Here is a 63,694-nt window from a genome sequence, read left to right on the forward strand (position 1 = left end):
GACCTGAGCCAAAGGCAGTCGGTTAACCAACTGAGCCCCTCAGGCGCCCTCCTCCTTGTTTTTATAAGGAACCATTCTATGTGGTTTGACTGATACTGATTCTAGCCTACCTATTCCTGATGATAGGGGTGGGCATGACCATGTCCTGGCCAGCAACGTATCCTATTTATCTAATCTCAGTGATTGGATCAGAGAAAGAATGGGTACTTTCTCTGGTCTATTAGAGTCCTCCTGAGATATTTTCTCCCAGAGCTTTTGGAGAAAATTGTCTTTTTCTCCTGAAGTTGCTAAGCTAACACTTGGACTGCTGGAGGACATCATACTTACCCACACAGAGAACCCGTGAAGCAGAAGGAATGGAAGACGTCATTTGAGCTCCTGGATCCGGCCATACCTGAAATCAATAGTGGTATATTTTGAGTTTTCTAGTATGATTTTTCCTCAGTTTATTTGATCTCAGTTTTTTTTTTAATATTTTATATATTTATCTGTCAGAGAAAGAGAGTGTGCATGAACAGGGGGAGGGACAGAGGGAGAAGCAGGCTCCACACTGAGCAAAGAGCCTGATGTGGGACTCAGTCCCAGCACCCTGGGATCATGACCTGAGCTGAAGGCAGGCACTTAGCGGACTGAGCCACCCAGGCATCCCTGATCTCAGTTTCTGCCTCTTTTAAGAGAATCAGTCCTATCATACATCACAGTTCCCAATACTGACACACGTGCTCTTTGAGTCTCTCACATACACGAAGATGGTCTATGTATAACTCAGGGTCAATACTAAGAACTTGCTTGAGAACTTTAAGATGACTCTCATTTTGCAGAAGTACCATGTAAAAAGGTAAGTGGGATTCTGATCCCTTGAGGGTCCTTTGGAGCACAAGGTCTCACGCCACACCATGGAACTCAAAGGCCTTGGGTTCTCCTTTAGGGTAGAGCAAAAGGAACTGACTGCCAGTCAGAAAGATGATGTTAGGCAGGGATGGGTGGGTGTAGTTTATAATCTGTGGTCAGTAGGGTTAATTTCCCAGGCTTTGGGGTTAGTGACTTGGTCCGAATCCCATCTCTATCACTTAATCTCTATATGGCCCTGGGCAATTCACTCTCCCTCTCTAACCTCCAGTTTTCTCAACTGCAAAATTGGGGTAATAGCAGCAATCCTAAAGATTTGCTTTGAGGATTAATAAAATAATGCACATAGCTATGACTCATTTTACTTCCGAACGACAGAATCCCAAATCAAACTACCTTTAGTCATAAAAAAAAATTCATTGGCTCCTATAACTGCAAAGTCCAGGAGGAAGATCTTGCTTCAGGCATAGCTGGATCTAGTGGCTCAAATGTTGTCATCAGAGACAACCTGTAGGCTCTGCTTTCTTTTGCTCTGACTCCACTGCCAAACAAGCCATGCTAAATCACTCGACTTTTCACCACAGCTACAACCCCAGCCCAAAGTCTGTGGTTTCTAGCTTGATGGCCCCAACAGCCTGCTAACTGGCCTCCCTTCTTCCTATGCCCCTGCTCATTTCCAGCCTCATCTCCACAGAATGATCTTTTAAAAATGTGAATCAAATCTTACGACTCTTTTGCTCAAAATCTTCCAGTAGCTTCTCAGGTGAAATCCCAATCCCTGTCTGTGACCCGCATGGCCCCTCAAGCTCTGGCCTCTGTCTGACCCAGTGAAGGGGGTCTTTCCGCCACCGCGCTGGTCTTCTTGTTTTTCCTCAGGCCGAGGGTGTCCCTCTGCTAGGACCTCACCCCTAGCCCTCGTGCCTAACTTTATTCATAAAACTCCCTTGATCTCATCTCTCACAGGTTTCCAGCCCCACAATTCCGAGTCCAGGAGAAAGAAGAGAGCCGGCTCACCCACCAGTTTGAACACAAGCCCGAGGCTGGCTTTCATTGGTCCAGATTGCACGGTGGGCACATCCCTGAACCAATCACTGTTGCCAAGGGGCTGAGACGCTCCGATTGGTGAAGCTCAAGTCACCTGCCCACCTGGAGCCAATGGAAGTACGGGCTGAGTGGAGGAAGACCATTCCCCTGAGGAAAACTGAGGTCCTCTTACCACAAGGGAGAAATAATGCTGGGCAGCAAAAATAACACGTGTATTTTTTGGTTTGCACAGTGCCTGACACATAAGAAGTGATGGACTGCCTGCAAGAACCCCGGGGGTCTCCGCCATCAACATGCATTCAGTTAACAAAATTCTATTGATATCACTTAATTCCAGGCTTCCTCTAAAGGGACTCTGCTACCCTCTTGAATCAAAATGGGATAGATAATTAATGTTATGATGTCTTGTCTAGAACAGTGCCTGGCATTCATTCAACAATATTTATTGGGTCTTTATTAGCATTGGAGAGGAGCTCAGATCACAGCTGCGAACACCACAGGTGATCCCTCGCCTCCTGAGGCCTGTACATTCTATTGGAAAAAAGATAGTCAAAAAGAACAATTTGGAGACAAAAGCCACTCCTAAGGCTGATACCTTGTAGGGAGAAAAATCGAGTGACCTCGGCCTCTTCTTTACTAAATAGCGTTTTGTACCTTTGGAATTGTATACTTGTATTAATCATTTTTTTAAAAACGTTTATTTATTATTTTTAAAAGTCATGCCATAAAAAGATACACTACATCCATTAAATGAGTCAAGTAAAAAGACTGGCAATGCCAAATGCTCAGGAGGCTGTGGAACAACGGAACTGCTCGTGCACTGATGGTGAGAATAAAATGCTACAACCGCGTTAGAGGACTATTTTGCAGTTTCTTAGGAGACAAAATCTGCAAGATTAAATCTACGATCCAGCAATTCCACTCCTCTATCCAAGATAAATAAAAACTCAGGTCCACAAAAAAATTTGTATAAGAATATTACACAAATTTGGGGTTAATAACAACCCCAAACTGAAAACAATGCAACTGTCCATCAACAGGAAAAAAAAATGGGTAAGCAAGTTATGGTATAGTTATATAATGAAATACCACTCAACAGTTTCAATCAACTTTTAAAAATTACTGATACACACACCAATATGGATGACTCTCGAAGAAGGAGCAGCAGCAGCAGGAGGAGGAGGAAGAGAGGAGAAAGGATATGGATGCATCTCAAGATTATGCTGAACGAAAGAAGCCAGACTCAACAAAAACAAAAACAAAAACATACTCTAGGGGCGCCTGGGTGGTTCACTTAGCTAGGCTCTGACTCGACCTCAGCTCAGATTTCGATCTCAGGGTCCTGAGTTCAAGCCCTGCTTTTGGAGCTCCAGGCTGGGCAGGGAGTCTACTTTAAAAGAAGAAGAAAAAACACAACATATTGTATGCTTTAATTTCTATTGTTCTAGAACAGGAAAAATTACCAAGGGTGAGAGAAGTGGGTACAGTGGTTGCCTGGGTGGGGTGTGGGATTCACTGAGAAGGAACTCCAAGAGAACTTTCTGTGGGGCAGGAAACGTTCTGTCTTGATAGAGATGTGGGTTACAGGGGTGTTTTCATTTCTCAGAACTCGTGGAATTGCATGTGTAAGTTCTGTCTGTGCATTTCATCAAAAGTAAACTATAACTCATTTAAAAAAGTATTTGAATAGGGGAAATTACCGTATGCTAGGGAAATGTGCGACAGAATAACTCCATGCGGGTGTGGGTGTACCCTAGAGATCAGGGAGGGCCCCCATTAAGAAAGCGAGAGTTCAAAGGCCCTAGAGGGATGACAAATTGTCCCTGCGAAGCAGGATGAGGGAGGGGCGAACTCAACACAGAAATGTTAGCTTTTTACCAGTGCAGACCTTCCAAAACCAAGTATCTAACGTTCACTTTGTGCCTGCAGTTCTATATTAGTGTTTTCGCATTTAATCTCACAGGGACCCTTCCATATCAGCATTTTGGCTCCCACTTTACACGTGAGGAAACAGAGGTTCTGGGAGGTCGAAGGACTTACGGAAGACCCACAACTAGGACGTGGCGGGAGCCAGGTTTCAGGGCTGCTTACTTGGTGTCAGTTTCCCGAAACATAACCTGCAACAGTAACCGCAGACTCTCCAGGTTGGGAGGGCTGGAGCAAAGGAATGTCCTAGGGAACAAAAGAAGGGCTGGGCCGGCGCAGTGCCAGCCTCCGGGTCTCCAGGGAGAGTGGGGTGGGGGCGGGGGCGCCAAGGGCTGGCTCCACTCCGCTGAGTCAGCGGCTCCGGGGACTCGGGCGGGCGGCTCTGGAACAAAGAGAGTCCGCGTGGGGCTGGGGGCAGGGGGGAAGCGGGCTGCGGAGCCGGGGGAGTGGGGGCGGGGCCCGTGCCGGGAGAGTCGGCGGGGAGCGGCGGGGCCCACGCGGAGTGGGGCGGGGCCTACGCCTGGAGAGAGTGGGGGCGGAGGGGCGGGGCCCGAGCCAGGGGAGCGGGGGCGGGGCCCAACCCCGGGGGGAGGGGCGGGGAGCGGCGGGGCCCACGCGGAGTGGGGCGGGGCCTGCGCCGGAGAGAGTGGGGGCGGAGGGGCGGGGCCCGAGCCTGGGGATTGAGGGAGGGGCCCGACCCCGGGGGAGGGGCGGGGATGGGGCGGGGCCTGTGCCGGAGAGAGTGGGGTCAGAGCGGGTGCCGGCCCGGGCTCGCACAGGCGGGGACCCGCGGGATAGCGCAGGGCCGGGGAATCTGCCGTTGGGAAGGGCCGAGCGGTGGGGAAAGCGCGAGGGGGCGCCCGGTGGGGTCCGGCCCGCCCCGAGTGCGCGCAGGCCCGAGGCTCTGCCGCTCGCGGCTGGGTCCTGGACCGAGTCCTTCCCCGGCGTGGTCCTGTTTCCTCTTGTGTGAATTGACATGACGGGTCTTGTTTTGCCGGGTGTTGGAGAGTGGGCTGAGAGAACGGAAGCGAGGAGGAGTCTCCTTAACAGAGATCTACTCAGACGTCTATTTAGTACTCGCTGGGAAGAACTGTCTTAATAGCTGTACTAACACTTCACTCACACATTCCCATTTATTGTACGAAACAATCCATGAAATAGGTAATACTATCATCCCCGTTTTACAGCTGAGAAAACTGAAGCTCAGAAGAGCTTATGTGGGTGGCACGTCCACAGGAAGACAGCAAGTAAGCGGCAAGAAGCAGGACTTGCACCTTGGGTCTCACTTGGCGTTTTTGGAGTCTTTCTCACCCTAAAGTCTATGCTCTCAAGTAGCATGTGTGCGTTCATTCTTTCATTCATTCGTTCAACGATATTTACTGATCACCTCTATGCTAGGTCATCTGTTGGGTGTAAGGAATGCAGGCAACAAGTCACAGTCCCGACACAAATGAAGCTTACAACGTAATTGGAAGACAGTGAACGCTTAATGACAATAATTACTCATTAAAATTGCGATATGTACTTTAGTGGAGAAGTATAGGGAACTACAAGAACACTGTTTCCTGAACGATGAGTGCCTATCCTGTGCCAGGCTCTATCCTAAAGCCTTTAATGATTTGACTTGGGTTTCCTGCCCACTTAAGATCTGATCAGATTTATTTCTACATTGTGTTAACCAGCAGATTCCAAGCAGTTGCAAATGACTGAAACCTACCATAAACTAAAGCAAAGAAGGGGGTGAGGGGGGAAAAGAATTACTGACAATCTCTAGAAGTACAGGCGTTTGGGGTATGGCTGGATCCTAAAGGCTCAAGAGAAGTTTTCAGGGTTCCCTCTCTCTCAGCATCCCTCAATTTTTTCCATGCAGTCAAGCAAGATGGCTACAAAACAGCTCTAGGCTTTCGTTGACTTGACAGCTCTCAGTCCCAAAAGAGAAAGCATACTTTGCAGTGGCTTCAGGGTAAGAAAAGCAGTCTTGGGACTGTTTCCCCCAAACTCCCTGAAGTTGTCCTAAACCCTTGCAAAAGCTGAATCCCAAAACCAGGTCTGTCTGAGGCCTCACTATCTCCTATCTAAAGATACAGCATTAACTACTTTTCTTTTGTAACAAACATTGAACTTATTGTCTGTACCATTTGGGTCCAAATTAAGCATTGTTTTGTCACATTCTGGGTTATGGCAACGTTAACAGGCATTGACACAGCTCCTCTCCATCACGGATTGGGGGATAGGTACATGGATATCCAACTTATTCATTCAACAAATATCTGCTGAGCTTTTGATGTGCTAGATAAAACCATGTGGTAGGCAGAACAGACCCCAGTCTTGCCCTCGTGGGAACTTACCGTCTGGTGGAGAGACTGCGAACAGACACTAAACACAAATGAGTATATAATTATACTTGTGAGTAGTGCTATGAAGAACAGTCGTGTGCTCCGAAAGCTTCCAAACAGGGGCTCTGGCCTGGTCTGGAGGGTAAGGGAAGACCTTCTCAGAGGAATGTTTGATGTGAGATCTAAAGGATGAATAGTTTATTTATTTATTTAAATTATTTTTTTAAATTAACATTTCTCTTCATTTATTTTAGTATTTATTTATTTGAGAGAGAAAGCACGAGTGGGGGTGGGGGGTGCAGAGGAAGAGGGTGAAGCAGACTCCCTGCTGAGTAGGGAGCCTGACTCCGGGCTCGGTCCCAAGACCATGACCCAAGCGGAAGGCAGAGGCTTAACCAACTGAGTCACCCAGGCAACCCCAAACCTAACATTTATTTTAAAGTTTATTATTAAGTAATCTCTAACAATCAACATGGGGCTTGAACTGCTGACGCTGAGATCAAGAGTTGCCCTCTCTTCTGACTGAGCCAGCCAGGCACCCCTGGAGGATGAATAGTTTAATTAGGCAAAATAGGAGAAAGAGTATCTTGGATGAAGGAACCTGCATGTGCAAAGGTCCTGGGGTAGAAAAGAGCATGGTGTTTAAGGATTCAAGAAAGGTCAGCATGGTACATGCAAACAAGAATGAAGGACCGGCATGAGGTGAAGCTGAAGGTGTAGTCACAGTCTGGTGGATTTTCTAGAGCTCAGCCTGAGAAAAGAGGGTGTGCTCAGAGGCTAATAAGGAGAGCACTACAATTTTTTATGTGTAAATTAAATGAGGTGATGTATGTATGAAAGGGCATAACAGTGCTTAGCACACATAGACCCTCAAATGGTAGCTTCTAATATTGTTCCCTGAAGTATAAGTTCTAGAGGGTAGGGATTGTACCTGTTTCTTCTCTGTGTCTATGGGTCCTCTGTAGAGGGAGAGACTCGGCAAATGTTTGTGAACCGAGCTAGAAAGGATGGCATTCAAACTGTGTCTCAGAAAAGGAGGAATAAAAAAGAGCACTTCTGGCCAAGGGAGGGTCCAGGCCAAAGGCAGGAGGTAGGAACAGACTTAACTGATTTGGGGAAGGGGGAAGACCCTTCCAGGCTGGTGGCAAGTGGGGGGCGTTTCCATCATAACGGTCATTAGTTGGCTGCCTCCCTAGTATCCATCCCCAGCCTGATGTTTATTTGGAGAACCACTGTTCCCCTCCCACGTGGCATCAGGGATGAAGTGAGCATATGATCTAGCTTGGCCAATCCTTTTTTTTTTTTTTTAACTATTTATTTATTTGTTTATTTGAGAGACCGACAGACAGACAGAGAGCATGTGCAAACACTCGAGCTGGGGGAGGGGCAGAGGGAGGAGAGAGTGAATCTCAAGCAGATTCCCCACTAAGTGCAGAGCCAGATGCAGGGCCCCATCTCACGGTCCTGAGATCATGCCCTGAGCTGAAACTGAGAGTCCCACCCTTAACCAGCTGAGCCACCCAGGTGCTCCCTGGCTTCGCCAATCTTTATATCACTTTCTCTTGGCTGTGATGATTGGTGCATGCATGGTCACATGACATACACCAGTCCAATCAGAATGGGTTTCAGAAGTTAGGACTGCCTCAGGCCACCTGGGTGGCTCAGTGGGTTAAGCGTCTGCCTTCTGCTCAAGTCATGACCCCAAGGTCCTGGGATCAAGCCCTGCATTGGGCTCCCTGCTCAGCAGGGGAGTCTGCTTCTGCCTCTCTCTGCTTGTGTTCTGGCTCTTTCTCTGTCTCTCAAATGAATAAAGAAAATCTTTAAAAAAAATAAAAAATAAAAAAGAATATACTTAGTTTAAAAAAAAAAAAAAGACGAGGGGCGCCTGGGTGGCACAGCGGTTAAGCGTCTGCCTTCGGCTCAGGGCGTGATCCCGGCGTTATGGGATCGAGCCCCGCATCAGGCTCCTCTGCTATGAGGCTGCTTCTTCCTCTCCCACTCCCCCTGCTTGTGTTCCCTCTCTCGCTGGCTGTCTCTATCTGTGTTAAATAAATAAATAAAAAATCTTTAAAAAAAAAAAAAAGACGAAGTTAGGACAGCCCTCTTGCCTGGCTGGCTCAGTCGGTGGAGCATGCCACTCCTGATCTCCAGGTTGTGAGTTTGAGCCCCACATTGAGTGTAGAGATTACTTAAAAACAAATAAATAAACAAATAAATAAATAAGTAAAATAAGTTAGGAAATCCCAGTGAGGATGGGGGCTGTAGCATCCATTCACAATAGGACCTGGAGCTGAGCCAGTCCAGAGGCCTTGCCACTGCAGGATGAAGCTAGAAAGCGATCCCTGGTGATGTTAGGAGAGAAGCTGCCGCCAGGCCTGTTCCTGGGCTGTTCTGTTATGGGGCCAACAACTTTGTGCTGCCCCTGGTGGGCATTAGGCTTTTTGCCACTTGGTTCCTGAGCTTGTAACATCAATGAAATCTAGGAAGGGCCTGGATGTGGGTCCATCCTGCCTTTTTTTTTTTTTTTTTTTTTTAAGATTTTTATTTGGGGCACGTGGGTGGCTCAGTTGGTTTGGCGTCTGCCTTCAGCTTGGGGCATGGTCTGGAGGTCCCGGGATCGAGCCCCACGTCGGACTCTGCTCAGCGGGGAGCCTGCTTCTCCCTCTGCCTCTGCCTGCCTCTCCCTCTGCTTGTGCTCTCTCTCTCTCTGTCAAATATATAAATAAAATCTTTTTTAAAAAATTACCAAAAAATTAGAGTTTATTTATTTGAGAGACGGAGCACACACACGAGCCGGTGTGGGGGAGGGGGCAGGCAGAGGAAGCAGCAGACTTCCCACTGAGCCGGCAGCTGATCCCAGGACCCTGAGATCATGACCTGAGCAGAAGGCAAATGCTTAGCCGACTGAGCCACCCAGGCTCCCCTGGCCTGTCTTTTCAGTGAGGAGATGACATAGCCCCATGCTGTGTCTTTTTGGAAGGGCAAGACAGGCACAAGCACGTGGAGGGGGGGAGACAAGGGCACGCAGGGCAGACTAAGCAGGAGGAAAGGAGCAGGCAGCCAAGGTGTTGAGGGCCCCTACAACTGCAGGGAACTTTTATGACACTTTTACCAAGAATGCCCCAGGTCCCTGCATCGCTACCATGAGCAGAGCCACCCACCCACAGGGACCATTCATACGGGGGCTGCTCTGTGAGAAAGACACGTGCTGCCCGGTCCTTCAAGCCCCTGCACTGTTGGGTCTCTCTGTAAGAGCAGTCTGGCCTTACCAATTAACTCACTTTCCCTGAGGCCTAGGGAGCTCCTTCTCCACCCTTGAGGCTCAGCTCAAATGTCCCATCACCATCAGGTCCTCTGTGAACTCACCCAGAAGAACGAGCAGCTCTCTTTGCTGGGCACATTAAAAAGAAAACCACAGGCCCAAAACGATGTCACCTGGGCCTGTGCAAGTCCAGGCCAGGACTTCCCATTCAATCTAATTGCCGTTTGTTTCAACCTTCCCCAGAAATATCAGTCTTAACTGGTCAATCAGGCATTCTCTGATAAACACCACCAGAGAGGTCATCTGTCACATGGGTCCTCTCCATTCCCCAGAAGATGAGGTCATCTGCATGATAAGACCTCTTGCCCTTCTCCCTACGGGAAAATGACCTTGCTTGGAATAATCCTTTCTTTTCTTTTGATCATAACTTTCTTGTCCCTTCCTCCTTCCTATAAAAACCTTCCGTTTTGTGCACCTTGGAGTTGCTCTCCACTTGCGAGATGGGATGCTGCCTGATGCAGGAATCATTTAATAAAGCCAATTAGATCTTCAAATGTACTTGCTTGATTTTTTTAAAGCTTATTTATTTAAGTCATCTTTATACCCAAAATGGGGCACCAACTAGTGACCCCGAGATCAAGAGTCGCCTGCTCCTCTGACTGAGCCAGCCAGGGACCCCTGAATTTTGTTTTTTCACCTGCGTTCAAGGCTGTACTTCGAAGTCCCCCCTACAGGCTTCTGTTACAGGCCCCATCAGATTCCAGTGTGGTCTGGTGAGGTACAGGGGGCCTCTGCCATTGGACTGTGACCCTGCAAGGGACTGTGAACTGGATTGTCATGGATCCTTTGATTTCCTCTGTTCATACTCTGTGGCAGTCCGTAGTGCTTGAACTTTGTCTGCAAAACCCTGGGACATACAGGGGGTGATGGAATTTGGGTTCTTGAGGTCAGCTGACAATTTGAGCCGCTGTTCATTCTTAGTGCGTTCAGCTCATGGAAGCGTCTCCGTCCTAGTCTCCCGTCTCTGGAACACATTCTGTAAAACCAGATTTAGAATTCGTCCTCTCGCTCTGATTTCCACAAAGCCCCCTCACACAGACCTTCAACTGAGCCACCCAGGCGCCCCGGGAATCTCTACTCCTTAGGACACAGCTGTGGGCCTCAATGTCCCCTTTCCTCCGCCATTACAATTTTATCACCATCGCCCTCCGCAGAGGGCTTGGCACAGAGGAGCTGAGGCTGCCTGTGTCGTATTGAACTCAGGGGAATGGAGAGCTTGCCTCCAGAGGGCAGACTTCAGGTGGTGTGGCCACGGACAGTGGTCACAAACTCTTTGCCAAGTGTCCTAGCAAAACGTAGGGCCTGGGGCTCCATTGGTTGGGCATCTGATTCTTGGTTTCAGCTCAGGTCATGATCTCAGGGTCCTGGGATGGAGCCTCACATCAGGCTCTGCACTCAGCGGGGAGTCTGCTTGAAGATTCTTTCCCTTTGCCCCTCCCCCTGCTCACACACACTCTCCCTGTCTTTCTGGAATAAATAAAGAAATCTGAAAAAAAGGGGCGCCTGGGTGGCGCAGTTGTTAAGCATCTGCCTTCGGCTCAGGGCGTGATCCCAGCATTCTGGGATCGAGCCCCACATCAGGCTCCTCCGCTAGGAGCCTGCTTCTTCCTCTCCCACTCCCTCTGCTTGTGTTCCCTCTCTCACTGGCTGTCTCTATCTCTGTCAAACAAATAAATAAAATCTTAAAAAAAAAAAATCTGAAAAAAGAAAAAAAGTAGGACTAGTGGTTCCTGCTCTTGAATCTGAGCTGGCTGCGGCTGCTTTGACCAATGGATTGTGCTGGAAGTGACACTGTGCCGGTTGCAAACCCAGCTTCTTATTTTTATTTTTTTAAGTAATCTCTACACCCAACATGGGGCTCGGACTCATGACCCTGAGATCAAGAATCACTTGCTCTACCGACTGAGCCAGCCAGGTGCCCCCAAAACCCAGCTTTTCAGAGGACTGGCAGTGTCCTCCTTGGTCTCTCGGGGCTCTCAGTCGCCACCTTAAACTCCAACGATCCTTCTGGACAGACCATGTGGGAAGACTCAGGCTACACAGAGCGTGTCCTGCTCAGTTCCGTTTTATCGCTGAGGCCACCAAGGCACCAGGCATGTGAGTGAAGCCTCATGGGTGTCTTGGACCCTCAGATCCAACCAGCCACCCACTAAATACTGCCAAGTGACCCCAGTTGATGCCATCTGGAGCAGAACGACCCAGCTGAGCCCTGCCTAAACTCCTGCCCCACAAAACGGCGAGCTGTATTGGAATGCTTTAGGCCACCATGCTTGGGGCTGGCTTGTTATGCGGCAAGAGCTAATTGGAACAGAGAGAACAAGACCCTGGGGGAGCCAGACCGAGGCTGCTGGCTGGGCAGCCACCAGGCCTCAGGAGGGCAGGTGAGTGATTTTCTGGTGGGAAAAGGAAAGCAACGAGAGCCTCATTTGCACCCTGGCAAGGCTGTGGCTGGATGGGCAGACACTGGCCACCCCATCTCTCCCTGGCTGGCCCAAGCTGAGAGTGTCCTTAGTGGTCCACGGCGTTGGCCTCACAGGGAGGTGCTCATCTAGGTCACGCTGACAACATGGGACCAAAGGGGCACATGTATGGCGAGCCCCTACTGTGTGCCAGGTACAGGGATGCATGGTTTCTTACAAACCCAGCACAATCCAGACCCAGAGACAGAGACAGAGAGGGACAGAGAGGGACAGAAAGAAAGAGAGGGAGAGAGAGACACAAATGCTGGGTCTGCATTTCAAATATGTAAAACTGAGGCTTAGAGGGAGAGACAGAGCTGGGATCGGAGCCTGGGCTCTAGTTCTAGAACTATGGTCTGACCATGTCAGAAGGGTTAGAGGGCCTGGAAGAAGTCACTGTGGTGGTGACCATAGCTCCGAGGGCGGCTGAGTGGTGGCCCCCAGCGTGTGTGCAAGAACCCTGGAGGTGGGGCTGTGGCGCCCCCTGTCAGGAGACCTGGCCCAGAGAGAGAAGGCAAGACTACATGGGGCGTCCAGGGAACCAGGCCAACTGTTCTTACCATGCTGGTGGAGAGCATGGAATGCTGCATGAGGCAGGCCGAGAAGCAGAGTCTCTGCAGCGGGGAGAAGAAGGTCTTTCAAGTCAGGGAATGACTTTGCCTCAACGTGCCTCAGTTTCCTCGTTTATAAAAAGGAAATAACCACAGCACCTTTCCTTCCTTCCTTCCTTCCTTCCTTCCTTCCTTCCTTCCTTCCTACCTTCCCTCCCTCACTTACTCAACAAACACCTACTGAGTCCTGACAGGACCAGGCTTAGGACCAGACCTAAGGTGTGACCCCAGCAGCAGCGTTTCCAGAAGCTCCAGCATGGCCAGTCCTTGCAGGCAACGGGGGATGGGGAGATGATCATTCCAGGGCCTGGAACCGTCTGTGCCCTTCCAGGGGCCTCCGTTCTTGCCTCTAGGCAACGGGAGTGCTCATCACAGTGGAGGCTTGGAGAGACTTCACAGGGCCACAGGGCTGCTGGGCAAGGTTGCAGGGAGGTGAGCAGATCACCGGCTGGACAGAAGGCAGAAGGAGATGGTGGCTGGTTCTTAGGGCCCAGTTCTGTGACAGTGAGACAGGGCCCTTTGCCCAGCGCCATGGCCGGAGGGCAGGTAGGGGCTCAGAGGCGGAGGGAGGAAGGCTGGGGCTGAGGGCCTCCCCAGCCCAGAGCGGCCTCCTTGGGGGGCAGAGCTGAGAGTCCTGTCGCTCCAGACTGCTCCGGGTGTGATCTAGCAAGGAGGCCTCAGGCCGCCCCAAATATCATGAGTTCTTGCCCCGTGGAGCCCTTACCCCCTTACCCACTAGGGCCTGAAGACACACATTATTAGGGTCATTTTACAGAGAGGAATATTGAGGCTCAGAGCGGCAGGCTAACCTGCCTCAAGGGACCCATTAAACAGACAAGAGCTCACCATCCGGGTCACTCCCAGGGCTCTACCTCATCCCCGCTCCTTCTAGCTCCCCACGGACTTGCTCCCAACCCCAGCTCCCCATCTACCCTCTTGTTGGGGCCCTGAAACCTCCCCATCCCCATCCATGGTGATCTTTCTGGAAGGGAGGGGTGTCAGGGGAGGGCAAGATGCAGAGGTTCGCAGACCTGTGGGATGTTACTGGGCCAAGCGCTGGCTCTAGGCCGGCGGAGAGGGCACATCCCAGCGCCCCAACACTCCTTCCTCCGCCCCGTCCCTCTAGCCCCTCAAACACGAATGACCGGAAGTTCCGGGAAGGGACCTCTCGCTTCGCAGTTTCCACTCGCCATCGCCTGCGGTCCTCATAGAACCGTGCGCGGTGAGGCGTGTTTCCAGGGAGACATCGTAAGACTTGGCCAAGTTTGCCCAGTTCGCCAGTGGCAGAGCTAGGACACAAGCTTCGGAATCCGTGAACTTGCCTAGGCCAAGACCAAGAAAGGGAGGGAGGCCCTGGCCGGGCAGCAGGAGGCCCAGGTATGCAGGGGTATGCAGGGGGCCCTGGTATGCAGGAGGCCCAGGTATGCGGGGTGCCTGCATGAGGAGGGCGCTGGCGGGCCAGGGAGTGGGGGGTCTCCTCGGCTCCAGGTCTGGAGGCAGCGCACACGCAGCGCCAGCCAGCAGGTGTCGCTGTGAGCGCCGTGCTCCCCCGTGTTCTGCTGGGAGGGGTAGAGTGGGCTACTCAAGGACAAGATCAAGGCTGTGAAAACAGGGGCTGTACCTCTGCTGGGGTCGTGGGGAGGAGAGGATACCCAATATCGCTTGTGGGACGTGCCCACCACGCTCAACAAACTGGCGTTGTCTTCCCACTTTACCGCCTGTGAAATCTTACTCCGTTTCTCTGTGCCTCAGTCTCCTCTTCTATAAAATGGGAATGCAGCAGGGCAGCTGTGGGGATGAAGAGAGTGATGTAAGGCTGGCACATTGTAAGGACTCGGTGAGTGTTTAAGGTTGATTGTGTTCCTCCTCAGCGGTAGCAACCCGCCCTGCTGGGCGCCCTGGGGCTTTATTTCCCATCTGGCTCATACATCCCCCAGTCACGCTGAGGGCAGGAGACCAAGGAGGTGGACAGAGAAGCGTACAGGGTGTGTTCACCGAGAGGGTGGGAGAATTTGGAAGTCAATGTCCTTGGCAGGTGCTCCTGAATTTCTGACACACCGAAACTGTGAGATAATGTTTGTTGATTTAAGCTGCTAATTTTGGGATAACTTCCTAGGCAGCAACAGAAAACGAACAGAGTCTCCCCCCACCCCCACTCCAGTCCTACAGCAGTGGTTCTCAATCCTGGCTGGGCACCAGAATTCCCCACAAGGCAATACATGCCCACAGTTAGAGAATGAGCCTGGGGTCAGAGTGGCTGGATTTAAACACCTATCCTGCCACTTACTAGCTGTGTAAGTTTGGGTACATGATTTAACCTCTCCCAGCTCGAGGGGCTCCATCTATAAACGATGGTACTAGAACTTGCCTTCTTGGGATTGTTACAAAGACTGGATGTGTATGAAAACGCATGTCAATTCTGCCTTAGAGGGTAAGCTGTAAGAGAGCTAAGGCCTTGCGGGTCTTGTTCATTGCTGTGGCCTCAGTGTCTAGAATGGTGCTTGGCACGTCCTAGGTGCCCAGTTAATATTTCTTGACAGAGAATGGGATCAGTAAACTGAGACAACTTAGAAATGCTAGTACGGATCAGCCCCCTGGCTTCCCAACTTCAGCCCTCTCTGCTGGCTCCGTGGAACGTTCTCTGACTCCAAATGGGGAAGTGCTCCAGGACTCAGGTTTCAGGTCTCTTCCCCGTCTGCATTCATTCTTTGGTGACTTCATCCGTTTTCAGGATTTGAAACATCATCTCCAAACCAATGATTCCAAACTTTCTGTATCAGCCCAGAATTCTCCTCCTTGACATCTCCACTTGAACCTCTAACAGGCACCTCAGACTTTCCTGTCCAACACCAAAATGCTGAAGTCCACCCCCAAACCTTCATCCGTTGCAGTCATCCCATCTCAAGGGCAGCTCCAGCCTCTACTTGCTCAGGCCACAAACCTTGGTGTCCTGTTTGACCCCGCTCTTTCCCTCACCTACCCCATCATCCCACCTCAGGGCCTTTGCACTTGCTGTGCCCTTTGCTTTCTACCCTAACCTTCTTCAGGTCTTTTATTTCTCTTCTCTACCATTTTGCTCTGTGGCACTTCTCTGACAATACCATATATTTACTGGTTTATTTCTATATGTCTCCTCCCAATAGATACCCTCCCCAGAGCAGGGATTACTTTTTGCTTTGTTCACTGCTATATCCCCAATTCCTGGCACACAGTAGGTGCTTCATAAATATTTGAAGGATGAATTCAGATGCTTGGGTCCCAGTAAATTAGAACCTGGTATGCAAGTGTAGTCCAGAAATCTGTATTTTAAAAAAAGGCGTCCTAATGTGGTACAGTTAGGGTTGAGAAGCCGTGTTCCAGAACGTCAGCAGTTTGAAGAAGCCCAGGAATATCCACAAAGTCCTGCCCTCTCATTTCACCCACGAAGTCTCCAAGGCCAGAGGTGGAGGAGCTGCCCGGGGCCCCGGGTAGGTGTGGGGCAGAGGAAGAATTAGAACGTAGGTCCCAGATGCCCGGCACAGGGCTCTCTCTGCAGCTCCAGCCTGCCTGGGCCTGCCCAGTCCGATTCCAGGGCAGACTCTGAGGGGAAGTGCTGAGTCACTGGAGCAGAGGCTCAGGGCAGGGTGTGGCCCCCAGCTCCGGTGGCAGTGGGACAACTCAGAGCTGCCCTGCCCTCGCCTCCTCCTCTCAGTGGCTGAGGCGGAGGGAGGGGAAAGCAGGGCTTGGACCTGCCTTTGCCCAAACTAACCTAGGGGTGAAGTGATGTTGATGTTTAAATTCAGGAGTAGATCACAGCCTTTAAAATAACTAACGCATTAAACACACACACACACACACACACACACACACACACACACACACGCTGTAAGATTATCAGTAACAAAATCGAGCTCAGGGGAGAGGGCCTTAAAGTCTAGCTCTGGTATGAGGAAGCTGGAAGGTATGATTCGGTGGGACCTCCATGACATTGGAGTGGGGGAGTTCCAGAAATGTCTGAATGCCTCTTTATCCAGGTCTTGGATTTCCCAAACCTGGATCACAGGGGGCACTCGCAAAAAATGCAGTTTTCCTGTCACTTCCTAAGAGATGTTGGGTTCGGTATATTTTGGCTCAGGATCAGGAATTCGGGTGTTAAGGGATTCTTATGCTCTGGAAACTGGAGAAACACTGCCCTGGGCCCGCAGCCTTGGAGCAGTGAATCCTGCAAGGCTTGGGGTCTTGGTGTCAGCCCCCCTTCCCCCATTCCCAATCTGTTTAGAAACTTCAAGATCTAATTCCAATGCGTTAAAGAAAACACTAGTGTGTCTGTAAGGCTCAGCAGACTCTTGCGCTTGTCAAATGTACCTTAGGGAATTCACATTCTCGTTTTAAAGAGCGCTTTGAGTCCCTTTATGATTCAGCAGTTACTGGAAGGTGGCCTGTCCTCTCTGGATTATTCTGGTGTGTGGAGGTTGCTGGGAGGTGGCCCCAGGATGGCAGGAGCTGGGGGCTCTTCACTGGACTTTGTAGGAAGACCAGCTCAGCTGGTTCCAGAGTCATGAATTTGGACCTAGGTACCCCTGCCTCCTGCCGTTCGTGCTGATCAGGACGCTGTCAAGTCCACACACAGAGTTCATGGTCACACACGGTCCCCGAGAACACACATCTACAGAGGGTTGTCAGAAATCTGAGGTTTTTTCCAGATAAAACACTGCTTCCTGTCATCCTCCCCCAGCCCCCGCTTCCAGCCCTGCCAGTTCTTGCTACCGGACAGCTCTAATGTTTCTTAAATTCCACATATGAGTGAAATCATATGGCATGTCTTTCTTTGACTTATTTTGCTCAGCATTAAACTCTCTAGCTCCATCCGTGTTGTTGCAAATGACAAGATTTTGTTCTTTTTATGGCTGAGCAGTATTCCATTGCATATATACACCACATCTTCTTTATCCATGCACCAGTCGATGGACATTTGGGCTCTTTCCATAGTTTGGCTATCGTGGACATGGCTGATAAAAACTTCAACTTAGTGTTTTTGTATCCTTTGGGTAAATACCTAGTAGTGCAACTGCCGGGTCATAGGGCAGCTCTTTTTTAGCCTTTTGAAGAAGCCTGTACTATTTTCCAGAGTGGTCGCACCAGCCTGCATTCCCACCAACAGTGTAAAAAGAGGTCCCTTTTCTCCACATCCTCACCAACCCCTGTTGCTTCCTGGGTTAATTTTAGCCATTCTGACAGATGTGAGGTGGTCTCATTGTAGTTTTGGTTTGTATTTCCCTGATGATGAGCGACGTTGAGCATCTTTTCCTGTGTCTGTGTCTTTTTTGGGGAAAACGTCTATTCCTGTCTTCTGCCCATTTTTAAACTGGATTAGCTATTCTGGGGGTGTTGAGTTTTATAAGTTCTTTATGTATTTTGGATACTAATCCTTTATTAGATATGTCATTTGCAAATATCTTCTCCCATAAAGGCAGCTCTAACGGAGTAGCTTCTGCTCAAAATCCTTCAGTAGCTCCCATCTGCCTCACTCAGGCTGATGTGCTCTGAGTTGACATCAGAGCTGCTGTAACATGGATACAACCCCTATCCTGGAAAGCAGAATAACGGCTCCCAAGGGTGTCTACATTCTAACCCCTGGAACACGTGCATGTGTTACATGGCAAAGGGACTTTGAGATGGGGAGATGATCCCAGATTATCTGGTTGGGCCCAACCTAATGACATGAGCCCTTGAAAGTGCAGAACATTTCATGGCTGTGGGCAGAGATGTGATGATGGAAGGAGGGTCAGAGAGATAGGACATTGCTGGCTTTGAAGATGGAGGAAGGGGCCACAAGCCAAGAAATGCGGGGGGGGGGGGAGCCTCTAGAAGCTAGAAAAGGCAAGGATGTGGATTCTCCCCTAGACCTTCTGGAAAGAAATGCAACCCTCCAGACATCTTGATTTTACCCCAGTGAGACTCATGTCTAACCCCTACAGAACCATTAGGCAATACATTTGTATTAAGACACTAATGTTGTCGGGGCACCTGGGTGGCTCAGACAGTGAAGCATCTGTCTTCAGCTCAGGTCATAATTTCCAGGTCCTGGGATCGAGCCCTGCATTGGGCTCCCAGCTCAGTAGGGAGTCTGCTTCTCCCTCTCCCTCTGCCTGCTGTTTCCCCTGCTCGTGCTCTCTCTCTTTCTCAAAGAAAAATTAAAAACAGCTTTTAAAAAAAAGGACATTAATGTTGTGGTAATCTATGACAGCAATAGGAAACGAATACATTCCCCATCAGAGTTTCCTCCAACCAGTTTGTCCCTGGCTATTCTTCCCCTCCCCCCACACGTGTTCCCCTCCCTCCACATCTGTGCTCCTGCTGGTGTCCCTGTCCAGGACACTCAGGTGGCCTCTCGCCTGAGCTCTTATTAACAACCGCCTTGCACTCCACCCTGTCCTCAGCACTGACCACCTGCCAGCGGCATTCAGCCTTTTGCGGCCCCATCCTGTGGGCTCCCCACTAAACCATAAACTCCTTGAAGGGGTGTCTGTGATTTCTTTTCCTCCAAACTCCATGACCTGGAGCGGTCCACAGAGGTTTGCGTAATGAACCCAGGGCACCTTGTGTAGAATGTCTGGTTCGTAGCCCCTAGCCACATCGGGATCACCTGGGAATCTTCACACAAGTCCTAATCCTACCAAATCACCATGGAGGAAGAATGGGAGGCAGCTTCACATGTATGACTGGGGGAAGGTTTCTAAGATTCAGAGTTAAGTAGAAGCAGCAGGAGGAAGTTGAAGATCGAGTACAGCATGTTGCCATTTGTGTGAAAAGGGGAAAAATATTTCCGTAAGTTAACAAAGAATTTTCTATCTTCGAAAAGGTATGAAAAATAGATAAAAAGACATAACCCCCTGAAACTTTCCGAATTCTGTACCATATACACATATTATCTATTCACAAAAGTAAGTAAAATTTTAAATATTCCAAATACCGATTCTGGCTGTATTGCCAGAAAAGATCCAGGATGTCCCAGGAATCTACGTCTGAAGCATTGTCTGCCAGCTCATTCTAAGTCAGGAACCGAATTGTCAGAAAGAGGGCAGACTTGAGACGCAAAGGATGTTCGGAAGCATAAACTTACAATCCACTTGATCAGAAAAAGAAATAGAAAGCTCCGCAAGGGTTGCGAGGCAGGTTTGGAAACCCACTGACGGAGGCCCACCTCTGCATTTGATGGATAAGGAAAGAGGAGAGTGACTTCCCAAAGCTACACAGCCAGTCAGAAGCCCCAGGAATGACAATGATGATGACATCGACTCCCAGCCCCTGCTCACCCTCCAGCAGGGACCCTGCTGACTCACAGGGCAGGAGGACAGGATGATAGAGAAGAAAACACCATCTTTAATGAACCCACCTGCACAGAAACCAGGGTACACTCCCTGCCTTGCAAGGTCCCAGTGGGAAAAAAACTTGGTCCCTTGCAAAAAACCATCTTATAAAAACAAAAGGCTTCAAAGCACCAGTGGCTAAACCCGTTGAGTAGAAAGGAGGCGGGGAGTGGGGGTGGGAGGAGAGGGCTGGAGGCAGGAGTTGGCCCAGTGGCTGGATAGCAGCCGGGTCCGCCCCCTTCTTGAGCGGAACCCCTAGCTACCTGGGCAGACCATATGGGACCTCAGGGGTGAGCCGTGGAACTCCTGGGGCTGGCTCCTTGGCACAGCACTGCAGAGGGGATAGCAGGGTGGGGTCCTAGCTCAGGATACTTTGGCCTCAGATGTAGGGAAGGCGAGATCAGAGGGTAGAGAGCGAGGAGCGGAGTGGTCACCATGGATGGGCTCAGGTGTACAAATCATCTGTTTCCCTCCAGTTCCCCCACGCCTCCTGCCCCCGCTCCTAATCCAGGGCCACTCCCGTTTCACAGGCTGGGAAGCTGAGGCCTGCCTCTCCTGCCCTTGGACTCAGCCAGTACACAGGAAGCAAGGTCCTCAGGGGTGTCTATGGAAGGCAATGGGGAGAATGAGCTCTCATCTGTGCTCTCAAGGGTGCTGGCCCTCCCGACCCCACACCACGACCCACACTCCCAGTCTGCCTCTTCACAACTCCTTCTGGGGTTGTTAGAGGTTTCTCTTGGACATTGGAGTGGTCATAAACGTTGGTGATCTTTGAAAACTGGTGATCGGGAGGTGCTGACCAGCTGTCTTCCATTCTGGAGCCCTAAGTCTTTCAACAGGTAAAGTGGATGGAGCCATCAGGGGTTGGTGGACTTGCTGAGGGGACAGGGGATCATGGCTGCAGCAGACCCGGCCTCAGGGACCTGGAAGGGGGTGGGGCGGCTGAGATAGGCTCCCCCCACCCCTTACTGGAATGAGCTTGAAAGGTTGGCCAAGGGTGGACAGGGGCCGAGTCTAGGAGGGCGTCCCTGTGGGTCAGGCTGAATTCAGGGCTCTGGGCTCTGTTCGTCTGGTTCCCAACAGGAGAACAGATATATTGCTTCAAGGGCGGCGCTGGCCAGTGGTGGTGGTAGTGTGTGATGTAGATCACGTGAGTTCTAGAGTGTCCCAGCTGGATGGGGGCTTGGCAGTGGCATTCAGAGACCAGGCCCTGGGTTTTGGAATCTGAAACTACAGAAGGTGTGCCATGTTCAAGTCCTGCCTCCTCCAAAAGCCTAGGTGTGTGGCCTCAAGCAAATCGCTTCATATCTCCGGGCCTCAGTTTCCATATATGCAAAATGGGAATTATAATCCCAGCCTAGCCCGGGGAATTAAGAGTCAAATGAAAAAGCTGGAAAGAGCCCCATCTGCTAAGAGATTATTTTAATTGAGGGAAACTGAGGCCCAGAGAGGGCAAGGGCCTTGCTGGATGTCACACAGAGAGTTGCTGACGGAGCTGCAATTGGAACCCAGGACTCCTGCTTCTAGTTCACAGTAACTCTCCCCAGGGCTGGTGAACGAGTGTGGTGAGATGGGGTGAATGCCATTTCTCTCTGGACAGGGGACCGGAAGTGGGGTGAAGGGTTTCGAAAGGGAGAGGCTGGAGAAGGGAGGGAGGCCCCAGCGCACGCCAAGGCTGAGATAAAAAAAATACAAACCCCGCGATCCCCTCCCCCGCGCGGCCCGCCCCCACCCCTGGAGTCAGGCTGCGAAGGGCCAAGTCCAAGTCCGGGGCCGACCCGGCCGGCGCAGGCTGCAGTAGGTTCGCCAGCCTCCAGGGGGCGCGCCTGCTATTTCGGCCCGAGCTCGCGCCCGCGGCTGCAGTCTAGCCAGCAAGCTCGCGGTAGCTGGATGGGCGCGGGACAGAAGCTACCCCGACCTGCAGGAAACAAAGGCAGGTTAGGGAAGTGGACCTTGAAAGTATGGGGGCAGAGTCATCCGGCTGCCCTCCCCGCCCTTCTTTCCCCTACAGCAACGCCCCAGTCCCTCCACCCCACCGTGCCCGGCGCCATGACCCACGTGTACAGAGGCTGCAGTTGTAAATGCGACGTCTTCTGGGGCGCCTGGTATCCGTAGGAGTCAAAGCCACCGATGAAGTCAACTGCGGAAGGGGAGGTAGTGCATAGTTAGGGATGGGCCTGTGGGATAGGAGTTAGGGGAGGCTGGGTCCTGAAAAGGAAGAATCTGAGGCCCAGACCCCAGTACAGGGCCTTAGGGCAGGGTTTTGCTGCAGGATCTACGGGGAGCGGGACTCGCAGGAGCTCAGCCAGAGTGGGCCAAAGCCCAAGTGGATAGAGAGCCTCGGAGGCGGACGGTCCTTTAAGGGAGCAGGGCTTGAGCCACTGAAGGGGGCAAGACGTGGGAGGTGGGGGTGGAAGGTAGTGGGGGAACAGGCTGGGCGTGGGCGGTGCTTGGTAGGGGGGAGCCTCGTGCAGCTCCTCCGAGGGGCAGAACCTAAGAGGAGTGGGTGGAGAGCAGTGCTGGAGCTTGCACTGGACACCTGGGCCTCTGGGTCACAGCCCAGAATGCGCTTGCTATGCAGACCCCCACCATCCCTGCCGCCTCTTCCCCACCAAGAGGAGCCAGTTGGCCAACCCAGGTCTCCCTCCCGCCCAGGCTTCGCCGGGCTCTGTCCAGGGTGCTGAAGGCACGGGGTGGTGTGTGGCCAGGCTTCCCGTTCCCTAGGGGATCGGCACTCACAGCTGTCCTCCTCCTCCAGGAACACTTTGCTCACGTAGCAGGCGAACACGAAGCCAAACAGCTGGGGGTGGAAGGAAAGAAGACAGAAGCTCTTCCTCTACCCCCTGCCTGGCCCGGCCCGGCCCAGTAGGACGAGAGCGGCGGGGATGTGCTAGGATGAAGCCCAACTCATAACAACTTCAAGTAAAATGACTGGGCCTTACAGTCAAACATACCTGGTTCCATTCTCTGCTCTGTGAGCAGACTTGGACAAGTCATTTTACCTCTTTGAGCCTCAGTTTCCTAGCTGGACCTGGGCAATACGTTACTGACTTGTTAAGAGGAACGAGGATTATGTGGCTTTGGGTGTGCTAAGTGCTGAGGGCAAGACTGGGAACTATACTAATATCTTGGAGCCACTCTTCTTTAACTCTCGCAACTCTACACAATTGTTGTGGTCATGCCTTTCTGTGAATAAGCATATAAGCTTGGAGAGGGCAAGTGACTTGTCCAAGGTCACACAACAGATACACTGGAGACTGGGTTGACTCATAGTCTGATGACTCATCCTATTCATTAAACCTGCTCACTCCTGGAATGGGAGCTGGGGCAGGGGTGAAGGGAGGAGATACAAGATACAGAGACAGAGACAGACAGAAGCACAGGCAGGCTGGAAGATCTAGGTTCTCCCCTTCTTAACTAGAGCTAAACAAAGACGTTGGGGTGGACTCCACCTCTGGGAGAGTGTGGGCTAAGGGGAGACAGGAGGACTCACAGCGAGGAAGATCTGCAGGGCACTGCTGAGTGCTTCGATGTAGGGATAGTCAAGCAGGCAGCCGGTGACAGAGATGACATGGTGGTCTTCCAGGGCCAGGCGGGAGTTCAGGACAGGTGTCACCAGGCAGCCTGGCCCATTCTCCATCCACCAGGAGCGGTGCAGGGACGTGTTGAAGGTCATGATGAAATCCCGGTCCTGGGGGCAGAGGGGCCTAGGATACTGAGCTGGGGCCAGGGGTGGGGAGCAACTACCCCAGGCCCCAGGAAACTTTATATAAGATCTCTATCACACCTGGACTGTTGTAGCAGCCGCCTGGCTTGATTTGAAAGGTATGGAGGGAGTCTGTTTCTGCAAGTCTGTATTTGGCCAATAGGTGGCACTTGATGACCACGTAGGTCTCACACAGCTGGTGCTGACCCACAGGGGCTCCAAAATTCCGGGGATGGAAGGGACACTAACAGTGACTGAGTCCGGTTTTCCAGCCATGGGTGAAACCCTCAATACAGACCCCTCTGCAGCCTGTTCAGCCTCTCCACTGCTCTCTGGGTGTGGCCCTAGGCAAACCTGTCCTCTCTAGTCCTTGGTCTCCCCATCTGAAATGGAGAAGGGGTTGGCCTAGATTAGAGGTTCTCACCTACGGCATTTTATCTCTGTGTGTATCAATCCATTAGCTCATGCAGCCCGTTAACAAGTATTCACTGAGTGCTGAGTGGGTGCCAAGCCCTGAGATGTATAATCTCACTTCATCCCCTTGGCAACCACATTAAATGGTTATCTGCACTCAGACAGGGAAACTCAAGCTCAGAGAGGGTAAGCCACATGCCCAGGGTCACACAGCTCGGAAATGTTGGAGCCGGGATTTAGATCTAGCAGAATTACAAAGCCAGTGCTCCCATTCATATATTTTCCCCTCTTACATACTAAAAATAGAAGTTGTGTGCTCTGAGCTTGCTCTTCCACAAGCTAAAAACTTCCCCTTTCTTCAATAGTTCTGCATGGGACCTGGTCCACTCCATTTTCCCCAAAGTCTACTTCATCTCTTTCCCTTCTGAAAATATTGATCAGAACTGGACTCAAATCTTTGTGGCCTAAGCAGTACAAAGTGCATGGCATTTTCACCTCTCTTGCACTGAACACGTGTGGGGCCCAAGAGCACTTTTCAGGGTCACTACAAGTGGTTGGTTTCTACTGAGCTTGTCATCAAGTGGGACCCCAGCCCATCTTCACGGCCCCTCAGCTTTGTCTGCTCCATCATTTGTTTCTGAGACGTGCAGAAGAGGCCAGAAACAAAAATGTGGGGGGAGAGTCTGCGGAGCACAGATTATTCAGGTGTGTAGAGGGAGGTCTCTTCAAGAGATGACACCCCAGACCAAACTAGGAGCTCCCAGGGTAGGGGATGGGGAAGGTCAGGCTCTGCCCTCTGGCGTTGCCAGGCCTGAGGCTTACCTGGGACAGCTGTCCAACCTCCAGGTAGAAGCAGATGATGAATGCATTCCAGCCAACCCAGAGCACCAGCCAGGCTGCGTACTGGGGAAAGACGAGGTGGGATCAGAATCGGGCTTCGGGGAGCGGGTATGGGGCGTGTCCATGGAGACAGAGCTCAGGAACCGAGGAGAACTTTGCAAGGGGAAGTGATGACACTATCTCTCTCACAGAGCACTTTAGATCATTATTACATCCGCCCGGTCCTTACAACAGCCCTGCATGGAAGGCACTGTTCTTTCTCTAAAGATAACCAATGTGAGCCCTAGAGAGGAGGTTTGAGTTTTCCAAGATCACACAGCTAGGAAGAGATAGGGTTGCTCCTCAAGCCCTAGTCCTCTGGCAGCTTAATCCAATGCATATTCTGCAGAGAACAGCAGATACAGCCTGGCTCCACTGAGCTGGAGAGGAGCGGGGTATTTCCACCCAAGCCCTGTGCCTGCAATTCCAGGGCTGTCAGCCGGCACACAGTGCTGCTTAGAGGAGTGCCTGGGGCCCCCCTGAGAGCTGGAGAGAAGGATTCTCCCAGCCCAGGTGAGACAGAGCTTTGGAAGGGCCCCGCCCACCCAGCTCCTGGGAGCTCAGCCTGTGGGAGGTGGGCGATGCAGAACCAGCCAGAATGGGCTGTGGCAGGAGCTTGGCAAAGCATGTCTTCATTTTCACAGGTGTCAAGCATGTATGCAGTAAGGGTACTGAGAAGCCTTTCCCTCCAAAAAGGCATGTGAATGGGTCACTGAGGAAGAGCGGGGAGATGGGAGAGGGGTGAGCCTAGCTGAAAACAGGAGTTTAACAGAGACCATCAAGGACGAGGGCTTGGGAAGAGGAAGCAGGAGGAGGGAACCAGGGACGCAATCTGCTCCTGGGGTCAGAGCACAGGAGGCACTGACCTCCAAGCCCCACTTGCCACTCCAGACCACATTCTTGAATAGCCCAGGACCAAAGCCAGGCCAGCCTTCTGAAGGCAACCTGAGAAACTAGAGAAGGTGAAGTCCATCCCTCCACGGGCTTACCGATCCAGCCTTCGCTCTGGATCTGAGGCTCTAATCCTGCCACTTATTAGCTGTGTGACCTTAGGAAGCCTCATAACCTTTCTGAGCCTTGTTTCCTCATCTGGAAAATGGAGATGGTAAGATCTCCCTTGCAGCGCGGTTGTAAAGGTAAGTAAAACATGCGAAACTGTTCGCAGTGCTTTGCACATGGTGGGCTCTCACTAAATGACCTAATGGTTAATATCTGGATCCTTCCCTAGGAAATCCTTGAGGGAAAATACCGATCTCGTCTCTCTGCTGAACAAAGAAGCACTGGGATTTGGGCTGGAGCTAAGACAGAGCAGGGGTCTGGGCGCCCGGGGGCGGGGGGGATGGGAGGGGCCGAGGGAGCCATACCAGAATGAGGTACCGGGAGCGGTACTGCACGGTGCCAAAGATGCCCAGGATGACCGCCATGATGTGCAGGAAGTTGGCTAAGATAGGAGCCCACTGATAGCCCAGGAAGTCAAAGACCTGTCGCTCCAGGGCAGCGACCTGTGGGAGAGAGCAGGCCGAGGCCACGGTCACCGCCTGAAAGGGAAGGACAGGGACTCCTCCTTGACCTGGTGGAGCAGGTGACACCAGTTACCATGGCGACGAGGGACCACGGCCTGACTGTGCACAAGCATCCCATCTTCTGGGATGGTCAGAGCCATCCGAGCCCCGCAAGACCACAGGGAGATGGGCCGATGGAAGCGAGTCTGCGGGGATGAACTGAGACGGAGCCCTGGTCCTCCCTTCGGGGAGAGCTAACAGGAGAAGGGAGCTGGGGTTCAGAACACCTTCCTCCCTGCCAAGAGGCCCTCCCCGTTAGCCCCTGCCCCTGCCCCAGGTGGGGTTCGGAGCAGGAGTCAGGACCCAGAGTGCCTCCCCCAGCCCTGGCCAAGGGCTGAGTCATGGCCCTGAAGGGCCCAGGAAAGTCCCTGGGCCTGAGGCCCCTCTTCCAAGGACTGCTATCTGGAGGTTGCCCTGGCCCGTGGAATCCATGAGCTGCAGAGAAGGGATTTTTTTTTTTTTTTTACTCCCCTTCCCCAAGGGAGCTGTGGTAGTTTGCAGAATTAACCTCGAGTTCTTTCTCTCGCGGTCTCCATGCTTTCGGCAGTACCCTTCTACACTAAGTCTGTGCTTGGTCCTGTGACTTGCTTTGCCCGATGGGACTTGACGAAGCACAGCGCAAGTGAAGACCTTTTGAAAAAATTGCTTGTTCCCTGGAGCTTGCCTGTAACACAGAGAACACCACGTGGAAGAGCCCCTGTGACCCGCTGGAGGAGGAGAGGAGAACCAACCCCCTCCCCCATGACAGCCCATCAACCATCAGACATGTGAGTGAGGCCATCCCAGATCATTCCGATGCTAGCCAACCCAGGGCACTGGCCAAAAACACGCAGCCAGACCAGAAGAATCACCCAGCTGACCTACAGAATCAAGAGCTCAATCAGATGACTGTTTTAAACGGCTGCTCTGGGATGATCTGTTACCCAGCAAAAGCTAACCGATACAGGACTCCATCAATCCTCCCTTCCCAGGAGCCCCTGGTTCAATGCTTCAGCTGATACACTTAAGAACAAAGGTGCCAATGACATCCATTGTTATTGACTGTCCAATACCTCTTCTCCTGGTGACAGAACCCATCTCTTTGTTTCGGGAATCGCCTCCGGGACTTTTAGTCCATGTGGCTTGGTGGAGGGGGGCAGGGGGCTGAGCCCACTTCTAATTTCAGCAGTGGGCCCATGACGCAGTCCTAACCAGATAACGGACACACAGGGATCTGGTCAGGGCTGGGCACTCGCCCTGTGGTCTGTGCCCGAGGGTCCCCCTGGAGAGTTGCTGGAGCAACCAGGACAGATGTGCTATCTGCCAGGGTATCTGAATGGGTACAGTGCCACTCACAGCTGTTGGTGGCCGTCTTTGCTGTCTCAAAGGGACAGAGAGGGAGAAAGAGTGAACAAGCAAGGGGAGTGTCCAGGACACATCGTTTTAGGCCTGAGGATCTAGCCATGCTGAAAACGAGTTCTCCCTCCTTGTACGTGTGATTTCTGTCACTTGCCACCAAAAGTTCCAATTAAAATAGAAGGGGAGCGAAGAGGATCTGGCTGGGAAGGGACAGGGAAGATTCTGATTGAGAAGATACCAGAAGCCGTTTTCCTGGCAGGGAGGCAGGAGGAGTTGGGGCTGACGCTACCACACAGATGGCAAAGCTTGGGCAGAGACCCAGGAAGCTGCGGGCCCAGCCCTGGCTCCCACCCACCTGGCGCTGGGCTGCCTCTTGCTGGTGACCCCTCCTGCAGGGCCCTGCAGATTGTAAAGAGCTTTCCAAGTTCATCGCTCACTAGCTACTCCTTGGCAGAAAGGCAGAGCTGAGACCATGATCTCATTCTGAAGCAAGAGACCATGAGGCTCAGAGAAGGGAAGTGACTTGCCCAAGGTCACACAGCAGGTAGGCGGCAGCGCCGGGCAGTCATTCTGCTTTTCTCTGCCACCTGTCCTATCCTGGCACCAACTCATCACCTTTCCCTGTTGGCACTGGCCTGGCAGTTAAGAGGTGTGAGTTCTGGTTGAGAGTCTGACAGACTCCTGTGGGACCTGGGGCAGGCCACAAGCTCCTTCCTCCATATAGAAGAGACCACGGGACTACACGACCTCTAAGGGCCCTTCCAGCTTTGACTCCAATGGTCTGCTGACCTTGGGGGAGAAACTCCCCAGGTTGCTCCCTACTCCCAACAGCTCCTAACCCCACTTCTGCTCTTCTCCTTTCCACCCTGACTCTGCCAGGCCTTGGGGAGCCCTGGGGTGGTTTGGGGTCTACTTGATGCTCTCAACTCAGCTGGCTTCTGGTCCTGGCAAGGGGGCTGCCATCAGAGGACGGAGGACGTGGCTGAGACAGACTTGCCCAGGCTCATAGTGTAGCTGGGCAGACATCTTGCCTGGAAGTGCTCACCTAAAACCTGATATCCCCCTGCCCCTGGCCCTCGCTCCAACCCAGAGGGGTTCTCGGGGACCTCACTGACGAAGCAAGCAGTGGGATAGTTACCACGAAAAGCTCTGGAGTCACTAAAACTCAGGTTCGAATTGCAGTCCTGTGTGACTTAGTTCAAGTTACTTTCTCTCTCTGAGACTATTTCTTCAACTGTAAACAGGGAAGGCAATCCTTCCCCCGAGAAGTTGTTGTGAGGATATGGAGACATCACATAGACGAATGGACAACTAGACTGAAAAAATGGCAGCTAATTAGCAGAAGACTCAGCAGTGGAAGCTTCTTGGTTGGGCACCAAAGGCTTGCTGGGAGCTGGCACACTCCTCTGTCCCCAGCCAGCCCCTCCCCCAAGTGGCTAAAACAACAGTTGAAGTCCTGCCTTCATTTCTTTTTCCTATACGCAAGTCCTCCATGGTCTTCAACGTAAGGCACAATTCCCTCCTTTTCCAGGAAGACCTCCCTGACTGACCCTAAGGGATGGGCTCTTCCTCCTGAATATGGAGTGCTGGCCAGTTTGGTCACTGTCAGCCATCACTCTGGACTCCCTTCACCCTCCTTCCATCCCTCTGACACAGGACCTGCCCTCATCTGTCCAGGGGCCACCGTCTAGCTACTTGTTCACAGAACACGTGTTCTGCGTCAGGTCCCGTGCTGGAGCTGGGGTGCAGAAGGAAGTAAGCTCTGGTCCCTGCCCTCCGGGAACTCAGTCTAGTGGGGGAGACAGGTGGGAAGCAGACAGCCACACACCAGTGCCGTCAGCATGGTCACCCTGACCTCAGGGCTGCTGATCACGACCTGAGCTGAGACCAAGAGTCGGCCACTCAACCGACTACACCACCCACGCGCCCCTAAACTTTGTTTTTTTTAAATTATTTTTATATTTTTAATATATTTTTGAAGAATTTTATTTATGGGGCACCTGGGTGGCTCACTCAGTTAAGCTTCTGCCTTCGGCTCAGGTCATGGTCCCAGGGTTCTGGGATCGAGTCCCACGTCAGGCTCCCTGCGTAGCGGGAAGCCTGCTTCTCCCTCTGCCTCCTCCCCCTGCTTGTGCTGTCTCTCTCTGTCAAATAAATAAATACAATCTTTAAAAAAAAAGATTTTATTTATGTATTTGAGAGAAAGAGAACGAGCAATGGGGAGGGGCGGAGGGAAAGGGAGAAGCATTCTCCCTGTTGAGCAAGGGGCCTGATGTGGGACTCGATCCCAGGACCCTGGGATCATGACCTGAGCTGAAGGCAGACACTTAACCGGCCAAGCCACCCAGATATAAACTTAGTTTTGTTCTGTTTTTTTAAAGATTTTATTTATTAGTTTGACAGAGAGAGAGAGAGCACAGGCAGGGAGAGTGGCAGAGGGAGAAGCAGGCTCCCCACTCAGCAGGGAGCCCAAATTTGGGCTTGATCCCAGAACCCCGGGATCATGACCTGAGCCAAAGGCAGACGCTTAACCACTGAGCCACCCAGGTGTTCCAAACTTAGTTTTTTTAAAGTAAACTCCATACCCCAGGTGGGGCTCGAACTCGTGACCCTGAGATCAAGTGTCCCAGGTTCTACCAAATGAGCCAGCCAGGTGCCCCTCCATCTATATTTTTTAATCAAGATTCTGCATCTTATAAAGAATTGCAATCCTAAAGTTATTATTTTTTATTAGAAAACCAAGTCAGATATTCCAGAACTTCTGCTTGTGCAGCTGTGAGATGCAGCTAATTACCAACTAAAGAACAAACAGGGGGACTATCTTCCCCATCTGGTTGCCCGAGCTTGTATCAATCATCTGAGGGCTGCAGCGACTGTAAATCCTAACTGGCTCCGTTGTGTCTCGTTAGTTTGGCGGGAGGACTAGTGCGGAGACAAGTGCAACCTACTCCTTTGAAAACATGTCAAGTGCACGTGCCCCGAGGGAAAAAGCGACTTTGGGCCTTTTGTTAGTTTGTTTTTAACCTGGTCAGGCTGTAAGCCAGGGAGGTCTTGAGTCTCTCTCCTAGGTAGGCCAGGACCAGGACAGAAGAAGCTGCTGTGGGCGACGGATGCAGCCTCCTACGGGATCGGGGAGGCTGGCCACCACCCCTGTCCCGGTGCCTTTGCTTTGCGTGTTGTTGCTGTTGTTTGTTTGTTTGAAGTAGGCTCCACACCAGCCTGGGGCCCAACGTGGGGCTTAAACTCACGACCCTGAGATCAAGACCTGAGCTGGGATCAAGAGTTGGACGCTTAACCGACTGAGCCACCCAGATGCCCCGTCGAGTTACTCTGTCCACCAGGGCAGCCCGCAGAGCTTGGGGCAATCGCTGAGGCCCCTGGGCCGGCCAAGGCCCCCGCCACACAGGACCCCGGAGAAGCAGGACGAGTGCCCCGACTGTCCCGGCGTGACAGATGAGAACAAGTCACCCAGATCCTGTCTGGGTCTGTCAGACCCACAGAGTAAGTCCCGCAGGCCTGCCCCCCAGCCCTGCCCACCCTGGTCTCCTCAAGGCCCTGTGCTGCTTCACCGGACCCCCTCCACCCCGCCCCCACCCTCTCACGAGCCCTTCCAAACCAGCCTGTGCCCCTAAAGCCTCGGCTCGGCTCCTTCCCTCAGGGGTCCCCCCACCCATACATTTTGCACCCAAGGATGCTACTTTCTCTGTGCTCCTCTCACATCTCATGCTCCTCGGGCCCAAAGGTGAGGTGGGATCCTCTGGGGTCCCTAAAGTGCCCCGGGGGCTCAGGCCCCAGGGCTAGTCCACCTCTCCTCTGCTGACTTTGTCACCTGCCGGCCCCCAGCTCCTGCCCTTCCCCAGAAATGAGTTTCAGCCCTGCATCATCCTTTGACATCCAGGGGCCACCCCCTCCAGCACCTCAACCTCTCCACTCTCAAACCCCGTCCTTGTGACCTTCCCCCTTTGCTCCTCCTCCACGGCCACCGTGCAGACTGTGGCATCGCCATAACTGCCCCGCCACCGAAGTCACCCATGTGACAGCCCCCGCTGGACCACCCCCGCTTGCTTCCCAACACCCCCGACAGTGATGGTGACCAACCGGGTCCTGCGCATCGGGGCGCCTGCCTCTCACCCTCCACCCCTCCCAGTCCCCGGTTCCTCATGTCCCTGCTGCGCTTGCTGGGACCGCGGGATGCCCCCGCACTCCTGCAGGAGCTTCGCCTGTAGGCCAGACCCTCCTACCCCTCTGCCTTCCCATCACACCGGTCAGGAAAACCACACCTGCACAAACCCAATTAACAGTTTTCTCCCTGCTTGCAAAGCAGCCAAGTGCTGCTGGAGTCACTCCCCAGGCAGAGCCGGGGTGCAACAGCGGCAGGTCCGGAACCACCAACTTTGAGAGGTCCCCCTGCCGCCCCACAACCCAACTAGGCTTCTCTGGGGAACTCACTTTCCCCACTAACCATGTCAGATCTTCTCACTGTCCTCGACCCTCCCGGGACCGCTCCAGCCTCACTCTCAGGGGACCCGGCCTCGGCCTCCCCCGCCTGCCCCCTCCTCCGACCAGGCCCTCCGCCTCCACTCTGGACCCCATCTCCTGTCTTTTCAGGTGCTCACACCATCCTTGGACCCTTCTTGTCTGTAACTCAGCCTCTCCCTCTGCCCAGGATCCTTCCCACTGGCTTCTAAACATACTCAAGCCACTTTCATTAAAAAAGTAAAAGAGAACCCTCCCCCCACCTCCTCCAGCGCATGTCTCATCTGTCTCAAGGCTCTCATGGCCCGAACTGTGGAAGGGCCCCCACGCCCTCCCTGCCCACATACACACGGCGATTTGGTTCAGCAGCTAGGAACGGAGCCACAGTTACAGTCTTGTGCCACAGGGCCAGTCACTTAACTCCCCTGCACCTGTTTCCTCACCCACAGAATGGGTATCATTCACAATACCTCCCTCATGCGGTTGCGGAGAGATTCCGTATTATTTGCTAATTTATCTATGTATTTAAAGTAAGCTCTATGCCCAACGCGGGGCCAGAACTCATGACCCCGAGATCAAGAGTCTCCTGTTCTACCGACCGAGCCGGCCGGGTGCTCCGAGTCTTCTTTAGTATTATTGAAAATTATATTCTGCTGCAGAACTCCCTGCCTGCCCCTCGCTTTCCTTTTTCCATGGCGCTGATCACAGATTACCTACTACCCACTCCCTTTTACGTCTCACCCCTGCGTGAGAAGGTACACTCCCCGGGAGCAGGGATTTCTGCCCGAGGTGTTCCCGCTGCCTTCCCGGCGGGGAGAGCCGAGCCTGGCACCCGGCAGGTGCCAACTCGAAACTCGGTCTCCACCCTCTCGGGCTCCTGGATTCCCAGGCAGCTCACCCTCCCCCATGGCCGGGCCCCTAAGTGTCAGAACCCCCCCCCAGGCCATTTCCTGGGCCCTCTTTATGCTCTGTTGTCCGCGCGATGCGCGGGCACCCAAGCAAGCCTCAGGTGCTACCTCTCCACGGTTCGGCCTCCCGCCCCTTTACAACCGCTACTCGTCAGACGCTCATCATGGACTTAATACGCCCAAACCCGGTCCCTTTCCGGTGTCTGGACCGCATGATGTGTCCAGCTGCAAAAGCCAGAAAGCTCAACTTTAGGTTCAGGTCTCCCTCCTGCTCCTCTGAATTCCTCCTGCCTCTGGCCACTTTCTCCCCCTGCTGGCCTCTCCCCCCACCATCACAATACTACGAGCTCCCCTCCCCGCCCAGCCTGGCCCCCCAGCCTACCTCAAGCCTAACCTGCCCCTCTCCTTTCCCAAGCGAAGCTACCACGAAGCTCCCCGGCTGCCCCTCCCCCTGCCCTTAGCTCCCCACCCCCACCCGATTATTTATTTATCAGGTAGCTGCCAGCCAAGGGGGATGCGGTTGCCATGGGAACCTTCAGCCCCGAGTCAGGGCTGCCTCTGTTCTCAGTAGGATGCTCTAGTCTGTCTAGACGCCAACCCCAGGAGCCCAACACCAGGTGGGGGCAAAGGATGAATGATGCAGATGGGCCCACCCCAGCCCCAGGAAGCTGGCTAGGGGAGAGGGCAGGGAGGGGGCCGGGCTCTGGGCCACAGAACCCATCAGAAGCCTCTGGTGCCCAAGCCCTTGCCCGCCAATTCTGCAAGTCAACTACTTTCCTGGCCAAAATTCCAGGCATGTCACTGTGGGGCTTAGATACAGCAGTCAGGCCATCTGAGGGAATGACCAGAGAGGGGTCCCTGAAGTCTCTGAAGAATGGTTTGGTCCAGCCTAGTACTGTTACTGACCTCGGTTCACAGAGGGATGAGGTGGGAAGAGCTCCTCATTTGGGGTCCAGCAAATCTGAGTTCTATCCCCAGTCAGTCTCTGATACACTGTGTGACCTTGGGCAAATCACTCCCCCTCTCTGAACCTGAACCGGGGGAAAATGTCCTGAAGATTCAGAGGGTGCATGGAAGGCTCTCAGCCCAGCGCCCGGCACACGGCTCGTGCTCTGTATGTGGCAACAGCCCTTGCTGCACCCCCCAACTCAAGCCCCCCTTTTCCCAATGGATTTCTGAGGCAGCTGACAAAATTAAACTCGACTCAGCCCCTCATCCGTGAAATGAGGGAGTGGGACTGAAGCCAGACAGAGGACCCCTGGAGATCCACAAGTCCAACCCCCTCATTAGGGAGGCGAGCGCACTGACAGCAGTGAGTTGTCTACGAGGAGCTCTTCCCACTCTCCCTGAGCTCTGCGCCCAGCTCCGGGGTCCAGCGAGGGCGACGGCCTTTGAGCAGGAGTTGAAATAGCCACCGAGACCAGGTAGTCCTTGGCAGGATCGGAGAAAACCGGCCTAGCAGTTTGCTGAACAAATATTTTTTTTTTTAAAGATTTTATTTATTTATTTGACAGAGATAGAGACAGCCAGCGAGAGAGGGAACACAGGAGGGGAGTGGGAGAGGAAGAAGCAGGCTCCCAGCGGAGGAGCCCGATGTGGGACTCGATCCCAGAACGCCGGGATCACGCCCTGAGCCGAAGGCAGACGCTTTAACGACTGCGCTACCCAGGCGCCCCTGAACAAATATTTTTTGAGCATCTATTATGCACCAGGCCCTGTGCAGAGCGTATGGTGACCGAGAGGCTGCTGTGGTTCCCTCCTCAGGGGGCTCAAGTCTGGAGACAAACACCACAGTCCTCTGGGAGCCGATGACGGGGGCTTCTCTGCCAGGTTCCCCATCCTCTGTGTGTAGTGACCTGTGGGGACTGCTTCCTACCCTCAACACGCACGCGCGCACACACACTCACTGTCTCTTCCCGGGGTCCTACAGCCCTTCTGCCTCTCTCTGTCCCAGCCTATTTCTTGCTGGAAAATGGACAAGGTTATCACTGTTAAGTGAAAAGAAAAACAAACAAACAAACAAGCTGCAGAACAATAGGATTCCATTTGTGTAAGAAAATAAAAAGCCAAAAAATAAAAATGAGAAAGACACGAAGTGTGTGTGACTGTAATTGCAGAATCGAGAGCCCGGGAAACATACAACAAAGGTCCCGAAAAGTCCCCTCTAGGGAGTGGGAATGGGGACATGGGAAGACTTACACTTTTACTTAGACATACTTCTGTATAGTGGAATTTTTTACAACAAAGGTTTTCCAAAAAAGTTAGGAAGAAATGTTTTCAGTGTTGATTCACGTGAAAAAGCAGTGAAGTGGCTCAGAGGATCCGAGGTCTCCTTCTCTGATGTGAATGTGCTGTGGGTCCTGGGCAAGTCTCTCCCTCTAGGCCTCAGTGTTCTCATCTGTACAATGGGGGCCTCCGTAGCTCTAATCGCTGTCTGGGTCTGGTGGCCCTGCAGGCTGCCTATCAGCACAGGGACCAGCACTGGGGTCCTGTGAGCCCTGCTGAGGGCCTCATGGCCCCCTTTCCCCAAAAGCTGGTTCTGCCAGGCCCTGGTAAGGTCTCTCCCTAGGTTCTGCCTGGGTCATCACAGCCCTGCGCCCCCCTGCCTGACTACACCCAAATCCGTCCCCACCTCTCCTCGGGTTCAGCCGGACAAGGGGCAAGGGCTCCCCACAGCCCTCGTGCAGCTTCCCCTTTTACAGAGAAGGCTCACCCTGGTCCTGAAGCTCCCAGAGTCACTCAGACAGGAAGTGGCAGAGCTCAGGTTCAAGTCCTTGTCTCGACGTTCACCGTTCTTCCCACCCACCACAACTCTCTCCGGGGACGTCAGGGGCTCAGGAAGGGGCAGAGGCTGCCCTCCTGAGTCACCCAGCCCCGGCTCCCGTGCGCAGCAACAGAACAGCTCACATGGATTAATCTCCTATTAGTGCCCAACACTATGCTGAGTCCTTCACATCTGTTTGCTCATTCATTCTACAAACAGCTCTCCAGTGCCTTCTGTGGGCTAAGAGCTGACAAATCAGTGGTTAGTGTAGAGATCCAGTCCCTGTCCTCATGGGATGCCAGTCCTGCCTGTTCCCTCCTCAGCGAAGATACCAGAACATCTGCCCCAGCCCAGAGAGCAGGGAATTGGAAAAGGGGCAAGATGAGGGGGATGTTCTTTCCCATTAGAAAACAAAGCAAAATAACCTCTCTCAATGGGCTTCAGAATAGTCAAATCATTTATTGAGCGCCTACTGTATATCACCCCTCCTACTCACATCTCTTAAACCTACCTCCATTGCTGTACAAGGAAACTGAGGCCCAAGGAAGTAAAAGGGATTGTCCAAGGTCATACAGAAGAGCTGAGACTGCGGCCAGACCCTCACTCTTCCCTACCACATGGCTCTCTGAGACCTGGCTACCGAGGCAGCTTGCATGCCCTGGCCGTTGAGAATCTCACCCCTCATAGCCCTGCTGGAGTAATCTCCCTCCCTCCTCCCCACTCCTCCTCACGGCAGCTTCCCCAGCCCCCCAGCCCCCAGCCTGCCATCTGCCCGTCCTTATGCCCTCCTGCTGTGGCCCAGTCCTGTACCTCAGCTGGGCCTGGGGGAGCCAGGGAGCAGCTGGCCACTAGCTTGTGCATAATTAGCCCTCAGAGACCAGCCTGGAGCTTAAGGGGGGGCCGGGACTGTCTCAGAGGGCTGGTCCGGGCCAGCCCTGGCCCCTGCAGGAGGCAGCCGCTGGGGCTTGGCCTCTGTCTCCATGGCAACCCCACCCCTCATCCCAGTGACTGCTGACCCTTCCCAGCTGGGGGACTCCTCAGACCCCTTCTGGGCAGATCCATCCCACTACACCTCTGAGCCCGCAGCTCTATTAGAACAGGCCTGGTAGTTGTCTGATTAGCATACATCTACATTAATTTGCATAAGCCTCGCCTAGAAGCCCAGGGTGATACCAAGGTCAGTCTAAAATCAAAGGGTCCCTTCAAGTCATCAGCCCGATCTCTTCATCCACAATCTGGTCCAAACCCAGAGGCACCACGGCGCGAGGCCATGTGGGCAGGGCAGGGAGGGGCCTTCGGGACAGGGAGGCTGACTCGGTCCCCTCCTCCGAGGAACGGGGGACAAGGATGCCTACTCCACAGCAGTGTGGAGAGGACTGAGGGGTCTTTTAGATTTGTTGCGAGCCCAGGCCCTATCCCACCCCCTCCAACCTCTCATCTCCACTCCTGGAGCTCCTTGCTTTCTGCCGGGGGGCCGGCCCCTCTTACAGGCCTAGAAAAGCCCACAGGAGCCCAGTAGAGGGGCCCTTGGATCTGGAGCTACTGTGCCACTTGCCTCCCACCAGGCTGTCCTGCCCTCATTTCTGGGGTCTGGCAGGAAGTGGATTAGAAGCCGGTGGCTACCAGCTCTGTCCTTTCATCAACGCCACCCGGGCTTTGTCCTCGTGCTGGTTCACAGTCAGGGAGCAGGGGACGGCTGACATGGCTCTGACCCCCGCACCACCCGCTCCAGGGCACTCTTCGGAAAGGCAGTTTCATGCAGTGGCAGAGGGCGGGCTTGGGTTTCTCTTCCATGTGAGCCTCAGTTTCCCCATCTGTAAAATGGGGATAACAGTCCCCACACTTCCTGGAAATACTGTGAAAATTAAACGAGGTGATGTTTGTCAAGTGCCTGACATGGTAAGCGCTCCATGAAAGGTCACCATTATTATTTCAATAATGACAGTGAGGAGAAAATAAGCCGAGGCCACCTCGAGGGTCCGGGAAGGGTTTGCAGAGGTGATATTAGCTTTGGCCTTGAACTGGCTATTATAATAAAGACACACGACTTGCTCCGATATCCTCGGGACAGTATACAGCAAATGATGGCCCTCCACACCGAAGGACACGACGCAGCCGTTACAACGGGGTGTGCAAGGGGGCCAAGCAGTTTGGTGTGAAAGGCAGGCCACAGGGTCCCTTCAGTAGTGGGATCGTATTTCTGGAGAGTAGGATGGGGGGGGGTGTCTTTGAGATTCAACCAGAGATATTTCAGTTAAGGGTTTTACATTGAGGAGTAATACTTTTATAAGAAAAAACAAAATAAAGAAGAAACTAAGGGGGGACAAATGAGCATGCAAAAGCGCTGAGGTGCCGGCACGGTGACACACCATCTCGGTTTGCCTGGGACTGGGGGCTTTCTTGGGGTGCTACACTTTAAGGGATAAAACCCAAAAGTTCTGGGCAAACTGCGACAAGTCTGTCATCCCAGATGTGAGAGGTACAGACCCCCTGGGGGCTTGGGAGTATGACAGGTGGCGGGGCAGGGAAGACATGGGACTGGGCCTCAGACCTAGGGTTCATCCCCCCGGCCCAGCAGAGGGACAGGCAGCTGGGCGCTCTGGGCATGGCGCTCTCTGCCTAAGTAAGGGTGGGCCAGAGGTGGGTGGTCAGGTGGGGATGCCAAGGCCTCCCTGAGAAGACTAAGGCCAGGGCCCAGAATCCCTCTCCGTGCCCAGAGTCCCACTCTCCCAGGACTCTCCCCTTCTTGCTGATGCCCACTCCACCTTGCCTACGTGCCCATGTCCAGACTGTGGGGGTATCCCCAGTCCCACGCTCCAGATGCCGAGACCCCCCCACCCCGGCAGGCTCTGGAGTGGGCAGCAAAGGCCTGGGATGAGGGAGGCCTCTAAAGAGGAACGTTTCAGACAGGAATGGAGGCGAAGACAATCCAGGTGGAGAAAACCTAGCAACAAACAGGCTCTCCCAGAAAAAACCGGCTGCAGATCGATGGACTTCTGGAAAAATAAAAAGGTGATTAATCAGCTCCCCCATGAAGCACCACAAACGACACCATATAATTAAGCCAAAAAACTCGTGGCAGAAAGCACCTTAATGGAGCAGGCACTTAAACAGGGTGAATGAAGGAGGCCCCGAGAATTGTAGGAGTGGCGGTAAGGCTGGAGATGGGGTGGAAAAGACCAGAAGGTTGGCCCAAACTCTCAGGAGTTCCATCTACCCAGCATTCGATGGGGTCAGAGCCCAGCAGCGATCAACTCACGCTCCGGGGAGGCGAGAGGCAGACTGGGGAGGGAGTCCCAGCTCTCGCAAACTGCAGGACCTGGGGAGGTCATTTCCTGGAGCCTCAGTTTCCTCGTCTGTAACATGGGAACACAAGTACCGCAGATACCTACCTCCTGGGTTGTGTGAGGACTCAGTGATGTAATGGAAGTAGAGAATTGGACATACAGTAAGTGCTCAATAAATTCTCATTGATTGGACGAGTCACTTTCCCTCTCTGTATCTTCATTGCTCATTGGCGAATAGGGGATAATAATGTCCTTTTTATTCACAGAGAAATTGGAGGATCAATGAAGATCACAGCCACGAAGCAATTTACATACTAGAATGTGCTTTTTAAACTGTAAAGTACTAGGCCTGCATCATCATTATTAGGATAATTAAGTCCTTGGTTTCATACCAAGATGAGATTCCTGGTGCTTGTTCCCTGAGAAGCTGTACAGGGCAGCACTTAAAAGTGTGGCCTACAAGCCAGACTGTCCGGGGTTTGAATCCCACCTTATTACTTACTAGCTGTGTGACCTTCAGCAACTCACTTAACCTCTCTGTGTTTTAACTCCTTTATCTATAAGATGGGGATAATGATAATAGTACATATTTCATGGGATTGTCGTGAAGCCTAAATGAAGGAATATGTGTAAAATGTTCAGAACACTGCCTGGCCCGTGATCATGGGTAAAGCCACATTCGTTCCAGTGAGTTACCCATAGTGAAGACTCTGGGTCTGGGTCTCCTACAGGCTCAGAGGACTCAAGTTCTGAAGACGAGCCCACCACTGTCCTGCTGTGCAGACCCCTCTGAGGCCAGGTAGCACCCTCCCTGATCCACCCCATCCAGTCCAGTAGCTGCCTGACCCAGCTTGGCCCCTTCTCCAGCCTGGCTCTTCTCATTCACCCACCAAGCACTCACGGGCACTGTGCCCTAGGCCTGCACTGGCTGCACAGACCACTGACTGCAAGTGTCAGTTTGGCACAAGTCCAGAGAAGAGAGCAGGGACTTCCCTCCCCTTGCATGGAGCCCACCCTGGACACGCTGCCTTATGTCTACTTGTTTCATGTTCTCCTCTCAGCTGTTGAGAGCTGTCATTTTCCATGTGTAGAAACACAGGCCCAGGGAGGGCGTGTAAGTGGTAGAGGCAGGATTCGTACCCAGCTGTGTCAGGGTGACGATATTCCCAAAGTGAGCTACAGATTCAATGCAATCTCTATCAAAATTCCAACTACCTTTTTTTTTTTTTTTTTTTTTTTTTTTTTTGCAGAAATAGATAAGCTGGTCCTAAAATTCATAGGAACATTCAAGGGACCTAGAAGAGTCAAAGTAATCTTGAAAAAGAACAAAGTTGGAGGACTTAGACTTCTTGATTTCAAAACTCACAATAATATTACAGTAACCAAGACAGTGTGGTATTGACATAAGGTTAGGCAGACACGTTGGTGAAATAGAATTGAGAGCCCAAAAATAAACCCATACATTTAACTGATTGTCAGCGAGGGTGACAAGACCATTCGATGGAGAGAAAGCATAGCCTTTTCAACAAAGGGTGCTGGGACACCTGGAAATCCACATGCAAAAGAATGAAGTTGGTCCCTTACCTCACACCATATGCAAAAACTAACTCAAAATGGATCACAGAACTACATGTAAGAGCTGAAGCTATAAATCTCTTAGAAGGACCCATAGGTGTAAGTCCAAGTGACCCTGGAGTGGGCACGTGTTAGACACGACAGCAAACGCACAAGCAGCCAAAGAAAAACTAGATCAATTGGATGTCATCAAAATCAAAACCATCTGGACTCCTGGGCGGCTCAGTCGGTGAAGCGTCTGCCTTCAGCTCAGGTCATGATCCCAGGGTCCTGGGATTAAGTCCCACGTCAGGCTCTCTGCTCAGTGGGGAGTCTGTGTCTTCCTCTCCCTCTGCCCCCCACCCCACTGCTTGTGCTCTCTCTCTATCTCTTGCTCTCTCTCAAATAAATAAAATCTTTAAAAAAAATCAAAACCAGTTGAACATCAAAGGACACAATCAAGAAAGTGAAAGGCAACCCACAGGATGGGAGAAAATATTTGCAAATCAGAGAAGTGGTAAGAGTCTAGAGTCCAGAATATATAAAGAACTCTTACCCTTCAACAAAATGATAAATAACCCAATTAAAAAATAAGCAAAGGATTTGAATGGAAATTTCTCCAAAGATTTAAAAAATGGCCAATAAGCACACGGAAAGATGCTCAATGTCATCAGGGAAATGTGAATTGAAGCCACAATAAGACACTATTTTATACCCATAAGGATAGCTAAAATAAAATAGACGGGGTGCCTGGCTGGCTCAGTGGGAGGAGTGTGTGGCTTTGATCTTGGATCCTGAGTTTGAGCCCCATGTTGGGTGTAGAGATGACTTAAATCAATAAATAAACTTTAAAAACATAGATAATAGCAAGTTTGGATGAGGATGTGAAGAAGTAGAACGCTTGTGGCATGGCTGGTAGGACTGGAAAATGGTGCAGCTGTTGTGGAAAACAGGCTAGTTCCTCAAAAAATTAAACACAGTTATTTCTGGCTCAGCAATTTTTTCCTACATAGAGCGGCGCCTGGGTGGTGCAGTCAGTTAAGTGTCCGACTCTTGGTTTTGGCTCAGGTCATGATTGTGGGGTCATGGGATCAGGCCCCATGTCGGGCTCTGCACTCAGCATGGAGTCTGCTTTAAGACTGTCTCTCCTTCTCCCTCTGCTCCTTCCCCCCCTAAAATAAATAAATCTTTTGTTTTGTTTTGTTTTAAAGATTTTACTTATTTGTCAGGGAGAGAGAGAGCACACGAGCAGGGGGAGCAGCAGGCAGAGGGAGAAGCAGACTCCCTGCTGAGCGAGGAGCCAGTGTGGGACTCAAACCCAGGGCCCTGGGATCATGACCTGAGCTAAAGGCAGATGCCTAATGACTGAGCCATCCAGGTGTTGCTAAGACAAATTTTAAAAAAAAATTATTCCTAGGTAGGTAGGCTAGAATTGAAAACAAAGTTCACATAACACTTGTGCAGAAAAGTTCATAGCAGCATTATTCACAGCAGTCCCAATGGAAACCACTCAAATGTTCGTTAACTGATTAATGGGTAAACAAAATTTGACAGATCCATACATGGAACAGGAACCTATTAAAAAGAATGAAGCACTAATACAGACACAACAAGCATCAACTTTGAAAATATTATACTAGGGGGCGCCTGGCTGGCTCAGTTGATTGAGCACACGACTCTTGACCTCAGGGTCATGGGTTCAAGCCCCACATGGGGCATGGAGCCTACTTCGAATGCATGAATGCATGAATGAATGAATAAATAATAAAAATACTATGCTAAGTGAGAGAAGCCAGTCATGAAGGACTGCATATTGTATGACTCCACTTCTAGGAAATGTCCAGAATTGGCTAATCCAGAGAGACAGAAAGCAGATTTGTGGTAGCCAAGGGCTGGTGGGAGGGGATAATGGGGAATGACTGCTAATGGGTTTGAGGTTTCTTTTTGGGGTGATGGGATGATGAAAATGTTCTGGACTCAGAGTGTGGTGATGGCTTCAAAACAGTGTGAACATACTAAAAACCCTGAATTGTATACTTTAAGATGAATTTTTTTAAAAAGATTTTATTTGTCAGAGAGAGTGAGAGAGCACAAGCAGGGGTAGCGGCAGACAGAGGGAGAAGCAGACTCCCTGCTGAGCAAGGAGCCCAACGCAGGACTCGATCCCAGCACTCTGGGATCATGACGTCATTCGAAGGTAGATGCTTAACCGACTGAGCCACCCAGGCGTCCCAAGATGAATTTTTTTTTAAAGATCTTTTCTTAGAGAGAGAGAGAGAGAGAGCACAAGCAGGGGAAGGGGCAGATGGAAAGGGAGAAGCAGACTCCCCACTGAGAAGGGAGCCCAATGTGGGGCTCAATGCCAGGACCCCAAGATCATGATCTGAAGGCAGATGCTTAACCAACTGAGCCACCCAGGCAACCCAAAATATTTTATTTTTTAAGTAAGCTCTATACCCAATGTAGGGCTCAAACTCAAAACCCCAAGATCAAGAGTCACATGCTCTACCCACAGAGTCAGCCAGGCACCCCCTAAGATAGTGAATTTCATGTTATGGGAACTATACCTAAAAAAAAAAAAAAAAAAAAGAAGGGAAGAAGAAGAAGAAGGAGAAGAAGAAGAAGAAGAAGAAGAAGAAGAGGAAGAAGGAGAAAGGGAAGAAAGAAGAAGAAAAAGGAAGAAAGGAGGAGAAGAAAGGAGATGAAGGAGAAGGAGAAGGAAGAAGAAGGAGAAGGAGAAGAAAGAAGGAGACGGAGAAGAAAGAAGAAGGAGAAGGAGAAGAAAGAAGAAGAAGAAAGCCCAAACATAGCTCTTGGCCTCACAGAGCTAACATTCAGGGGAGGGTGGAGGGAGAGGGGACGAACACACACACAGGAAAATTACTGTTGTGCTAAGTGTCTGAAGGAGGGGTAACAAGAATGAGAGCTATGATGGTAGTGGTCAAGGAAGACTTCCTGGAGGAAGTGAACTGAAGGAAGAGGGGTTAGCAAGTTAAGGAGGAGAGGGAAGAACAGGCAGCGGGGAAAGCATGTGCAAAGGTCCTGTGGTGGGAGGGAACTTGGCAAATAGAAGGGTCCAGAAAAGCCCATCGTGGCTAGAGTACGGGGAATGAGAGGGAGCAGAATGCCAGATGGAAGGGCTGGAAGGGCTATTATATGCTGTGGCCTGATGTCAGCACGGCAGGGTCAGAGGCTGAGCAGGAAAGCAGCTTGGAGCTGGAGAGGAGGCACCAAGCCCTGTGAGGCCTCCCTTGGGTCAAGCATCACACTGGAGGCGTCAGGCATCTAGTGCATGGGGTCAAGTGCCAGAAGGAGCTGGCAGGTCATTTCTCCCAACTGAGACATTCTTCACGTGACCTGATGGAGGGACGAAAAAATCCAATTCCCCGACTTCTTCAGTGGCGCCTCCTGCACTGACGCTCCCAGGAAGAAAATAATGATGAAAACCAGCCTCACTGCTATGGCAACAGCAAACACTGCTGACTTACCCTCCTGACTGCAGGCCTGGCAGGGAAGCCTGCCTAGCCTTAGTGGTGGGCGGCAGGAGCCCCTCCCCCAGGGCTGCCGGACCCCCCTTCCATCACTGTTGCAGTCCTGGCTCAGCTCCCAGCTTCCCCACTTCTTGCAGCAGAGAATGACCGCAGCTGCCAACATCTGGACAGCCCTTCACAGCTCAGACTGCGATTCCTGCCACCCCCCTGCAATGCGGGGTTACCAGCCCCACTGGACAGATGAAGACACTGAGGCTCGGAGAGCTGGGGGGCGGTGCCTGCAGCCTGGTGTCCTTCCCTCTGCGCCACCCTTACTCCCACCTGGCAGAGGTCTGGTCCCCCGGGGAAGGTACCCTGCTCTGATTCATCCCCGGCACAAAGGCACCCCGGAGTGGAAGGAATGTCACCCCGACCACCAGCCTGACCCCCAGCCTGTCTCCGGCTTCCTCTCCTGGCAATCTACCACAGGGTGGGGTGCTCCCGGGAAGGGGTCCTGTGGGGCCCCATGAGAGCCTGTCCTGTAAGAGGGGTGCCCCCAAGTGACCGGGCGGAAGCGTTTCCTTCAAAATGCCTGGCTCTGAACTTGAACACTAGTGTGGTCATACACGCTAACTCTGGGCCAGGCTTTGTGTCCAGCGCTTTGCGGGTACACCGCCCTAAACCTCGCGAGCAGAGCGAGGGGTGGGCCGTGGTCCCGGTTCTATGGTGGGGGCACAGCCTGCGATCTCAGGGCTGGAGCAAACCCACGTGGTCTGACCCCGGAGCCTGAGTTTTTGACAGATACCTGCAGCCCCCAGGAGACCTTCTCTGCCTTTTCCCATCCCCCACCCCCAGGCAGGCCGGGGAGATTAAAGGGGGAGGGGGGGCAGAGGAGCAGAGGGGAGGGAGCTGAGCCGCCGCCTGCAATCATTTCCTGGCCCTGGGCCAGAAGGCTGCAGGCAGAACCTGTTGGAAGAAGAGGGGCTTGCTGTCTGCAGAAAGGGGGAAGAGGGGTGGAGGGAGGGCCTCTCCTGGGAACTGGGTCCCGCCTCTGTCCAGGCCTGGGGTTCATAGGGGGAAGGAAAGGGAAGGCAAGGCTCGGGAGTACCTACTAAGTGCCTGTGCTGAGCCCAGCACTTTACAGGTGGCATTTCGATTTATCCCCAGAGCAACACTAAGAGATAATAGCTAACACTTATTATATGCCAAGTGTCTCTTGAATTCTTAGCATGCTTTGATTCATTTAACCCCCACAGAGACATGGCAGGTAGAGACTGAGATCACCCACGCTTTGCACGCAGGGAAAGCGAAGCGTAAAGAAGAGAAGTAACAAGGTCACCAGCGGATACAGATCTGAACCGGGTCCCCCGGCCCCAGGGTCCATGAGGAACAGACTTACTATCCCGCTAGGGCAGCGGCAGCCCCATTTTCCAAAGGAGAAGAGTGAGGTTCTTTCTTGAGGTCACCGTGTGTCAGAGTGGGGGGTCAAGTCCCGTCTCCTGGGAATGTTTGACCTTTTTAGTGGCCCCTCCTGGACGGAGGAGCACCCTTGCCACTGCTCCCCGACAGCTCCTGTCTGGCAACATCGAGCGCAGGGGGAAAGGTTCTAGCCGTAGACGCTTGCCCACGGCTGCCCAGACTGAGCAGAGGAGCCAACTGCTTCCACCTACCTGGGACAGTTTATTTTTGTTCAGGGTATTTTTGTCTGGAATCACACACCCAACCCTGATCCTTTCCAGAAATGGCGTCAGCCCGCTTCCTAGAACAGTTCACGAAGGGCTCCACTGCCTTCCCGGGCCTCTGTGTACCCACCTGTACAAAGGGTTGGAGGGCTGTTCTCGGGGGACCCTCCTGGCCCCCACATCCCAGGATTCTCTGCCTGGGAGCTTCCCATTTAGCAAACAGTCATGGCTCTGTGCCTTACAGGCGTGCCGCCCTCCAAAAGGCTGGTCAGGATTTCCGGTGGCCGTGTCCTAAGTACTAAGTGCCAGGTGTTTGCTGAGTGCTCTCCATGGAGTCTCCCACTGAGTTTGCTCAGTGGCCCTAAGAGGCCGTACGATGATCTCCATTTACAGGTGAAGAACCAAGTCTGGCTGAGCAAGCTGCCGGGCCCAAGCTCCTGGAAAAGAGCAGCAGGAGGACGGCTCACCTGGTACCGCTGGCACGGTGCGAGCTGACATGTATGTCAGACATCTGGCCACTGCAGGCCCTGAGAAACCGACCCCCCACCCCCATCCTGTTCTGTCCAGCCTGGGGAGCCTCACGGCCCAGCCGGTCCCAGGTCCCAGCCGGCAGCCACAGTGTGAGTCCCAGGCTGGGCCCCCGACAGTCTCTCACTTTGGGGGGGAGGGGGGCGGTCCCTGTGTCCTTGGTGGCCTATCTTGGGGATGACAGCTAGTGGCAGCTTGGGGGCAGCAGCCTGCTTGGAGGGCTCATGGGGCTGCTGACAGCAGACAGAGACAGGCTGGAGCAGCTGGTGCTGCCCGAGGCAGATCAGGCACCTGGGAGCCTCTGCCTGCACCCCGCCCTGAGCCCAGACCCTTCTCTAACATTTGCGGGTCTTCAGGACCAAAGCAAGAGTACCAATACAGTACCACGCATCTAAATATTTAAGCTATGAACCAAGCGAACAGACCCTTAAATAAAATATGTCCTATCTTCCCACCTAGACAGAATGATCCGGAAGGCCGGGCTGTGAATGTAAATTCCTCTGACTCCTTGGATTGCCGTGCTAGAGCTCAGTAGTGTCCAGCCAGTCCTAGCAGCATTCCCACTCCTGGCTCCCTTCTAGGCAGGGGCCTAATATGCAGGTCTGGACACCCTTGGAGGCAAGTGTCAGCAACAGCCGCCCCCCAGCCCCACAGTCGGCCTTTGTCCCTAAGGGTTAGGGGTGCACACACCAGCCACACTGTCCTCTGGAAAGGCCCTGGAAGATCCTCAAAGTGGGCTTGGGGCTGATTGGATGGGGGACTGGGCTCTATTGTGAGCAAACTGGCAAACCCTCACTGGAGACACATTTCTAAAGCAGTCTCAGGCCACACAGTTGCCCGGGCTCCGGGAGCAGCCCGGAGGATGAAGAGAGCTTGGAAGTTAGCATCAGAAAATCCAGGCGAGGGGCGCCTGGGTGGCACAGCGGTTAAGCGCCTGCCTTCGGCTCAGGGCGTGATCCCGGCGTTCCGGGATCGAGTCCCACATCAGGCTCCTCCGCTATGAGCCTGCTTCTTCCTCTCCCACTCCCCCTGCTTGTGTACCCTCTCTCGCTGGCTGTCTCTCTCTCTGTCAAATAAATAAATAAAATCTTTAAAAAAAAAAAAAAAAGAAAATCCAGGCGAGGCCCAGCTCATGCCTTGCTTGCCACACTGCCCAGCGTCTCTAAGAAGCCCCGAGCCTCCCGCACTGCTGAACCCCCAGCACCCAGCACACGGCCCGGCACAGGGGAGGCACCAAGGAACAGCAGACTGGCCGAGTGAACGAAGCAGCTTTGTGATTATTCGCCCAGGTTTTCCGTCTGCTCACAGGGGCCAATCAGGCAACACACATTCACGGAAGGCCAGACAGCTCAGACCCAGAGCTTCCAGTCCAGGGAGAGAGATTCAAAGCAGAAACAGGACAACAGCGTGACGCCCACTGTCACAGAAGTGGTGGGGACAGGTGTTGCCAGAGCCTGGAGAAGGACATCCGTGGGGAGTGGGGGGCAGTGCAGGAGGACAGAGATGTTCCAAAGAGGAAATGATGAGTGAGCTGGCCTTCAGGAGATACAGAGGGGAAAGGACGTCCAAAGGCCAGGAGAGCAGATGCAAAGGCACTGAGGCATGAGGTGTAGCAGTGTGCTTACATCAATGTGGCCCGAGCTTGGGCACCGGAAGCAGTGAGTGTTAGAGTTGGCGGGCTAGCCTGGGCAGTGTCACGTCCCACTGGCTAGACCAAGTAATTCTCCCTGTGTGGTCCCCGGACCAGCAGTACCAGCGGCACCTTGGAACGTGTTAGAAATGCAAATTCTCAGGCTTTATCTCAGACCTACTCAATCAGAAACGCAGGGTAAGGTCCAGAACTTTGTATTTTAAGAAGCCCTCCCGGTGACTCTGCTACACCTTCGAGTTTGAGAAGCACCACATCAGACTTCTTCCCAAAGGCAATGAGGAGCCATGGACCGCTGTAAACAGAGGCAAGGAGGACCAGAGCTGCACTTCAGGACGGTCACTGGGGGAGTCTGGTGAGGGGCTGGTAAAAGGCCCACGTCTGCAAGTCTGCCCCATGTGGACCCTCACCTCCAGCTGGACAGAGCTGCTGCACTTGTCAGAAGAATCATCTATCTGCACATGTGAGGGAAGGGGCCACCGGGAAGTCGAGACCCTTGCTGGGCACAGGGCCTGTTGCCAGGGTGACACCTGTCACTAGGAGAAGGGGGGCAGCACCCTACCGAGGGTCAATGAAGGGGAGCTGGCTATCATGGCAACCTCCCCTCGGGTGGGACAGGGTAATAGGAGGCCTGGTTGTCCCCAACTACCCCACCCCCCGTTCCCAGGAGGGAGCACCACTGACCCCACCGTCCCCCTCTGCCTGCATCTAGCCCCTCACCCCTGCTCTGTCCTACCCTGAAGCCACACCCTCCTTGTCACAGCCTCAGGGCTGGGGGGCTGTCTCCTTGGTTACAGCCCTGGCTCCCGTGGTATCCATGGTGATCTTCTCTCACGAGGCCCCAGGCCCACACCTGCCAGGCCTTCACCTTCCTTTGCCAAGGCTGGTCCTGGGGGTGATGACCGGAGTCAGTGGCAGGGCTCCCCCACTCTCTGTAGCTTCCACATGGGTGTGGAAGGAGGAACAAGGGGATCCAACGTGTTACCTTCAACCAGGAGCTGGATGCAGAAGGCACATTAAACAGCTTGTCAAGGCCAACTTGAAGCTCGGGGGAGCAAATCTCACCCTCGAGCCTCGTAGAGCACAAAGCATGAGGAGTCTAGAGTCCGACAGGCCAACACCGCGGTACCCTGGACAGGCTCTGTGTCTCCCCGAGCCTCAGTTTCCTCACCTGTACATCGGGGATAATATTAGCATCTGCCTCCTGGGGCTCCTGCAAGACTAAGTGAGGGCAAGCATCGGAATCGAGAAACACAGTGCCTGGCACCTCCCTGCCTCCTGTCCTGCTGCTCCTCAGGGAGGAGGGAGGAACCCCTCTCCCTGGCTTCTCGGTAACCGCTCTCTGCTGGTGGGATGCCTCGTGGGGAAGAGCCATGGCTCTGGGGTCAGAAACACTCCCCAACACTGACTTCCGGTACAGTTATTATTACTATGAATCATCTGGCCGTGAGCGGAGTCCTGCCTGGCAAGCTGCTTCCTCCAGGTAATTTACATTTCCTATTGTCAGCGTAGCCTTCCTTCCCTATCATCTGACGCCGGGATGTTTTCTAGAAAGCAGGAGCCATGGTGTGCATCTCGGTTTTTGTGCAACCTGGCCCAGGCCCTGGCGGGGAGCACCCAAGAAGCTGAGCACGGCAGGGACTCGGAAACCATGTGCTCTAACTCAGCCTGCAAGCAGAACGCTCTGCTCCCCGGTCTTACCCAGGGCCCAAATGCCTCCGGGGATGAGCTCCTTAGTCCCCGCTGAAAGTGGGCCGGTGAGCTCCGTGGAGGGGGAGCTGAATGGGCAGCTGCAGGAGAGAGGGCTGTAGGGAACTCCGGGGCCACCCCCACCCCCATGGCCGAGCAGCCCCCCTTCCCCTCCCGCTGAGAGTTGATAATAGGAGTGGTTCTAATTATGCTCTAATTGCTTTCTTCCAGGCGGTTTCTCGGGAGCCAAGGAGTTCAGAGTTCATGAATAAATGAAGAAGGAGGAAGCGGGAAGGGATGTTTATTGATCCACAAATCTCTACATGCCAGTGTCTGCCCCACAAATGCTCGGGCATGTAGCTGGGTGCAGTTTTGAATACAGACACACACACACGCAGACACTCCAGCCCCAAACCTCTCTCTCCCAAGGGCTAGTAGTGGGTCAAAGGAAGGTAACAAGAAGTCTCCTAAATTGCCTTGGGTCACAGTCCCAACTCCGTCACTGACGTGCACTGTGGTCTTGGGCAAACCCTAGTCTTCCCACCTGTCTCGTGTAGGAGCGAAAGTAATGTCTGGCAGCCTTGTCTTAGAAAACGCAGACTTCAGGGTGTCAATGGGGTGGCATCCAGTAGACAGAAGCCTGGGCTGGGCCAGGTGGGCACTGTTGCCCTCAGACTGCCCCTTCCTCCAGATGCCTCATTCCCGAAGATCTCGCCAAGCAGCCGGGCGCTCCAGGGAAGTGGCAGGAGGAACACTTCTATCTCCCGGCCTGGGGGGGGGCGCTGGGGAGGAAGGGGGGGGGGGGCTCTGGACTCAGAAGCCAGCTGGGCTGCCCACTAGCTCTGAGGCCCGGGGCTCCAGTGCTTGTTAAGCGGCAGCAATAGGCTGAGTATTACGAGGGTTCACCCGGGGCACAGAACAGCCTTAGGCGAGGGCCTGGCACAGAGTCAGCATCTGGCGAGGGTGATGTTGGCACCCCGCACAGTAGAGACGGGTGCCTTCATGACACGTGAACAAACTAAGGCACAGAGAGGTCAAGCCACTTGCCCCAAACCATGCATTAAGTGACAGAGTTTGAACCCAGGGCCATTAGACCCTGAATGCCTCTGTGCTCCAGCCTTGGTTCTCCACTCTGTCCGATTCGTCTGGTCCCCAAGAGCTGGCACGCGGTAGCTGACCGTAATAATGGACCGAATGACAGAGAAATGTAGGGAAAAAATAAGCATAAAAGACAGGCTCTGTTTCCAGTGACCAGGGTGGGAATGGGCTGATGCAGGTAGGACGAGGCCAAGATTCCTTTCGAGGTCAAAGCACAGTGCTGGGTCTGAGGGACCCCAGGACTTGGTGATTCCTCAGCAGCTGGGGCCAGGTGGGGACAATGGGGAGCTTCGGTGTATGCTCACGGAAGGCGATCTTTTTACTCCTTTGTGACTTCCACTAAGAAGCCTGACTTTTGGCATCAGTCAGAACCCGCTGTGCCACGGCCTTGCTGTGAGACTTTGGGCAGGTGACTTCAGCGCCGTGAGCCCCAGAGGCCTCATCTAGGTAACAGGGATGACGAGGGTCCGCCACTGGGGCTGCGGCGAGAGTGACAGGGAAGGGCCCGTGTGAGGCCCTATACTTGAGGCGAAGAGTGGGGGCTCGGAGTCCGAGGGCCTGGATTTGTATCCCGGCTCTGCCGCTGCCTGACGTAAGTGCTCACGGCCTCAGCAGCTGCTTCTGTGAAACGGGGGACGGTGTGGCCACCAGGGCTACAGGGCCACCAAGGCGGGGCAGGGGGGAATGGGCTCCTGCAGGAGAAGCAGTCACAACAGCAGGCAGTGTGGCGGAAATGCTCAATAAATCTATTAGAGTAGTCTAATACTGCAGACATACCCTGCAGTCCACGTCACAAATGGGGAGACAGCCCCAGAGAGGGGCAAGGACTGGTCCAAGGTCACAGAGCCAGTTCACGGCAGAGCCAGGCCCACGTGGGAGCTGGCTGTATGCAGGGCCCTCGGTCCACACCTCAGTTGGAATGGCTAACCACGAGACCCTGCCCAGCACCTGGGCTCCCCTGCTGGGGCTTGAGGACTCTGGGGGGCTGATGCCCCCTTCTCCTTGTCTTCCCTGCTGGCTCCAGCCAGCGGGGTGTGTCAGAGGGCAGGGAGAGTGACCTGCCTTCCTGGCCCGCCCCGCCAGCCCCTTCACTCCGGACTGGCTGCAGAGGCCTCAGAAACAATCCAGGGGCCCAGGACTGGAACACCATTTGTCAGCCCTGCATGGTGGTGGCGGGCTGGTTTCCATGGCAACAGTGCAGTGTGAAGGCATCCTGGCATCATTAGGGAGCGCGCTGAGTAGTATAAACAGAGGCTGCAGTAGATTACACGCCTATTATGAGCAGTCTCGGGCTCTGAGCGCTGGTAATTATGCCTAATTGTGCATTTAATTGTGTAATTGAAAACCCACATCTCTGATTCAGGCTGGGGCTGCAGAACCGCCCCCCCTCCAAAAAAAAAAAAAGAGGCTTAAGAGCCATCACTACCCTGAAAATCCCAGGGCTGCCTCCCCTTCTAGGGCAAGGGGTAGCCAGAGTAGACTTGGGGTTAAAGAGCCTACAGGCTCCCATGTCCCCCACTCCCTGTGCCAGGAGCTCGGCCGGGATCCGTGATTTGGGATGGGGTGGGGAGCATGCTTAAGGCAAACGGACGTCGTAGGAGCCCACGATGTCCATTATTCAAATAGATACCATTTTGTGCTCTTGCCACTGTGCTCTCAGGGCCTAGAACCAGCTGCTGGTGGTTCCAGGGGACCTGGACCATCATCAGATCCATTACACATCCAAGTGGCCATCCCACTATGTAAATTCTTTGTCACTGCCCGTGACGGGGAGCTCACCACCTGACTGTCAGTCTGCCTGCAGAGCCTCTGTAGGTAACTTGAAAACCACTGATGGAGTTCAACCATCTCCTCTCCATTTCCCAGTTTCCCAGACTCGACAAAATGAGGCCCAGAGAAGGGCAGGGCCAGCTCAAAGTTGCACAGCAAGTGAGTTCCTGAACCCTGGGATTCTGACTTGCAGCTGAGGGCCTATTTTATGCCCTAGGGTGACTTAGCACCCAGACTTGAGCCTGGCACTTTGTGGGTGCTTCATAAGTATTTGCTAAATACAACTCTGGGTAGGGTTAGCTGGTGGCAATTCTTACTCTCTGACCCAACGGAATTGAGTCTTTCTGGACTTCAGGTGGCTGACCTGCAGTGGCCGGGGTTAGTGATGGGTCACGACCTCCTGCTCTGAACCTCTGTGGCCCGAGACTTGAGTTTAGAACCAAATATCCCGACTGGGCCTTTGGGATGGGGACAGTACGGACACTCATTCAAACAGACGGCAGAGGACAGAAGAGGTCACGTGAGCCCCGACAACCTGGCACCTGGGGGTAAAGCCCTGGGCAGGCCATCGGAGGCAGGAGGGTCCTCCTCTGCTCAGAGCCCAATCCTCACATCACCGCGGCCCACAGCAGGAGGGCAGCAGGAGGGGCTGGTGTAGCGGCAGGTCTGCTCTCTCCTCGGGAAAGGGCCGGACTCACTGCCGGCTTAGAGCTGGAGAGGTCCTCTTAGATGATGAGTCCCACCTCCTCCCTTTACAGAGAGGACACAGGGGGCCACACCTTCCGCTCTGCTCCCCTCTGAATGAGCACTGGGCTCTGCTCGCATTAATTCAGGCCACTCACTATAGTCCCATGAGGGAGGTGCTATGATTATTCCCATTTTATAGACGAGAAGACTAAGGAACAGTGATTGAAAAGGGGACGTGTCCCCTCTCCTACAGCACAGTATTTAGATGCTAGAACTTGCTGTGTCATTTCTGGAGCACCTAGGAGTGTGAACCCTTTGTGAGCCTTACTCAGCGTATCTTATCTCAAAGGAGCCTCCTGACACCTCTCCGAGGCAGATCAGTATCCTGACCGAGAGAAGTGCAGGGGGAAGCTCAGAGAGGCTAAATGTCTTGCCCCAAGGTCACCCAGCTACAAAGAGGTAGAGATGGAATTCAAAGCCCAGCCTGACCCCAAAGCCCAAGCTCTTCCCTGTTGACCTCTCTATCGCTGGTTCGCCAGCTGCTCCGAGAGGCAGCGGCCCGGAGGCCGGGTAACATGTTCAAGCCTGCAGCCGCAATAACAGCTCTTCTAAAACCCTGGTGCACGGTGCTTGCTGGCGGAAGTGTCTCGGATTCACCAGCCCTCTCCGTCTCCAGGTCAAGGCCAGAAGCCAAGGGCACTGGAACTGGGCTCTCTTGGACCACAACAGGCTCCATCACCTGTAGCCTGGAAATAGCTTTTAATAAACACATTTCTAGGGCGTCTGGCTGACTCTTGGTCTCAGGGTTATGAGTTCAAGCCCCATACTGGGTGTAGAGATTACTTAAAAAAAGACATAAAAAAAAAAAAAAAACAGACCAAAAAACACATCTCTGGTCTCAACTTGTTCTCCCATCACCCATGCCCCCCTGAAGCCAGAGGAGAGAAGAGATGGCAATAATCACAGCTGACCATCTCGGCTTGGTCCTGATTTTACAAGCACTCTCAAATCTTTTTCCCTTGATCACTCATCCGAGACCCAGGCTGTAGCTTCTGTTTCCTTGGTGACAACTCACTTCATGCTTCAGGCCTCTGTATGCCCATCAGTAAATGGGTATAAAAACCACACCTATCTCACAGAGTTGTTATGAGGGCTCTCAGGTCTCCAATACAGGTTAATTTCTTCCCTGGGTACCTTTCCCTCAACCTGCCTCACAGCAACCTTAAACTCAGCACAGAGAGTGGGGTGAGTAGAAATGGGGGACAAGCAGCTCAGCAGATCTGGCACCTGGTGACAAGCCCTAGTGGTTGAGGAAAGGGACAGATTTCTCCAGCCGCGTCCACACCCAGCATCCCCACCTCCTAGGGGGAGCGGCGGGGCATGCGTGGTAGAAGCCACGGAGACCAAGGTCTGGGTTTGAATCCTCGTTCTGTCCCCGCCCTCCACGTGGCCACGAAGACTGAGACAGTAACCAGGGACAGGGCAGATGAAGCGCCTGGCTCATCGGAGACACCAAACAAAAGCAAGTAGGAGTTGCTGTTATTTCCCTCTGAACCGTGCACTTCCCGCATAAAGAAACTTAGACTTGAAGAGTTTATGGAAATGACTCTGACTGCTAAAAACCCCAAACTGCCAGGGGGGAAGAGGGTAGGGGCCGATGCCTTGACTCCTTCACAGGAGGGAGGCCGGGGCTCAGAGAGGGGAAGGGACTTGCTGGAAGTCACAAGCAAGGCAGCAAGGTCTGTGGGACCCCCGAGGTATTGCTCCTAACCCCTGTGCCACATCTCAGAGCAGCTGCTGTTTATGGGGTGCTTATCCCCAAACCTCACACCCACCTACCCCTATAACGGAGCCAAACCAAGGCCATCCCCTGGGCCCCCAGGGGCCCTCTTCTCCATCCACCTTGCTCTGTCCACCTCAAAAAGCTCTCGAGGGCTGTTTGGCCTCAGTCTGTCCATCTGCAAAAGGGAGCTGACCACCCCAGTCGTCCAAAAGGGGATGAGGAACAAAAAGGGTCAGTGGGCTAGACAACGTGGTGCTCTGTACTCCCGACTCCCACGCCCGGCCCAGGGGCCTGAAGCACCGAGAGCAGAGCAGACCCTCCCCAGGAGGCCGGCAGCTTGCAGGCACAGCTGCTTTGGAGCGCGGGCCCCCGCAGAGCCCATCTCCCTCCAGCCTCCACCATCACCACTGCTAATAACGACATCAATCAGGCTGACCACGTTTCACACCATTACTCGCAGCTCAGCAGGAAGCTACGTCTTTTCCCCCTCACCCACCACCTCCGAGAAAGCAAAGAGCTTTCCAGAACGGAAGAGAATGAAACCGACGTTTTTCTGAATACCTACTATGTGCTAACCGCGGTAGACAACTCCGCAGGGTAGGGATGGTGCTTTCTCTTTGCCGGAGGAAGAGACTGGGGCCCAGAGGAGTGAATGCACGTGTCCAAGGTCACCCAGAGCGGGGACGAGAACGGCCATGGCAGTGATGTATGACTGAGCGCTCACGGGCTCGCGGTGCCAGGCGAGTGCATGATCCTATGGAAATATTACCATTTTCGGATGAGGACGCTGAGGCCGGACGCAGGGAAGAGACCCGTGTGAGGTCACGCGCTGTGCAAATGTGAGCAGCGGACTGGGGCGAGCGGATGGGTGGCTCTCTGCTCAGGCAGTAAAGCGCACGCGTCCTGGGTCCGTCACTGGCCAGCTTAGAGACCTCGGGCAAACGTCGCCACCTCTCTGAGCCTCAGTCTCCTCATCTGAAATAGGGGAGAGCGAGAACATCCGTCCCGTTGTGTGGAAGAACTATGAGACTAAAATCAGTTAAAGCTAATGTTTATCGATCGTTGAACACGTACCAGGCACTGTGCCAAACGCTTTACATATGTAAGCTCATTTGGTTAAATGAGGTAATGCCTAGAAAGTGCTTAGCACAGGACTCCAGAAATGGGAGCGATAATGATGATGACGGAAGAACTGGATGAGGGTTCCCTTGGGCAAATCTCCTTGGTTCATCTTCTCACAGGAAGAACAGGGTGGCCTGGAAGGTTTCAGGAAGGAGGTGGACCTGGAAAGAAGGGGAAGGTTTGGACAAGGGAGGGAAAAGAGGAGCACCTAAAAATTAGGCGGGGAATAGCATTAAAAAGGTCAAGATGATACACGAAGTAGAAAGGAAGGGAAGGGAACGGACTCAAGGTATTCTACAGAATAGACCAAACTGAGATGCCCTGAAACCCCTAGCTTCAGCCCAGACATCATCCCACAGTCCCAGATGGGCAGGACTGGCAGGACCCCAGAGACACAGAGCAGTGGTTCTCCCCATTTTACAGATGGAAAAACCAAGGCCTGCAGTGGAAAAAGGCTTGCCTGAGTTCACAGGATGTCAGCGGCAGAGCTGGACTTGAATTCAAGCCTCCTACCTCCTCAGCTCAGTGCCCAACTACCCGCTGCTTCCCACAAAGGAAGAGTGCAGGGGGGAACCTAGATATGTTTGGGCCACAATGCCAAGAAAGCATCCCACGGTATATATCATTAACGTAACAATGAGAAGCTATAGTTTATTAAATGTTCGCTTGGTGCGTGGCACCGTGCTAAGCTCGTTCGTTATATGCATTTACTCCTCAAAACAACCCTAAGAATTGGCAACCGTTTATATTATCACTAACAGAGGGCAAAACTGTGGCTCAGAGAGGGTAAGCCACTTGCCAAAGATCACACAGCTAGGAAATGTCAAAGCCAGGACTCGAACCCAGGTCTGTCCTATCAAACCCCAGAGCCCTGTCCCTATGCTTGTCCACCTGAATGGTAAAGCCCCCACTTGCTCCTCCTACCCCCCAGGACACACCTCACCCTACTCCCTCACCCACAGCAAGTCTATCCCAACTCCAGAAGAGTGTCTAGAACTAGCCTGTTTTACTATAATGATCAAACCCGGTTCAAGAGAGGAAAAATGACAGCTCGTCTTCTAAAGTTTTCAGCTGACAAACATTTAACAGCCTTTTCCTTCTTGGTCTCTTTCCACTGGATGAGAAAACAGGCTCCCTTCTCTCTAGGATGATGTCAGGCTGGTGGAGTCCAGCCTCCCGGAGTACGTGCGAAGCCGTCAGGCAGCAGAGGCTCCCGGGGGGTTAACATCAGCTGAAGGGACCCACTCTTCCATCTGCCCCGACAGAAAACACAGGCAAGAGAGCAATTTCCAAGTCCCTCCTTGGAGCACGTCCCTGCCCCAAATTATCTCATGTAACTCCCACAAGTGGCCCGCGGCCACCCACCCAAGCTGTAGGAGAATCAGAATCCCAGCCAGGCCTTGCCTAACTCCACAGTCCCTAGGCTGGTGAACCCTCTAAGTGGAAGGGCCGAGTTAGCTCAGCTGGAGAGAGCTCTGGAGGCAGGTGAGTGGGCGGCAGGGAGGAGTAAGGACCTCTTGAGGGACCCTGATTGCTCCGGGCCAGAACTACTTAGATTTTATATTGAAGAAGGCAACAGAGGATGCTGGCCAGCTCCCTGGCTTCAAAGCCTGGCTCCTAACTGTAGAACTTTGGGCAAGTTGCTTTACAGGATCATTATGAGGACTGAATAAGTTAATACACGGAAAAGGGCTTACAAGGGCACCTAACGCTGAGTAAATGCTGCCCAAAGCTAACCATGGTTTTCAGCAGCAGCAGAGAATGGGGCAGACTGCCAACAGGGCTTACCTTTGGGGTGTGGGACCGGGCTCAGAAGGAAGCGTACCTTTATGCTCTGCTCTGTTTGATTATTTATTGATACAGTTTTTACAATAGATGTCTATTACTTTTTTAAGAATAAAGAATGTCCTAGTTTAAAATTTAAAAATTAACAAGCAGAAAAAAAAAATCCTTGGAAAAGTTCCATCATTTCTTGGCATTTTCTATTCCTCAAAGTATATAAAGAAGGGTGTTTCAACTGTGAGCCAGGAGTTGCCAAATAACTGATTCATTAATTTATTTTACAAATATTAATGGAGTGCCAGGCACCATTCCAGCTGCTAGGGATTTAGCAGGGAGCGAAACAGATAATCTCTGCCCTTCCGGAGTTTCCATTCTACCTGATTTTAATTAATCCCCTCTGCAACCCTCAAGGATGAGCCATTTACAGACAGGCAGACCAAGGTGGCCTTCCGGGGAAGGGAAGTCACTTGCCCCGCGTCCCACAGCTGGGAGCAGGGCTACAATCTTCAGGGCCTGGCTGCTTCTACCACCGCCCAGGAGGGCAAGGCTGCGGATGGCAAGCGTCCCCGAGGAGAGAGAAGGAAGATGATTGAGGAGGTCTGCACACCCAGGCTCAAAGCTTCGCTCTGCCTTCCTCTATGCACCTGTCCGGAGGAGAAGCGTGGCTGCAGGCAACAGTGGAGACCAGACGGTGGAGTTCCGCATCAGTGAGGCTCAGGTTCCCCCCCACACACACTCAGCCCGGAGCTCTGCCCACGGAGGTCCCCGTGCACCTCTCTGCCTGGAGGCTCAGCACAGCTTCAAAACCCACTAGTTGTCAGGCTGTAGCTCTAGGATGGGCAGGAGACCTCTCCTTAACCGGCTCCCCAAATTCACATGCCAGAGCTTGAATTGAAGAGAACACGTCCTCTTGAGCCCCCAAATTCACTCCACTGGCCTCCCTGAGGCAAGAACCTGAGTTCCCGAGGCTGGGGTGAAGCAGTTTCCCCAGATGCTCCTCTCCCTGCCAGGGCACCCAAGGATCCCCACCCCTCACCCCTGCCAGCCCAGGAGGAGGGTCTGGTCCCCACCCATGACGCACCGCTGGAACTGATGACTGATGGGGAGCCCCTGGCTGCAGTGGTCACAGTCAAAGCGGGAAAGGCGGCCAGCACCCAGTTTGTCAGACTGGCCCAGGACCTGGCAGTCCCTTGTGACCCTCTCCAGAGAGGTGGCTCTCCATTCCCAGGCCTGCCCAGCCAGGAGGGTGCAGGCAGGCAGAAACAGCACAAAGGAGGAGGAGGGAACGGTTCTTGGAGTCTAAGATCCCAACACACACAGATGAACGTGGACCAGAAATGGTTAGAGATCTAGAGACACACCAAGGAGAAAGGCGGAGACACACACACACAGGAGCAGAGACTTTGTGAGAAACACTCACACGGGCACAGACCCAGAGGAGAGGAGAGCCGCGCAACCGAGCAACCTAGAGGAAAACAGCCGGCAGGGACCTCAACGGCTCCGCCGAGCAGCCCGGGACACACCCCCCGGCCCCCGCGAGCCACAGTCCCACGGCAGGCCACTCGCACGGGGCGGGGCGGGCGGGGGGACGGGCGCGCAGGACGCACTCGGGGACCCGGGAGCGCCGGGCGAGGAGCGCACACAAAGAGCCAGCCCGGCCAGCAGGAGCAGGCTCCGCCCGTCCGCTCCGTGACTCCAGCCCACCCCCCACCCGAGACTCGCAGCAGACAGGCACGGGGACCCACGGCCCAGCCGCACGCCCGGGACCCCGCCCCGCCGCGCCCCACCCGGCCCCGGCCGCCCCGCGCTCACCAGCTGCAGGCAGCAGAAGGCGACGAGCGTGCAGCGCCCGCTGCACTTGCCCATGGCTCCGGGGGCCGCGCGGGCCGTCCGCCGCGGCGTCCCTCTCGCTCGGCGGCCGCCGTCTCCTCCGCGCCGCGCGGGCTCCGCGTCCTCCCCGCTGCGCGCCCCGGGCGGCGGGGCCGGGCGCCTAAGGCCGGGCCCGGGCGCGCCGGGTCCTCAGGGCTGGGGCCGGCCGCTCGCGCTCCGAGTCCATGGTCCGTCGGCCCGCGCTGGCTCTGCCGCGCCGCGCCTCCTTTGTCTGGCCGGCCGGCCGCCAGGCGCGCCTCCTGCCCCGGGGCGGCTGGTGGGGAGCGCGGAGCGGGGAGCGCGGGCAGCAAGCGCGGCGCAGAGCAGCACTGCCCAGCTGGGGCAGCCGCCCGGGCGCTCGGCGGCCGCGGCTTCCCGGCCCCACCACGTGGCTCCACCGCCGCCGCCGCCGCCGCCACCGGGAGGGAGGGGAGGGGCGGGGCGGGGCGGCCGCGGGAGCAGAGAGGAGGGGAGAAGGGGTAGGGAAGCGGAGGGTGGAGGGAGAGATAGGGAGTGAACGGGAAGAGTGCAGGCTTGAGGGCTGAAGGCCCGGGGTCAGACCCGGACTTCACGGCTCACGGGCTGTGTGACCTTGGGCGCGTCACGTCCCCTCTCTGGGCCTCAGCTTTCTTAGCAAAGTGGGAATAACGTCTGCTTCAGAGTTGCCAAGAAGGTGAAAAGCAGTTGTGTGACTGAAGCACTTAGCCCTGCGCCTGGCCTCCTGAGGGTGCTGGAGCACTCCTCCCTCCACCCTGTCTCTAGAGCCCCAGGGTTCCGGCCTTGGCCCTCTCTCCACTCTGGTTCCCAGATCTGCTCCTCATTCCAGCCTCCCTCCTGAGTGTCTGATCACATGTTCATCCTTCCCTCTTTCCTTCTACTGGCATTTACTGAGCCCCGACTGCATACACACCCCTGGGGGACCCGGGATCCAGAGATGAGCACTGCAGCGCTGTTCCAGAACCCACTGAGCTTCCCAGTACAGAGAACGGACAAGCTCCTGGTGGCATAAGGGTGAGATGCCTGATGACAGAGGCAGAGGTCCTCCCAAAGGGCCGTGGCCAGCCACTAACCCCCACTGCAGTGGAAAGGGAGTCAGAAGGCAGAAAACTGCCTTTCTCCAGTAGCTTGGGTGGCTCAGTCGGTTAAACATCTGTCTTCCGCTCAGGTCATGATCCCGGGGTCCTCGGATCAAGTTCCACATCCGGCTCCTTGCTCTCCTGGAAGTCTGCTGCTCCCCTTTCTTGTGCTCTCTTTTTCTCTGTCTCTCTCAAATAAATAAAATCTAAAAAAAAAAAAAAAAAAAAAAAAAAAAAAAAAAGGACTGCTTTCTTCAAGACACCCTGAAAAGCACTCAAACTTCCAAACATGTGCCAAATCCATTTCATTCTCCCTGCCTCCCTCCTAACTTCCTATAGTCACCTCGGTGGTCCACATCACTCAGGTGGGAAATCCCTGTGTCATCCTCCGGGCTTCTCTGTCCCATCTGAGCATTCTGTGAGCGGTAACTTCCCACTAAAATCTATGAAATTCCTACCGTGTGCCAGGCTCTTCCCCGGGAGTAAGGGGATGAACTAGTCTCTGTAGCACTGAGAAAACACACGTAAATCCATAATGCCAGACTGCTGAGTGCTCTCAAGGACACTAAAGGGTAAAAGAGAGCAGAAGGAGGCACAATCCAGGTGTGGAGACCAGGAAGGGCCCCCATGACTAAATGGCGTTAATACCCAGAAGACAATAGGAGGGAAGGAGAGGCAGAGAGGTGGAGAACAGTGTTCTGGCAGAAGAAACAGAACATTGCCAATTCTGCCCGCCCTCTCCACTCTAACTAGCCCTTCTGACCCAGAGGGCGGTGTGATGCAGACTCAGACCCGTGGTTCTGGACCCAAACAGCTTGGGTTCCAGTCCCAGCCCCGCCACTTGTATGCTGCTCACACAGTCAGCACTCCGGTGCGTTACCACGCTCTTCTCCCGGGACTGGCAGCATAATTGCTGGGGTCCGCTGCAAAAGGAAAATGCAAGGCTTCTTGTTAAAAAGCTGAGGATGATGACCCAGCGGAGCATGAAACCAAGCACAGCATGACTGGGGAGACCAGGTACCCCTGAAGCCAGAAGCCAGCCCCATCCTCTCCCTGGTCCCCCTCCCCCAGCCATTCCTGGGCATGCCGCTGGGTATTTTAAAACCACACAGGATATTCCTAGAGTTGAAACTACGTGTGCTGAGGATTTCACTTGGAATAATAAGCGGAGGTAAGAATGGGAACTTTTCTCAGCCATGCTTGGCGAGTCACAGCTGTGTCCAACGCGGTTCTATGACGAGACGGGCTTCCAGGAGTCTGTGAAGTCCCTGAAATAATATGCAAAGCTTCATGTGAGCAGATGGGCCTTTTTCTGGGGAGAGGCTCCATGGCTTTCATCAGATTCTTCAAAGAGTCTGTTTCCCACAAAAGAATGAGAACTAGCCCCACGGAGCCTCGGCCCAGATGTAATGGTTCTCTCGCAGATCCTCTCTGGGGCCTCTTCCAGATAGAGCCTCTGCCAGCTTCCTCCATGACTCGAACAATGCAGTTCAGTGATATTAACAGTAATAGCCACCATGTATTGAGTGCTTACTCTGAGCCGGGTGCTTGACATATATTATCTCATTTAATCCCTAGAATAGCGGTGGGGGCCACTGGGGCCGTCACCCACCCTTGCCAGGCTCTCGGCTGGAACACATCACGCCTGGGACACCCTGTTCCAAGGCCTGGCTGAAGTACTCGTAAGTTTGTCTCATGGAACAAAGGATGGCCTGTCTGACCTTAGCAGAATCAGCCTCTGGCCCCCGGTCATTCCACTGCGTCCAAGCCTTGCCCTGATGAAGCCACACACACACACGATGGTATCTTCCAAGCTTCGCACGTTTTGTTCCGTCTAGAGGGCATGTCCCATCTAAATTCGTAGCCCGGAGATCTGCAAATTTCAAATCTCAGCTCAACTGTCACTTCCTCTCTCGGAGGCCTTCCTTGATCCTCTGTGACCCGGGCGGTGCCCCACCTTTGGGCTGGCAATGGTCTGTGCTACCCCCATTGGAGCTTTTACTGGGATTTACTGCGTTTGTCTGATTTCGCTGGTTTCCCCCAATAGACTATGAGCTCTCTGCAGATAGCAGCTCGTAAATGATCTCTCTATCCCACAGGGCTTGGCTGGTGTCAGGAGTCAGCAAATATGTGGTGAATGAATGATCTTCCTGGCTTCAGGCTTCAGCATGCCTCACGCCCTCTTTACCCCCTGGAAGTCCAGAGTTCTCAGGGGGAAGGCGGTCTAATTGCAGCAACAGCCAGAAACAGCTTTGGAAGACGTCGCCGGGGTGAGGAGCCGGGGATGACGTCTGGAGGGGCTGGTAATAGCCGGCGTGAAGGATGACTAACCCCTCAAGTAGGGAAAGACTGTGGGGCCAACGAAGCAGGATTCAGAAATAAAGGACAGAGATGATTCAGAGCATACCCACGCTTCCTGAGGGAGGAGGCAGAGTCATGGTCAGCCCTGGAGAGAGGCATAGAAGGAGGGGCGGCAGCCAGGAGATCTGCCAGGTGGGAAGGAGTTCCTCCTCTGCCCTAAACCAAGAAGTCACGGGGTCTGAATCTTCCACCGTAGTCCCTCTGAGGGTTAACACTGAACATTCCGGAGAAAGGTCACTCGTGAGATAACTGAAATGTTAAGCCCACTAATTTCTCCTCCTTCCACGTTCGAGGACGAAACGTGCTCACTAGTGATAGTTTCTGGGGTGTTTTGTTTTTTTTTTT

At 53.4% G+C, this 63,694-nt stretch overlaps 1 protein-coding gene across 1 annotated transcript; it reads right to left on the reverse strand.

Annotated features, from left to right (window-relative positions):
• Positions 1-21,303: 21,303 nt before the first annotated feature.
• Positions 21,304-59,928, reverse strand: NKAIN1 (sodium/potassium transporting ATPase interacting 1). The gene is made up of 7 exons (XM_040619159.1): positions 59,856-59,928; positions 26,260-26,397; positions 24,839-24,919; positions 23,390-23,587; positions 22,636-22,696; positions 21,955-22,036; positions 21,304-21,814 (listed from the first exon to the last, which is right to left on the reverse strand). The coding sequence occupies exons 1-7, from the start codon at positions 59,907-59,909 to the stop codon at positions 21,805-21,807; spliced, it is 624 nt and encodes a 207-aa protein (XP_040475093.1). The 5' UTR covers positions 59,910-59,928; the 3' UTR covers positions 21,304-21,804.
• Positions 59,929-63,694: the final 3,766 nt, after the last annotated feature.

The sequence above is a fragment of the Ursus maritimus genome, unplaced genomic scaffold, assembly GCF_017311325.1.
Source record: "Ursus maritimus isolate PB19 unplaced genomic scaffold, ASM1731132v1 scaffold_32, whole genome shotgun sequence".
In the NCBI taxonomy this organism is placed as follows: domain Eukaryota; kingdom Metazoa; phylum Chordata; class Mammalia; order Carnivora; family Ursidae; genus Ursus; species Ursus maritimus.

What these genes read in the sequence shown, in the direction of transcription:
- NKAIN1 (XM_040619159.1), bottom strand. Translation starts at nt 59,909, where the DNA reads ATGGGCAAGTGCAGCGGGCGCTGCACGCTCGTCGCCTTCTGCTGCCTG. An exon ending in CCTTCTGCTGCCTGCAGCTG is followed by an intron (nt 26,398 to 59,855) that starts GTGAGCGCGGGG and finishes TCTCTCCCACAG; the next exon opens with GTCGCTGCCCTGGAGCGACA. An exon ending in CCTGGAGGAGGAGGACAGCT is followed by an intron (nt 22,037 to 22,635) that starts GTGAGTGCCGAT and finishes CCCCTTCCGCAG; the next exon opens with TTGACTTCATCGGTGGCTTT.